A 72,089-nucleotide genomic window follows, 5' to 3' on the forward strand; every position below is an offset into this window, starting at 1 on the left:
CTGTGAATGCAGATGTAATCAGCTTGTCAGAACATATTCATTGGCAACTCCAATTTGGGTTTTTAAAGTCTAGTTTTGGAGCTATGAGGATAATCTCTATAAAACCCGTGTCAGTTTTCACCCAGATCTTTTCCATAAACAAATACACGCATTAAGATGTTCATACGCATACAGCACACTCCGAATTTCACACAGTCTTGACCATTTGGTTTGGAAGGCAATAAGATTTTATTGTCAACTGTAAAATAACTACAACTTCACAGTGTGGAAGAATGAGGCAGTCAGTTATTTCAGAGCACTAACATGCAGTCTGACACTGGAACAGTGTTTCAGGTTCAGACTGTGATCAATGCCTTATAGCTCCAGTGTTAAACTACATAAATTTTGGTTTTGTTTGGTTTTAAATCTTATCTCAATTGTGTCCAGGGCTTTTGGCCGGGAAATGTTGAAGAGGAACATAGGTGTGGTTGTAGTGGGATTTCCTGCTACTCCTATCATTGAGTCGAGAGCTCGCTTTTGTCTGTCTGCAGCCCACACCAAAGAAATGCTAGACCAGGTAATGCACCGATTCCCTCCCACTCCTGCTTTAAGGCAGCTATGTACTACGGGTTCTGTACTTTTCTTTACACATATGAAACATTGGTCTGGTGAACCTGATTATTATTGCAACAACAGAAAATATCAGTTGACAGTAGTTTGCATATAAGGCATAATTTATTAAAAAATAGTTGATAGATTAATATTTACAGAAAGAAATATTATTTTACAACATTCAGATAATTGAAATACAACAGGGTCCTGCTCCGGGTGACTGTCTGTGAGGAGTGTGGTGTGTTCTCCCTGTGTCTGCGTGGGTTTCCTCCGGGTGACTGTCTGTGAGGAGTGTGGTGTGTTCTCCCTGTGTCTGCGTGGGTTTCCTCCAGGTGCTCCGGTTTCCTCCCACGGTCCAAAAACACACGTTGGTAGGTGGATTGGCGACTCAAAAGTGTCCGTAGGTGTGAGTGAATGTGTGTGTGTGTTGCCCTGTGAAGGACTGGCGCCCCCTCCAGGGTGTATTCCCACCTTGCGCCCAATGATTCCAGGTAGGCTCTGGACCCACCGTGACCCTGAACTGCATAAGGGTTACAGATAATGAATGAATGAATGAAATATAACAGGCCAAAAATCTCACAGGCAGGGAATGCCCACAGCAGGGCAGGGATGAGAAATGAAGAGGTGGTTTTTTTTTTTCACCTATTTCCCTCGAGAAATGAAAGCACACATGACAGCTACCTCTCATAACAGAGTTCACCGCCCAGTCCATCAATCCTCTGAAGTGTAGTGTCTCTAACTTGATACACCCCTCTTTGTTTGAATGCAATTACTGATAAAGAATGCGAGGCTGCATCTTCAAAGTGTCCTATGCCATAAATTAATTGACAGTGTCAGCTCTCTTTGGCAGCCTGCAGTTGAGAGGTTTACATAAGAAGTGCCTGCCACAGGGGTCTGCTCTGGCAGGAGATCAAAGAGCATCTTAATCTGCCTCCCCAAGGACTCTTGATTTAACCATGCTGAAAAGCACTCCGGCCATCACCCCCCCACCCCCCCAACACCCCCACCCCTCTAAGAAAACAACCCTAACTTTGATGTGACCGCTTATCGCATCCACGCATTTTTTCAGCATTCTGCGAGATGTTCACAGTGCATCTGCTCACTGGAGGTTGGACGGAGATGTTATGAAGGGTTCGGATGACATCAGACATCAATTTTCATTTGTGTGGGGTTTTTTTTAGCTGTCAGCTAATGATCTTCTCAGCATTGTTTATGAATTTGTCACATTTCTCTCCTCAAATGTGTTTTCATGTAAAAGCTCTGAGACTTTTTATTATAAAACTCTTATTATATTATTATTATTATTATTATTATTTTACTAGTAGTTTAGCCAAGAACGTTTTTTTGCTCTGTATACATCACTATTTAATTTCCAAACAAAGGTAGATATGCAGATTAAAATGTAACTACAATTTATGCGATGACTAGCACTGTCTAAATGAAGTATTTTCATGTTTATTTTTCAGTTATCGATAGCTATTTATAACATTTACGTAACGGTTAAAGCTCCAGTCCCCCCCCCCCCCCCCCCCCCCCCCCCCCCCAAGAACCTTCACTGTACCAGGAATGCTGTGGTCATCCTGTGATTTTCATCAAGGTTGTGTTCACACAATGATTATAGTTGGTACTGTTATTTATCTTTAACTAAATATGTGGCAGCAGGTTAGTGTCGCAGTCACACAGCTCCAGGGACCTGGAGGTTGTGGGTTCGATTCCCGCTCCGGGTGACTGTCTGTGAGGAGTTGGTGTGTTCTCCCTGTGTCCGTGTGGGTTTCCTCCGGGTGCTCCGGTTTCCTCCCACAGTCCAAAAACACACGTTGGTAGGTGGATTGGTGACTCAAAAGTGTCCGTAGGTGTGAGTGTGTGAGTGAATGTGTGTGTGTCTGTGTTGCCCTGTGAAGGACTGGCGCCCCCTCCAGGGTGTATTCCCGCCTTGCGCCCAATGATTCCAGGTAGGCTCTGGACCCACCGCGACCCTGAACTGGATAAGGGTTACAGATAATAATGAATGAATGAATGAATAAATATGTGTCCACTCATACATCGTAATAAAACGAATGGCTTCAAACGGACCATTCTTTGAGAAAATAAGGGAAATGGTTCAGTCAGAATTGTGTAATTAGCGACGATTCATTAATTATTCTCACATTCCACAGTCGTATGTAAATTGCATGGGAAAAAAAGGCAGGGCATCTAAGTAAAATGTGGTGGAAATAAACTCTCAGTGCAGTAGTGGTCTCCTGAAACCAGCATATTATTACACCCTGCCCCTGTGACTCTAACAGCATGGTCTTGTGGGTTGTTTCAGGCTCTGGGCGCGATCAGCGAGGTGGGGGACTTGCTGCAATTGAAATATTCCCGACACAGAATCCTGCCCTCTCTGGACCGGCCCTTTGATGAGACCACATATGAGGAGTGTGAAGACTGAGAGTCTTCCAGCCCAAACCAAAAGTGCACTGCTCAGCTGAAGCTCTCAAAGAAGAGTCACTGAACCACTTAACAAATGCCATTCCTATTTTTTTTTGTTTTTTATTATTATCTTTTTCTTTTTTAAAGCATATGGAGTATCTAATAATACTGACGCTTTAAAGTGGAAACTGTGTTCTTTTGTCTTTTCTTGTCTGTCATTTTGACATGAGATTTCAAACATGTCCTTAACTCATTGTGACATTTATTTGAAGGGGGGGGGGGTGCTTAAATTCCTCTCTGCCAACCGCAAGAGGCTTTGGACTACTTATGTTCTTGCTAAAGCCATATGTAACTGCAACCCTCAAACCAATTTTTTTTTCTTATGCATGCAAAAAAACATCTTTTTGAATAAGTAGGACCAGACCTGTGGTGAACAAATTATCAGTCCCAGAGATGCTGGTTTCGGAAGGCAACTCTTGATCCTCTCATTCTCTTTGTAGTGCATTTGCGTTGTTGACTAAAACATGCACCAAAATCTCCACAGCTTTGCATTCTGAGTGTTTTACGTTTTTATGCTTTTTTTTGATTCGCATTGTGAACTTCTCTCTTACTTGAACCTAATAGTCATTGTGTTTTTTTTTTTGTTTGTTTATGTTGTCCGTCTTTTTTTTTTTATTACTGTATCAATCAGAATGGCCAGTGATGATGTCTAAGAAAAAGCTGTGCTCATGCATCATCTCAAAGAAAAATCGGTGCATACCAGCGTGAGCAAAGATCTATCAAGTCCCAGGGCAAGGAAAGTGTTTCCAGAGACTTGAACATCTGTCAGTAGATTAAAAAAAAAAAAAAAAAAGCCTGGTGCGTGCGTTCCTATTCAAAAATCTTAAAGGGGCACTCCATCTAAAATCAAATATATAACTCTTGCTACATCTGTTGTAAACAGTGTGTACTTTCCTCCTACAGTAAACTCTAGGGAGTGAAACTCTCTGGTCTACAGACCAGAAAACCCCCCTTTGGATGATGTATCCTGATTGTAGATGGCCTTTAACGTCTTTGGAATGCTTTTTAAATGTTATTCCATGAGCAAACTCATGCAGAAATATGCCAGATAACTCAAATCGCTGCTACAAAAAATGTTTAATAGCCAGTGGATTTCATTATCACAGTTTCTGGTGGTTCCCGGTGGATCCCAGTGGTTGTATTTATGTAACAGACTCTTGGTATTGTTGTGTGAGATGGACGAGGAATAGAAAAATGATTGTGAATTATGTTAAACCGATGACCTGACACTTAACTTATTAGAGACTAATTTTGAGTCGGAATACCCCTTTAAAGAAACATGTTGTTTCTCTAATTAATGCTAACAGTCTTAAGTGGTAAATATACACACAGCGGTGTAATACATTAATATTAATGTCTATGACTTTTTAATTCCCTTTTTTAAACCCACTTTTATAAGCTCTGACCACAAGCTTGTTGTTTCTTTTGTCGTTAGTGTTTTTGAAGTCTTTGAGCCACGTGAGGAGTCTTAACGCCTGCTTTATATGTGCTTTCTCTCACACGCTGGCTCTTCAGTGTAGGTATTTATTTACTGTTATTTACTGACTGTACTCCATTTATCTAAGGCAGCTCCAGAAGGCCTCACGCGTGTCCGCAGTGTGCATGCCGTCATGCAGATACTACTGACTAGTATTTTGAAATCATCTGCAACCTCTGTAATGCACGTAAGATGTAGACACTGAAGCTGCTAGTTTACGATAAAAGGTGCTGAAATCAACACACTCTGCTCTTCGGTTTGTGGCTTTTGTGTTTCCTTTTGTTTTCGTTCCTGACCTTTTTATTGTTCCTGTTTATTAGTCCTTTTATCTTAGCACTGCATTTGTTCCAAAACAAAACTCTTAATTGTGTCATGAGATGTTTCGTCTTTGCTTTTGCTCTCTGAGGTTGTAACCTAAGGCAGGTTAAAAGTATATTGTTGCAGTTATATTCAATTATACTCCAGGTTACTTAAGACAAGTAAGACAATGTTCTATTTTTCCTATGGATGAATGTGTCGGATGAATATTGTGAGTGATGAGAAAGAGAGGTGAATTAACCAGTTTTTATTATTATTATTATTATTGTATTTGTTTCTTACTCATATGCTCTTCTCCGGATGAGATTCTGCGCTCCCCGGAGCGACACAGAACTGAAGTGAATGCAGTCTGAGGAAAGGCACTTGTTTTGAGGACATGTCTGTTGTGTTTAACAGCTTAGATTTCTCACAAATCCTGACTGCAAAGCTTATGATGGACCCTCTTTTGGATCAAAGTGCACTGTGGGCTTCATATTAGTACTAAAACTGTTACACTCATTGAAGGACATTAAAACACAAGAACTAAAGTGAATCTTGTCTTGGAGTTTTAATCCAGCACTGAGTTTGCTTTTGCATGTGTTTATTTCATGTCGTTCTTATTTTAGTTGTTTGTCAATACAATAAGCTCAAAGCTGATATATATATTTAAGCATTAAAATGAGTGTTTTTAACTGTGTTCCTGTTATACAAGTAATTCACATTTGTTACTAGGTGACGACTTATAGTGAGCATTAACGCACGGTACTGGTGAAAGCGAACAGGCTGAGCAGTTTAGACAGTGGATGACATGTTAGAAAATACAGAAACACTTCATTTTTGAAAAGTGTTTCGGTCCTAACTGCGGTTGAAAAGCCATCACGTCTATAAAACATTAAATGTTTGAATATTTTGCCTTATGTTTAACCCCCTTTGCTTTATGTGAGCTGTGTAAAATCTCTTCAGGGAAAAGTAACAATAAATATGTTTCCCTATGCTTTAAAAAGCACTTCCAGCCAAAGTCCAGTTTTTAAGCTTGTTCACATGTTCATGTGTTTGTAGGTACAAGCTGAATCATGAGCGATATAAGCAGGTAATACCACGTTTGAGCCTGTCCTATTTGAAACTATGAATCTGAGATTCTCAGACATGCAGATTTAGACACTCAGAGCTTCTAATTTCATAAACCTAAGCAATAAATGAGTGGTGATAGATGTAGGGACTAATAGCATATTCATAATGAATATGGAACTGAATAATGGTGGTTTAGAGTTGCAGCTTCACTCCACTTTAACATTATTTATTTAATCATTTATTTATTTAAAGACAAGTAACGTTCAGCACCTTTCCCAGTAAACGAGAAACGTCCCTGGACGTTCAAAATAGGTCTAAATATAGTCTGTCCGTCAAGGACATATTTTAAACGTCAATGGACGTCCAAAATCCATCTTAATAAGTTAGTTAAGTGATGACCAATTAATAACGTCAATGAACATCCAAAAAAACGTCTCATAACGTCTTTGTTTGGACATCTTTTCAACTTTAATTTTCAACCTTAAAAAAAAAACGTCGATTAGACGGCAGCCATTACGTTATTTCAACGTTGAATCAACGGCTATATATTTACTGGGTTGCCAGCTAACACCGTAAACCCGACTTTGAAAATAATAAGTATAAATTGAAAGTTTGACCGCACGTTTGTACGTTTTTACACGCTGCTGTCCACCGTTCTCAGACTTTACTGACAGTTCTCCTCCCTTCACTATTTCCAACGTCACACTCACATGAACGCGCGCTCATTCATCAGGGTTTCTCTCGGGGGAAGGGGGGCGGGTGCACACCGCCCCTTTAAAACGTCACAACCAATGAGAAGGGAGAGGGGGCGGGGACAGGGAGTAAGTGTGAGTTGCTTTACGAGGGCACATGCTGAGTTGCGGGGGGGGGGGGGTAGTTTGTAGTCGTGCACGAGCGCTGGGGGGGTGGAACTGTGGGGCAAATGCTAGAAGTGCGGCAGAGTTTGTTCTCAAGGAAGGCAAGAAAGGGAGCTTCAGAGGCGTGAAGACCCCATTTACCTTCACGTGAGGCTAGAGAGCTTTTAAACAGGAGGGGGGACTTGTGCAGAGCCAATGGCATCTTATGCTGAAGGGGGCGAAGACTTTTGAGCAGCTGAAATGAGGAGAACGAAGGCTGAGCTGAAGCTTTTCTACTTGATTTGACCACTTCAGGATGGATATTATTTTTGGACAGAGTGCATTGTCCACTATCTAACATTTCTCAACCACAGAAGGTGTTTCTTCTTCTTCTTTTTATTCTTCTTTAAACTCTTACCCTTGGAGAGCTATGCGCCCTCGGAGGACACTTCTTTTGCACTGGACAGCGCTGCTGACCCTTGCTCTGTCAGTCCAGTGTTTCCCCGCCGCCCACTCGTCCAGAGCCGAGGAGGCCAAGCCCGGGAGCAGCGCCTCTATGCGGGTACGTGAGCTCCGCGCTCTCGCTGTTGTTAGGGAGCTCCACTCATGTGGACTACAATGGGAGCAGTATTTATTTATTCCTCCTGTGAGAAACAGATGTTTTGGGTCCTCATCTGAGCTGGTGCTGACTGGAGTCAGACTATTCTCAGATGTTCAGAACCTAGATTAAGCCTAAACCTAGACTAAGGAGGGTAGACATAGACTAATCCTGGACATAACTGTATTTGTAAAAAGCCTAGTCTTACTCAGAAGGATGATTCCACCCTTGAAAGTAAAACACACTCCATGATAAGGTCTAATGAGTCAGTTATTGAGCCTAGTCTTGCACTAAACTGCACTACTAATAATTAATTTGTAGTAAATGCTTAAGATTAGTCCAGGTCTGGGATACTGGCCTAGAGCCCTGTGATATTTCCCAGTTTTCCCAACCCAGAATAAGCCTAGGCCTTGATTTAATAAGACCATGGCTTACAGCCCTATGACATTTTATTTATCGTACTCTTATTCTGTCCATAACTATGCTATAACAGCTGTATATGTAGGCCCATGTCCCATATCCAGATGAAGCTTTAACCTAAGCTTAACTTTTTATAGGTGTAATACTTGGATTAAGCCTGGTCTTAGATTAAACTGCAGTGTCATAGAAATAATTCAGTTTAGACTTAGGCTTAGTCTAGGAATAAACCTATTCACACCACAGTGTATTTTAAAGCTGGGTTTTTGCCGTGTCATGTTTAAAGTTCCTAGATTAAGCCTAAGCTTAGACTAAAGAGAATTTCCTGTGGTAATTTCCAATGGTCCATTGATGCTTTCATTTGTTCAGAAATTAGCCTTAATCCATGTCTGGAAAACTGATCCAATTAGATTTATGGTGGATTATAGGATCACCTAATATCCCCTTCCCCTGGTGATTGTTTGAGCTCCTGTATTTTTATGGCTTTGCACGTTCAAGTGGCCACAAACTGGTCCAGTTTTAGGGACACCGAAACAGACCTCCTTCCTGACTGAAGCAGGTGTCTTAAACTTTGAGATGTAGCCATTTGTAAGTGGCAAGTGTGAGAGCTGCTTATTGGTTAGAGGTCAAACCTCCCCCATGTTAAACACCAGTCCCCTGATAAAGTGTGACTAATGATTGGAATGGAGTCAAAGGTTAATCAGAGATGTAGTCTATAGTAACTGTCCCAGAATGGTTCAGTTACGCTGTGTATTTACGAGGTATGAATCTGATTTGCTGTGTCTTTGGTGTCCAGTTTATTCAACTGGAGGGTTTTTACCAGGATGATATTAGGATACGACCATATATGGAAATACAACATATCCGTGTTCGGAAAAAAACAATTTTCAATTCAGTTATATATATTTTTTCCATGTAATTTGATCATTTTAAATTCTTATTTATTTTTTCAATATAAAGTATATCATCTTTCAAGGGTCCTTACTCTCAACTAAGTGGGTGTCAGTGTTGTTACGTGTTAGATTTTTTTACGTTTTTCTCCAAATTCGTTAAAAGTGGAACTTATAAACAATAGTCAAAAATACACGTGTACATTACTTACAGAATATTCAAACAGTGTGATGCAGGCCAGTCAAGAACACACACACTGTGTCTTTAACAGCTGCACTCTTTCAGTATGTATAGAAAGAGACCTGGTATTGTTTTGCTGAAAAAACCATGGACTCCCCGGGGAAAGACATGGCTACATTTGTCTCCCTAAAACCACATAATATGCCTTTATGTCCATGGCACCTTCACACATATAAAAGTCACTGATGCCATGGGCTCCTCTTACCAACCTCTTACCATGACAGAGGCTGACTTTTGCACTTTTTGCTGGTAACAATCTGGAAGGATTTATTCATATTTGGCATGGAGAAAGCAATGTCCATTTTTCTTAAAGACTCAAGACACAACGTGGACTGATCTGACCACAACACACCTTTCCACTGCTTTCTGGACCATCTGGAATGGGCTGGGGGCAAGAGAACTTGGCAGTATTTGTATGTACATTTGTCAGTAACATTTATAAATAAAGGTTCAGGAGCATTTACAAATGACACACTTGTATTTACAGCATTTTCTTGTTCCTAAAAAGGAATAATACAGCTTTAAGATCAAGAAATATCTAGTAAAGTTTAAAGGGCAGTGGCAATCTTTGCAGCACCAGCTTTATGGAGTGTTACCACAGGGAGGAAACCCATATTCACCCCAGGCAGACTTTTACTAGACACATTCTGCTAGAAACAACCAAGTTCATACACAAGCCTTCTCTATCCTCTCTATGTTTATGTCACAACAAACAGAATGTGAATGGGATGTGTTTGGATTTGTGCTGAAGTAAATAGTAAACAAAAGTTATACATAACTTGGGAAACAGGAAATATTATTATTATTATTAAACAACTCTTTTTCAAAGACGCGAAACAACAAAATTCTAACCTCTGACTAGTGCCTTAACATCTTTAGAGGGTGTTGTCGAGTAATGTTTGGTTTATTTAATGTTAATAACACGTTTATAGGGTGGCAGTGAGTAATGTTTGCTAAATATTAATTCATTTTCTGTAACCCTTATCCAGTTCAGGGTTGCGGTGGGTCCAGAGCCTACCTGGAATCATTGGGTGCAAGTCAGGAATACACCCTGGAGGGGGCGCCAGTCCTTCACAGGGCAACACACACTCACACATTCACTCACACCTACGGACACTTTTGAGTCGCCAATCCACCTACCAACGTGTGTTTTTGGACTGTGGGAGGAAACCCACACAGACACAGAGAGAACACACCACACTCCTCACAGACAGTCACCCGGAGGAAACCCACGCAGACACAGAGAGAACACACCACACTCCTCACAGACAGTCACCCGGAGCTGTATGACTGCGACACTACCTGCAGGAGACCACCTCTGTTTGCTAAATATTTAAATATTAATGTTATTTAAATATTTAGGAGGTAATAGCGAGTATTGTTTGTTTATTTGATGTTTGTTAATAACACTGTGAGAGGATTATGGTGAGTAATGCTTGTTATTTGATGTTTCTTCATAACTTTAGAGGGTGGCTTTGAGTGGTGTTTGCTAGCTGATGAATATTAATAGTACAGTGAGAGGATGATGGTGAGTGTGGTTTGTTTATTTGATGTTTGTTAATAACACCTTTAGAGGGCAGCAGTGAGCATCATGTCTGGCTACACTATGTGAAATATGAGGACGTCAGGAGCAAAGTGGAGAAAGAGTTTGTGCTGACAGGGGGCCTTTGTATAGCATTTGTGTAGCTCTTTCTCCTGTACCCTTTCAACTGGGCTAAATGTTTTTATTAATGTAACCCTTGTGGTTAACATGGGCCACTCTTTCAGGAGAGTGACAGGACCCACACACGCGTGTTCAGTAAAACCACCAAAAGTGAAAGGGAGAAAGGTACAGGGGTCCTGGAAATGTGGAGAAGTTGGTGCTGTAATAGCGAAACCAAATAATCACAGTGGCCGGTACCGCTCTTAGAACCCAGCACATGCTGGTGCCACATTTTGCAGAGGGCGCCAGATTCCTCAGCCTATTCCAAAGTTCATGTTGCTGTTCCTTACTGTTGTGTTGGATGACTGCGGGTTGGAAAGCTCTCAAATATCTAGCACCCTAATTGAGGTTAAGCTGAAACTGTAAACCATAAGCTGTGTTTCAAAGTGTACGTTGCTAGCTCTGGTACATGCTGTGTGGATGCTATATCCAGGATTTAATGTGGGAATACTAGCTTATATTTCAGTAAAACCACAAGAACACACAAGCACACACTCATCAGCTTCACTGGAGGAATGTGTTCAATGACTGGAGTATATATGACTGGATTGTATGAAATGTTTGCTTCTGCAGGCAGTCAGAACATAGAGATAAAACAGGAGCCAAGCTGAGGACTTCCAGTTTTGTGCAGAAGATAGACACCATGCTTTATTTGTGTAAATTCCTTCAGTAACTGTGTTTTTTATATTGATTTTCAATGCAATTTTTCTGAGGAGATTAGTTATAAGATCAGCCACTAGTTTAAGAAAGGATCCAATCAAAGGAAAACTGGAGCTAATGTGAATGCTAATGGGCCTCGTAACAGCGATGCACGACCTAGTAGAACACCAAAATGTACAGTGGGACATCTGTGCACAAATGGCCCAAAGATCCCAAAATAGCTGCATTACGGAGGTTTATAGTGTCGGATGAATTCGAGTTCGACTTCGATCACATTTACAAGAATAACGGTACCTCTACATTTGAGTTTAGCTTATTGCTAGGCTATCGTCATGAATAATGTTGGTTATTTAGCTAGATACTGTCATAACAGTCAGTCATAACGGTGTTTTACCGCGGCGTTGTTCAGCTGTTGTCCACCAGTGACGTCACGGTCGCGTTCAAGAATTTCCGTAGCGAGCTCGGGTTTTTCCGTCAATTTAATAAAATTAGATAGATAGATAGATAGATAGATACTTTATTGATCCCCAGGGGAAATTAAAGGTCTCAGTAGCTTACAGACTTAGACATCACGTACACGAATCACTAAACAGCAATGGACTAATAGAGTTTAAAAAAAAATTGTCAGTTTTAAAGCAAATTAAGCTGCTATTTTCATTTTAATTCATACTTATATCTGTCAGTAACTACAATAATGTGAAATATTCATGGAGGTCCATTAAGTGGTGCTTAGCCTTTAAGCCTGAGCATTGGAGATGTGGATGAATGTCCCCTGCCGATTTCATGGAGAAACACCATGCAAGTGTCCTGCAAAAATGAACCAAATGCAAATGATGCTACTTACTGAAAATATTATATTTAGTTTTCTAAAGATATGCTTTCTGTTTTTTCTTCCTGGTGCTGAAAAATGAACAACATGTACTTAAAAGCCATTTTGACTAAATGATGAACTGAACCGGGGGGGGGGGGGCTTCAGGGTGTGTTACTATTTGTATGGCTCCAGAATGATTCCTTTGGGTTCCTCAGATGAAATCTGACTTTTTGTTATTTCTGGAACTGGCTATTGTCCTTGTCAGAAGAGCATATAAATTATATGAAAGGAGAGTGGCTTACAGCTATAACTGCAAGGTTACAGGATTGTGGTGCACCATAGAAATATAATTTAATCAGCCGTATCTCCCAGCTGTAGTGAAATGATGATATGGCATAAAAGCCGCACTATTGAGGGTTTGGGAGAACTTCCTTGAGCAGCTAAAAACCTTCTCCTGCATCACAGTCGAGGTTACAACTTTTCCAGAAGTTCCCTAAAAACGTTGTGTCCTGATGTATACAGTAAGTGAATAAATGCAGTTACTGTGTGTCAACAGGAATTTCCTCTGGGAATTTGACTCCTGAGGCCTTGGGTGAAAGACGTTGAAAGATTTTGACCCTTGTCTGTTGTACCATATGAAACCAGTCAGATCTGACTCGCGTGGAACATATTCATCTGGACGTCCTTTCCTTTGGTTTCACATCCTGCACACTAAGGTGTTTTGACTACATAACAATTCTGTGAGGAATAAAGACTTCTGACACCGTGATTAATCCTCAAGCCTAAAACCCCCCTCTTTTCCCTGTGTTTTCTTAGAGAGGAATAATCAGATCCATCCATTTCAGTGAATTATGAGCAAGCTGCTCAGTTTTCCATTTTAATACATCCCATTTGGTCTCTGTCTCGACAGGAGGTTATGCTTTGTGAGGGCTTCGGAGAAATAGGCTTCTAACCGTGAATGGATGTGTGTGCCTTGTGCCCCTTCTGCAGGTCTACAGCCACTTGTTTAAAACATCTTAAATATTTACTCTACGTTAAATGCTTAAGGGATAAAACTAAGCTGAGCAAAGCCAAGGGATGTACTTGAGTGCATTGCACTAAAGCCCTTAAAGGGAACGCACCCAGTTTCTCTGCATAATTATACTGTGAGGATGTAAACAGAGTTAAACAAAATGAATTTATGTGATTTTTTTAAAATGGTGATCAGGAGGGTGGGAATAGGATCCAGGTGTCTGAAGAGTTTTAAAAAATAGTGTGCTTACAGTGTGCTTTTTAAATATACAGTGGAACCTCTACTTACGAACTTGATCCGTTCCGTGACCCAGTTCGTAAGTAGAAATGTTCGTTTCTCTAAAGTTCCCCTTTTAAAATAATGGAAAAGCAATTAATGCATTCCAGCCCCCACCCCGAAAGTCACCCTTTTTGCACTGATATATGTTTACAACACTCTCAAATTAGTAAAAGAATACATGTAGCATTACTAAAAATAAAAAAGAAATACAGTGGTAACAGTAATAAACGACTGGCTGGAGGAGTAACACAGGCACTGGCTGTATGACGGGAGGTGGGGGGGGTGGAATAATGGAGAGTAGGCGGTAAATGTGGGGAGACGAAGCGTAGATACGGTTTAACTTAGCACGAATTTTGATGTCTGCTATTTACACTAATGCTAAACTGCTAAAACTACAATGTGCTAATCTTAAAAGCTCACTCAAGTCTGGGCGCTGGGAGACTCGCCTATTGGGGTCAGTGGCCATTTCCAGCCGCCGGCTCGAAGGAGGCTCGGGTTCGTTTCTAGAGTCATGGTTCGTTGGTGGAGGCAAAAAAATATTAAAATGTCCAGTTCATATCTTGGAAAGTTCGTTAGTATAGGCGTTCGTTAGTTGAGGTTCCACTGTATCTGTTTAGAAGAGATACACAAAAAAATATGGCCACAGCAGGTATTGTAAAATTGCTGCTAAGATTTGCTAGCATTCAGCTCTGAGAGCATTATGGTGCTTTTCCACTGCATGGTACTTACATGACTTAAATATATTCAGCCTTTTTGCTTTGGTCAATCTGTTACCTAGAACCAGACACTGTTTATTAGCCTCTGATTACTTGTGGTTCCAGGTGAGTAAAGTAGGGACTAAACATGACATATAAAAGTTGTACAGTGCTGGTCAGAGAGACCTGTCAATCATGATGAAATGCAGACCGCCAGCACAATCACTTTGTTTGTAAAATACCCAGCTACAGCAGCGATCACTATTGTTTTTATTCGACTCACCCATGGCAGCCGTATAATTACACCGTTCTTTTTTGAAGAGGTTCAAACGCTGCGCCCAAGAAAGACTCCTGCAAGAGCTAGACAGTGCAACATGGAATGAAGAAACTCTACTGATCTGTACAACAACAACTTGGAATACACAATGCGTAAATCATGCTTAAACTTACCTCCACCATTGTTGTGGTTTTCCAAAGCTTGTGATTCCGGTTAGAGACATCATTGGCTACATTTTGCGGGGAGCCACCGTAGTAGAAAGCCAGCCCATATCAGTGACTATAACAGTGTGTAGAGCCGTGCCGAGCCAATAGAGTGGAGTCGGCAGCATGCGGTGGAAAAGCGACGTTAGTATGGTCAGGTATTAAATTTGGAAGATTAGATGTGGATGACAAAATCCAAAGGTGCTCAACTGAACTCCATCCACAGCTCATTACCTAGGGGTTTATGCCCCTTTAACCCATGCTTGGCATCGACCATGGTGACCATAGGCTCATGTCCAGCTGCTCCAGCGTCTCCAGCTTGGGTTGCACCTTAGTGTAGCTGGATTAAGTGGAGTCACTCTGACACCTGGTTCCTATCACCACTGCTGTAAAGCACCACTTCACATCAAAACATTCTGAGATCTTAGAAGCGGAGTTAGACTCTGGAGTTTCCCTGTAAGAGCACTGTGTTTTTTGTGGCTGTCAAAAATGGAAGTGATTAAATACTTAAGGTCTGAAACTCAGCGAAAAGGTTTTACTTAAGTATTTCCCTGAAGTGATTTTATGCAGATCACTTAAGGCAAAGGAATGTTTAATGTTTTTATGTAAGTGCCCAATGGGCTGTGATCTGGTTTCTCAGTGCTGGAGCTGGAGGTTTCATCATGCTAAGTCCAGCGGAACCCAACACATGGTCTGGCCGCATGTTTTAATGCTGTTTTGTTTGGCAAATTGCTGCTGTGTTTGTTCTCTCGGGGCCCCTGCTCCTGAGCTCTCAGAGGAGAAAGCACAATGAGTGTTTGTGAGACGCATGGTACACTGATGCTATCGGGACATGCCGAGTAAATCAGATTGTAACATGGTGGTATGCAGTTTCTGGAGAAAAGAGAAAGAGGGAAAAGAGAGGGAGAGAGACAGAGATAAACATACGGATGGTGTTTGTGATGAGCTTTGGACAGTCATCCATCCCTGCAGTGACACTGAGATGAGGCATAGCTGTGCAACTCTTTGCTTTTCTCTTGGCCACTCCTCCTTCACTTTCCCCTCCCCTCACGTGAATGGTCATGAATTCCAGCTCTAGGTACTTTGTATTAGAGGCACACCACAGGAACGTCCTCTCTGTAGTTTGTTTTCCATTATTAACTTGTATTACTCACATAAACACAACGCCGTTCTCTCTTCCTCCCCAGCCAAACTCAGGGGCCCAGTCATTTCTACTGATGTGGAGGAAGAGACTGATCCAAAGGGTGCTACGTTGAGCACGCAGCTTATCTTGGCTCGGCTTTTTCTCCGAGGTTTGATTATTGCATGACTGAGGTAGAAGGTATGAGCGATCCCTGGAAGGCTTTCTCCAGATCCTCATTTCTCCCACTGTAGAGCTAATGCCCACACGTCACGTTTACACACACCTGTAAATGACTGCAACTCATAGCTTTCCAGTGACTGGACACTTTCAGGGAAATCTCATTTACTCAGACAGCTGAGACACCACCTAACCAGAGCTTCCTTAGACCACTCTTAGAGTCCTTAGACCTCAAGAAAATGAAACACTTGACCCTGATTTCGCTCCCGTTTTGATTCACGGTTGTTCTGGGATATCAAACGCCAGACCTCCAGATGGGATGTTCATCATTCATTTTAAATACACTCTAAAAAGAGATTTTTGACATAATGCCAAGGAAGTACTACTTTTAGTTCAATAAAGAATCTTTTATCTAACTTTACACTGTATTTATGGCAGTGTTTTTTTGTTATTTACAAATATATATCACATTTACAGTACAATACAATTAGAGAACTGTACTGTTCAGGTGCCTAAAATCACTTTTGAGTCGCCAATCCACCTACCAACGTGTGTTTTTGGACTGTGGGAGGAAACCGAAGCACCCGGAGGAAACCCACGCGGACACAGGGAGAACACACCACACTCCTCACAGACAGTCACCCGGAAGAAACCCACGCAGACACAGAGAGAACACACCACACTCCTCACAGACAGTCACCCGGAGGAAACCCACGTAGACACAGGGAGAACACACCACACTCCTCACAGACAGTCACCCGGAGGAAACCCTCGCGGACACGGGGAGAACACACCACACTCCTCACAGACAGTCACCCGGAGGAAACCCTCGCGGACACGGGGAGAACACACCACACTCCTCACAGACAGTCACCCGGAGGAAACCCACGCAGACACAGGGAGAACACACCAACTCCTTACAGACAGTCACCCGGAGGAAACCCACGCGGACACGGGGAGAACACACCACACTCCTCACAGACAGTCACCCGGAGGAAACCCACGCAGACACAGGGAGAACACACCAACTCCTTACAGACAGTCACCCGGAGGAAACCCACGCAGACACAGGGAGAACACACCAACTCCTTACAGACAGTCACCCGGAGGAAACCCACGCGGACACAGGGAGAACACACCACACTCCTCACAGACAGTCACCCGGAAGAAACCCACGCAGACACAGAGAGAACACACCACACTCCTCACAGACAGTCACCCGGAGGAAACCCACGCAGACACAGGGAGAACACACCACACTCCTCACAGACAGTCACCCGGAGGAAACCCTCGCGGACACGGGGAGAACACACCACACTCCTCACAGACAGTCACCCGGAGGAAACCCTCGCGGACACGGGGAGAACACACCACACTCCTCACAGACAGTCACCCAGAGGAAACCCACGCAGACACAGGGAGAACACACCAACTCCTTACAGACAGTCACCCGGAGGAAACCCACACGGACACGGGGAGAACACACCACACTCCTCACAGACAGTCACCCGGAGGAAACCCACGCAGACACAGGGAGAACACACCAACTCCTTACAGACAGTCACCCGGAGGAAACCCACGCAGACACAGGGAGAACACACCAACTCCTTACAGACAGTCACCCGGAGGAAACCCACGCAGACACAGGGAGAACACACCAACTCCTTACAGACAGTCACCCGGAGGAAACCCACGCAGACACAGGGAGAACACACCATACTCCTCACAGACAGTCACCCGGAGCGGGAATCGAACCCACAACCTGGAGCTGTGTGACTGCGACACCTACCTGCTGCCATATTTTTACAGCATTAGCATATTAATTTAGCATGATCTGCCAAAGTCTGTAAACACAGGATAAAAACGAGTCATTCCGATTTTTTTTGCTACATCTTATGTAAAATTCAGAAACTTTAAAATGGTCCCACCTCCTCATCAAACACAGCACTGGACGCTAGAGGGGGGCGATACCGGGAATTTTGGTATCGATACCAAGTAAATACAGGGCCAGTATCACCGATATCGATACCGATACCACTTCGCCACGTGCCGGTGCAGAAGAAAAAGACAGGGGGTGGGGGGGTGTCACTTCGCTGAGTCACACACACTTTAGCGGGAGAGAAAAAAACCTTGAGTATCGATCTTTTTACACGAGTATTGATCAATACCAATACTAGCGGTGGTATCGATATTATCAATATTTGGTTGAACATAGTAAAACAAATGCAATGTTCGCTGAGAAACAGAAAACAGAAAACGAGAGTGGAGAAGAAAGAGAACTGAGCTTAAACAGCTAAAAAACAGAGCTTCTGCTCCTCACTCCTCACTGCTGGGCCCTTGCGCTGAACTGAGCTGTGGCTCATTCTCATTTAAGGGACCAGGCGCTGAAACCAGCCGTTCCGAACAGGGCTCTGTAGGCAGGGGGAGAGTGCTGCTAAAGTCTTTGATCCTTGTGTGGTGTATTGACCAAAGCATGAAACAAACATTTCATTAAGACCCAGGGAAGTTTGTTTACTTGTGGGAGAGGGATAGAATGTTTTAAGATAGAAGATAAAGATTTTAATGTAAATATAAATGGTGACTGTTTTACATTACACCATACCAAGGTTATAAGTGGACAAATATCAAAATATATGACATGTGTGAGTGTGAAGAACCTTTATTTTTAACTTTTACATTACATCATGCAAAAACTGCACCGTTCCCGACTCGCTGTGAGGTCAATAGTTGTTCTGAAGAACACAGAAGGTGCCTCCTTCTCTTCCCGGGAGATGGTGAAATTCAATAGAGCGGCAGGGTGAGCTTTATCGTCTGGAGCAGGGGACATCTGCTTTGCGTGTGGGAGAGACAGAGTCAGAGAAGTGAGACAAGGCAGGCTACACATGATCAGTGGAGGAAAGCTTTGATCAGGCAGCCCCTCACCCCTTGGCCCCCCTTTACTTCTGCTGTTCTGCCAAAAAGACGAGAGGGACAATCAAATCAGGTCTCCAGATGTGCACAAGGAAGAACAGGAGCAGCACAGATGTGGCTGCAGTGGACAGTGCTAAAGTGGCCCTTTAAATCCACAGGGTGACCTGTTGTGATGGAGAGTTGTTGGTAGGTTCCCGTATGCGTTGTAGAGCCCTAAAAGGAAAATATGAATTTAACCAAATGTCGTGGTCCATACATTTCATAACTAATGTTGACACTGTTCATTTATTGATGAATAATGAACGCTTATTATCCAGAGCTTATAATAAAGCACGTTTGCAGGATGTTAACAAAATCAGACACTTCAGAAGGAATCGATAAAGCTTGAGGATTGACCTTGTCATTATCGGTGTGTATGTGGCTCTGGGTCTCTGGTTGATCCTGTTGTATGGCAGCTCTTTGATGTCTTTGGTGGCTTATAGACAGGGCCTCCGCAATCCTTTGAAGTTTAGAGGAAATCAGGATGTAGAGGCCTGGCTTGACTGGGTCTCATCTGGTGCTGTTAAAGCATGCATGCAGCTCGTAATGACAGTTAGGCTAAAGACGCTTTCTAGGGCCCGACTCTTACATCGGTCTGCCAGTAGAATCGACGGGTTTTGGAGCTGCATGAACTTATTAGTGGTCTACGGTTCAACGTTGACATTGTTCTGCAATATATATTAGAAGGTTCTACACTGTAGAAACTTCTCTATGTAACTTTTGTAGTAGGGTAGGGAACCACCTCACCCTCCCCCAGTTCCCCATTGATTTCAGTACATTTCTGTAAAAATGAATTACACTAGAGGGAGCCCCAGGGAAAATAAAATTTTTTCCTAGTGTTCCTTTAAAGAAAAAGCACTTGTTTTGTGCAGTGCCTCATTAATCTAAGGATCTGTAGGTCTTCTTACGAACACACACACTGAAACACAACAACCAATCAGTTGTTCAGCTCTGAAAACCTGGGATAAATCTACTGATCGTGTCCCGTGTCTGACGTAGATATTAGGCACCGCAGGGCTGTCCTCGCTCTAATTACAGCACTGAACCTGTGTTTATATGAGAGCACAAATACCAGATTAAACAGAGCAAAACAAACAAAGCCTACACCGAAACATAAGTACTGATTCAATATGGTGAAATAGAGAAGAGAGAGGAAAGATAACCTTGTGAAATTGGCTAAAAACCAGCATCCTCACCCCTCACCCCTGATCGCCTCACGTATGGCTTCAGTCTGAATTCTACTGTTCTGAACAGAGGGTAAGAAAAGCGCTGTTCACTTTAACGTGAACAGAAGTGGTTAAATATATTATTACCCTGAATACCCAGTCATGAACACAATATCATGACTCAACTCATGACTCAAGTCGAACAACAGCAGACTGCATTATTACACTCTTAGTCAATGATATTTGACAATTCACACTTGACAAGTGATGACCACATAGGTCTGTGCACTGGTTGCCAAAGGGTTTGGTTTCAGGACACGATACACAGTGTAAAAATGCAGTACTGGTATTTGAGCGTATGGCAGCAGCGGGACCGGATCAAAACCAGCAGGAGCCACAGGGCATTACAAAAGGTTTCCATTAGATTTGCTGATCCATGCGTGAATAGAAAATAAAACAAGGCTGTATTTTACCAATGGTTTTGGCTGTGTTTTAGCCAATCAGATTTTAGCTTTGTTAGACAATACACTCGTATTGTATAACGTTCCCTAACCCAACACTGAGTTGTATTTCATTCATTCATTCATTATCTGTAACCCTTTTTATCTGTCCAGAGCCTACCTGGAATCATTGGGCGCAAGGCGGGAATACACCCTGGAGGGGGCGCCAGTCCTTCACAGAGCAACACAGACACACACACATTCACTCACACGCTCACACCTACTGACACTTTTGAGTCGCCAATCCACCTACCAACGTGTGTTTTTGGACTGTGGGAGGAAACCCATGCAGACACTGGGAGAACACACCACACTCCTTACAGACAGTCACGGAGGAAACCCACGCAGACACAGGGAGAACACACCACACTCCTTACAGACAGTCACGGAGGAAACCCACGCAGACACAGGGAGAACACACCAACTCCTCACAGACAGTCACCCGGAGGAAACCCACGCAGACACAGGGAGAACACACCACACTCCTCACAGACAGTCACCCGGAGGAAACCCACGCAGACACAGGGAGAACACACCAACTCCTCACAGACAGTCACCCGGAGGAAACCCACGCAGACACAGGGAGAACACACCACACTCCTCACAGACAGTCACCCGGAGGAAACCCACGCAGACACAGGGAGAACACACCACACACCTTACAGACAGTCACCCGGAGGAAACCCACGCAGACACAGGGAGAACACACCAACTCCTCACAGTCACCCGGAGGAAACCCACGCAGACACAGGGAGAACACACCAACTCCTCACAGTCACCCGGAGGAAACCCACGCAGACACAGGGAGAACACAAAAACTCCTCACAGACAGTCACCCGGAGGAAACCCACGCAGACACAGGGAAACACACCACACTCCTCTGTTTGACTGCGACACCTACCTGCTGCACCACGTGCCGCCGAGTTGTATTTCCTTATTTATTACAAAACAATAATGAAATCAATTTATTTAGTTAGTTGTATTGAAGGTCTGGCTTATATTGAAGGTCATTATCGTACATGACCCTGTTGCAGAAGATGAAGTGAGTGTGTGAATTATAGTGAAAGGCCACTGTAACACCCTGTGGGAGGGAATGAGGATTGCAGAAACAGAAGTGGGGACCCGGGAGTTATATCTCAGAAAATATCATAATGACATCTGAGCTTTATTCGTTCTTTCCCAGCTCTGCAAAGCTGTGTCATCTCTGAGCGTCTGGGCTCCTCTGTCTTAGGTCTCTCTGACAGCCTGCTGAGGAAAAGCAGACATATTAGTAAGAGGGGGAAGCAACTAAACACAGGTGAATGCCATTGCCGATCAGTCTGCTGAACCGACTCCCCACCCCACAGACGCCCCCCCACTGCTACAGCCACCTGTTCATATTTAAGTAGTGTGATAAAAATAAGGAGAGGACCAAAATGGGTCCAGAAACTTGTTTAGCTCCTTAAAAGTGGTATAAAATGCTGGTGACATTATTCGAGAGTCCCGAAGAGTCTGTGCTCATCAGATCATGATGACATGCTCAGGCGAAGCATAAAATTAGCTTCATAAATACAACCATTGTTCAGCAGTGTATTAAAATTATTAGAACATTTGCAAAGCACGCTGGATCTTTATGAGATTACCCAGAGGGTGAAGAATCTCTGGATCATCAGTAAAGAACTTCATGGATCCAAATTGGTGAGACAGGAGCTGCCTGAGTGGTCACTGCTGGTGATCCAGAGCAGATGAGTTCATGGCTCTTCAAGAGAAAGAGAGAGAGAGAGAGAGAGCTGTTATGGATACGGGACAACAGGAGGCCACTCTTGAAGCCAGACTTCACGTCTCCATATTAAAGTAAACCAGATGAAAGAGATACATATCCCTTAATGTGTAATAATTTACCTGCATGCACCATCCTGGGCCTTTCTCCAGGAATTTAAGGCACTTCTCCATCAGTTCGACCCAGCATCGCACTTAATGTCAACCAGCTGTCAGGAGACGGAGGAGCGTCTGGCTGAGGGCGAAGGAGACAGTGTTGTTCGTGCCTGTGATGTTATTCCGCTCACTTTGTTTTGTTTGGTTGCTAACAGGAACCCTGTGGAGCACGGGGGTTTTGTGTTTGATAAGTAACTTATGTAGGATGCAGGCCTAAGAACAACAGCTCTACCTTTGATCAGATAGTTCTGCAATGTCAAATGGGTTGTGCAATAGATTCACTCAGGATAATAAGAGTAGAGCTGAATGTAAACTTTGCTGTAAACCACTGTGAGCTTCACCAATTAACATCTCCTTGTATAACGTCGGTCTAAAGGTCTTTCAGTCCATCTGAGACCATGGAACGGACGTTATCCCAAGCCATGCAGTGCAAAGATTATTGACATAATTCCCTTAATCCCTCTGCGAAATCCACCTGATATGCTGTCATGTGGTAGACATTTCACTCCAGATGGGTTTATCTGAAACCCAGACCGTTTTTTCGTAAGGGTGCAGGGTCACAGCTGTATACATTTGATATGGTGTTAGACTATGACTGATCTTCTAACCTTCTTCACATGCATGGTATAACTGCTGTAGGAAACGTTTTCTCCATTTTTTGTGCTTTAAAAGCCTTTATAGATGAGTAATCTGACCCTCAGAAGCTGTCGTTAAATCATATTCCTCTGATGGAACGAAAGGCCGTCAGAACCAATTAAACTCAGTGTAAGTTTTATTGTATGGTGCTATTTACAGTAAACATTGGCACAAGGCCGCTTTCCACAGATTCAGGCCCAGACCGCTAGCCAAGGGCAGCACTGATTTGAGACGAGTCAATACTCAAAGGATTGTGATGAAATATGCTGAAGTAATTTTAACTAGCATATGCATCCATTAAGATGTACACCGCTAATGTACCAGTGGTAACGGAGACTCTCAGAGATGGGCTTTAGGTTTCAGCTATGCATTGTTAGTAACTTGCAGTGTCAGTATGGGTTTTCTAACAGTATTTTATTGTTAAGCCAATGCTAATGCAGTGCATTCAGCTCCTGAATAAACTGGAACTAACGGGAGAGCTATCTGATGAAAAATTGCTGTAAATCACAGTATTTACAGTAAACAATTGTATTACTCAATTACAGTAATATGCTGTAAATTTGAAATACAGTAGTGTTCCTGTAAAAATACGGTAAGTGGCTGGGAACTCTGCTGCCAGTATTTTACTGTAAATCACAGTATTTACAGTAAATTATTGTATTATTCAATTACAGTAATATGCTGTAAATTTGAAATACAGTAGAGTTCCTGTAAAAATACGGTAAATGCCTGGGAACTCTGCTGCCAGTATTTTACTGTAAAATTGCAATAAATTTTTTACAGTGTATCTAAAGGGATACCCCAGTGAAAAAACTCTCACTTTGACACTTTCGTTTTTAAGCAAAGCTTAAAGACGTAAAAAATATATATATATATATATTGTGATGCATTTTGTTTATTGATAAGTCAATGAACATCGTGTGTTTCCTCAGACTGGAGTCCAGGCCGAATCTGTGAATGCGAGGCGGACTTTGGCAGAGATCCAGCAGCAGAATCAACTGAGGAGTCGCTCACCTCCACGTCGCCACAGGAGGAGATGGTCTCAGCTTCGTTCAGAGGGAGTCCTGCCCAAACCTGTACCCAAAGAAGAAGAGCCGTTTATCCTAGACCTGAAAAACTTTCCTGACCTTGCCAATGCTGACCTGGGCTCCCAGAATCCCAACATTCAGGTACGACTTCAGGTTCAAATGTTATTGGCAACAGCGAGAAACCGAGTCTCAAATGGAGAAACCCTTTGGGTTGGAACTCTCTAAGAGAAGTAGGAAACAACTCCTATATCTTGTGAAGGAAATATTGAATGGAATCAAGACTAAAAAGTAAAAGTGATGTAACACCATGAGGAAAAACCACAGCTTTGAGCCAAAAAATTAAAAAAATTCTAAGTAGAACCAAAACTGGAGTCTGCCTATTATATCAGGACCAACTCTCAGTGTAACCCAGACTCAAAAGGCTAACTCAACCTGGATAACCCAAATGAGATCTATGACAAAAGAAACAAGAGTAGATCTGTGAGGCAAAGCAATGGGAAATGTTAGAAGACTGCTAAAGAAAATGACCAGGCCTAGACGTCACGTTTTGTAGCAACGTAGTATTGCTTGGCTCACCTTGTACTGTCATAACTTAAAGTGTGTTCTGCTCCTTTTACTGTACACAAATACTGTTTAAATAAGCATGGGGACTGTTTACTGGACAGCTAAAACTATGAAAAGCAAGAGTAATTGCACTAGATCAATCATTTTGCAGCTTGGGCTTCAGGGTCTTTCTTTGTAGTTGGTGTGTGTATCTTGGCTTTGGTTCCTGTCTAAACACCACTGTTGACATTGAGAGGCATATATGTTATACCAAATATGTATAGCTGTGTGACAATGCCCAGTCCTGTAGAATTTCCCACCTCTCTGAGCACTAAATCAACTGGTAGTAAGCTGTAGAAGCTGATTAATTTTACTTGGCAAGGCTTTACGTTGGATGTAATTAACCTATGCACTCATTGTTTCATACTGTTATTGCAAAGTGTGCCGCTATGATTGCAGAAGGGAGTGGGATTTCTGTGCGCTTATTGGCTGTGTCACAGCTGTTCTTAAGCAAAGAGGCCTCTTGAATTACCCCCAGGCCGAGCCTATACGCCAAAGGAGCAAACCTCTCCAGAGTTAGTAACAGAGGGAATAAAAACAAGAATATCTGTGTGAGGTGAAAGGTCAGCGTATTATATTAACAGCCTCTTTTTAATGTTTACACCGAGAGCTGATCCCTGTCTTTTTCATTCAAGCGAGGGAAAGAAGGATGGCATTTATTTTTAGTACTCATATGAAGTTTATGTGTTCATGAGGGCTTGAAAGGAAATGAAGTTAGACTTCTGGGAAAAGAATACACCAGAGAGCCCTGCTGTCCAAATTTACTTTTATAACGGGGGAAAAAGCTGAAGTCGTCCAAATGGGAACAGTCCATCCTCCGAACGTACCAGACAAAGCTGTTTTATTTCTTTATGTGTCTTTCCTATATGTCATGAAGCGTGGGTGGATTTATGTCCCTTTTTTATCATATTGCATACGTAGAATAATGTTATGAGAGTTTTCAAGGACAGGGGAGTTGAGAATGTGATAGATAGCGCTTTTCACTTGCCATCCAAATGGAATGGCTTACTCTTGACTTACTCTCCTGAGTCGTAAGGGTAGAACAACGCAATTTAAGTTGAACCAAAGCCAAACGTAATGCAGTTCAGCTCCCTCAGATATCCCCAAGGATCCAAAGGGAACTTGGCTGAAAGATGCTTCAGATGTGCTGTAATTTTCTCCCGTTCATTTTTTTTAGCAGCAGCACCGTTTATTTTGCTGATTACCTCCCTTGATGGATGTCTTAAGCAGGAACTGTGTGATCTCAGAAGATTTAAAAGCACCGTTGACCTGTGATGTTCATCAGACGCACTGTGGTGTAGATCCTGGCCGAACATCAGATCTTCGGCTCGATGCTTTGCTCACACCGTCTGGAAGTCCAGGGCAGAGGAGGACAAGGAGGACTGATGTAATCGGTGTGACTACAGTAGCTTAATCACCCTGCTAAAAAGCACAGCGTCTTTATAAACAGCTGCTACAGCCATCAGATTGTTACGTAGGGAGGAATATAAACAGCCAGCCCTTTGTCTAGGCCTGCTGAGGGGATGGCTGGAACTTCTCTATCACTCTGCAGATACTGCAAGTCGGGGCACGCTGAACATAAACCTGTCACCATGAAAACATCCTCTGGAGGGGACAGTGAAAGGGCCTTTTCATGTTTTATGTTATGAGCTGTGCGTGGATTATTTTGACAGTTGGCATCATTGAGAAATACTGGGGTAATATACTCAACATACAGGGTCCTTGACTGTTCTTTGAGAAAAGAATAATATCCACAGCCAAACCCTTGATTTTCTAGGTGAACGCTGAGGTTGTAGACATTTTTAAGAGACTCATTTCAGACAACTTTAACAGTCAGTATCTTTAAAAGCACTGCTAGGGCATTCATTTATAAAGCACTCAGCCTAGAGTGTCCACAGCCATTCCATATCCATCCCCACTTCTGATTTTCTCAGAGACCGGTGAGGTGGTGGACATCTTTAAAGAATGACCTCTGGTCAGTTTTGATGGTCACCATCCCCTGAAAATGAAGCTTAAAACTCACTCAACTTACTGATCTCAAAAGTCACTCCTTGAATGTCCTCCTCCAGGTCACCATTGAGGTTGTAGATGACCCCCAGATGGAGGTTGAGATGGATCTGGCTAAAGAGGGCAGGAATGACTGGTCCTTGAGTTCAGAACAATTGCTGGACCAGAAAAAGCTCTTCTGGCCCCTGTTCTGGGAGTACCACGACTCCAGTGAGGAGAGTCCAGGCCAGGGCAGTCTAGAGGAAAATGGAGAGGATCTCAGTAATGACGGAGAAGACACTTTTCTCAGTGGAGTCGGAGTGGACTGGGACCGGCGCTGGAAAGGCTGGGACTCTATGGAGAATTATGGTAAGAAATCAGCTTTACTGTAATACCTTTAGATGGTGGTTTTGGAAATCAGCCATGTGTGAAATCAAGTTGGAGGTTTTAAAGGTGAGAAAATGTATTGTCTTTGGCTTAAGGTAAATCTTTTGTCTGGTAATTTGTTCTTTCCTTTATTTGGCACTCCTTGCCTTGCCAGAAACAAAACATGTTTAGTTTCACCAGTCTCTGCAGGCCTTTCTCTGGCATTACATCACATGCTATGTTGAAATAGAACATGCACTGAAAGAAATAGCACCTTGGAGCACATATATCATTTGCGTAAAATAAATACTTGTATATGGAGTCACTTCAACCACCACCAATGTGCAGCACCTACTTGCATGAGACTACACAGGAGGCTAGAGGGAATCATTAAGCCAGAATATATGAAGATGGGGATAACTGGAAGACCAGAACTGGCCACAGTAGTAGATTTCAATGAAAATGGGCATCCCAACTCTTTTTATCAAAGGATGGCACCATTTGTTCAGTGCAGTGTTCCGCCACTGCTTTCATGAATTGGAATCTACACAAGGAGACAACAGGAGAGTGCCCCTTGCAGGCCCCACCAACACCACTTCCAAGCTTTTTCATTCTCTTTCAGTTACTGACCAGGCACAAACCTGCTTAGCTTCAGTGGATCTGCGTGTTCAGTTATTCACATGCAAATTACTGCTGCAGCCTTGAAATCAAGTGAATTTAAGGCATTATATTTGTCACTGAAGACACAGTACGCCTGGGTATTTTTAAAATATCAATACTGATATTCATAGTCATGAGTGTGGCATAAATTCAGTCAAAAGGTGTTTGATTCTGGGATATTCACCTGATGTTAAAACATGTTTTAAAAATTTTGTCAGCAGTCTAGATGTAACAAGCATGTCTATTGATTACAGATACTAAGATTGACTGCATTGATTAAATGCAGTGGTTAAATTCAGTATTGAATTGTGATTTTTATTTGTTGTTGTCTGTGAGGAGTGTGGTGTGTTCTCCCTGTGTCCGCGTGGGTTTCCTCCGGGTGACTGTCTGTGAGGAGTGTGGTGTGTTCTCCGTGTCCACGTGGGTTTCCTCCGGGTGACTGTCTGTGAGAAGTGTGGTGTGTTCTCCCTGTGTCTGCGTGGGTTTCCTCTGGGTGACTGTCTGTGAGGAGTGAGGAGTGTTCTTTCTGTGTCCGCGTGGGTTTCCTCTGGGTGACTGTCTGTGAGAAGTGTGGTGTGTTTTCTTCCTGTGTCTGCGTGGGTTTCCTCCGGGTGACTGTCTGTGAGGAGTGTGGTGTGTTCTCCCTGTGTGTGCATGGGTTTCCTCCAAGTGACTGTCTGTGAGGAGTGTGGCGTGTTCTCCCTGTGTGTGCATGGGTTTTCTCCGGGTGACACTCTGTGAGGAGTGTGGTGTGTTCTCTCTGTGTCTGCGTGGCTTTCCTCTGGGTGACTGTCTGTGAGGAGTGAGGAGTGTTCTCTCTGTGTCCACGTGGGTTTCCTCCGGGTGACTGTCTGTGAGGAGTGTGGTGTGTTCTCCCTGTGTCCGCGTGGGTTTCCTCTGGGTGACTCTCTGTGAGGAGTGAGGAGTGTTCTTTCTGTGTCCGCGTGGGTTTCCTCTGGGTGACTGTCTGTGAGAAGTGTGGTGTGTTTTCTTCCTGTGTCTGCGTGGGTTTCCTCCGGGTGACTGTCTGTGAGGAGTGTGGTGTGTTCTCCCTGTGTGTGCATGGGTTTCCTCCAAGTGACTGTCTGTGAGGAGTGTGGCGTGTTCTCCCTGTGTGTGCATGGGTTTTCTCCGGGTGACACTCTGTGAGGAGTGTGGTGTGTTCTCTCTGTGTCTGCGTGGCTTTCCTCTGGGTGACTGTCTGTGAGGAGTGAGGAGTGTTCTCTCTGTGTCCACGTGGGTTTCCTCCGGGTGACTGTCTGTGAGGAGTGTGGTGTGTTCTCCCTGTGTCCGCGTGGGTTTCCTCTGGGTGACTGTCTGTGAGGAGTGTGGTGTGTTCTCCCTGTGTCTGCGTGGGTTTCCTTCAGGTGCTTCGGTTTCCTCCCACAGTCCAAAAACACACGTTGGTAGGTGGATTGACGACTCAAAAGTGTCCGTAGGTGTGAGTGTGTGAGTGAATGTGTGTGTGTGTCTGTGTTGCCCTGTGAAGGACTGGCGCCCCCTCCAGGGTGTGTTCCCGCCTTGCGCCCAATGATTCCAGGTAGGCTCTGGACCCACCGCGACCCTGAACTGGATAAGCGCTTACAGATAATGAATGAATGAATGAATTTGTTGTTGTTGTTTGTAGCTTCTTTAAAATAATTCAGTGAGAACCTTTGAAACCCAACTCTACTAATAAAGGTCCCATCTATGATACAGTCGGTCAGAGGGGGTGCAATGATATCATAAGCTCTTCTGTTTATACAAGATAATAGGAAACACACAAAACTCTGATATAACAGCTGAGGGTTTACACTTGGAGCAAGCTCTCAGTCATTTCTCAGACAGGAAAGCAACAGCCCAGTGTGGCAATAGGAAGCTTGACCTTTGGGCCTTCTCCTCACTATCAGAAATAGCAGGCGTTTATGTTTGCACTTCTGAAGCTGGAGCTTGTATGCATTGAGCTTGCTCCGAAAAGTGTTTTTGTTAAGCCAATTTCCTCCCCTAGATTCAAGCAACCAACGTAGGCCCCAGCCTCCTCTGTAGTCCTGACATGATTTATGATTTGAGGTTGCACTCAAGAACCACTATATAAACATGCCATTGCTGTCGCCAGTCTCTCAGACTTTCTTCTGATGCCTATCAGTAGCAAATAGAAAATAGAATCTAAATGTGGTGTGTTCTGATATATTTTGCTGGCATTATATATGTTGTTAGCGGTGCCACGCTTCAAAATCTCTATCCTTCATTGTCCCAAGACACTCACGACACATACATATACTCAATTTGCATTTTGGAATACAATGCTATGTGATTGTACTGTATCTACATCTTCAAGCAACAATTTGAAAGCATTTGTTCAGTATGAGGCCAGATTATTGGAGGCTCAGTCTGGCCTACATTACTAACAGCATCAGAGCTTTTGTGCATTCTTTGAAGTTGAGATGATTGCTGGGAAACAGCCACATTTAGAAGCTCTGTCGCTCACTAATAGCAGTGTTTCCAGATATATTGCTAACATTAATTAAGATGGTAATGGTGACATGCATCTAAGTCTCCTTCTTGCATTGCCTCAAGTCATGGAGGACACCCATTTAGACCTTATGAGACTTTCAACCCCTTTCAAAGCATTTTTTAGTGGGTCTGAGACAGTGGGGGCAGATTATATCACGCTCAGTCTGGCCTAACATAACTAACAGTGTCCACTCAAGCATCAGGCCTTTGTGTCTTCCTTGAAGTTTACATTAATGCTGGGAAAGCATTGCATTTAGCTTTTGTCTCTCACGAAAAATACACAAATTAAATGGTTTCCAGCATTGAAGTCTGTTGCTTACAAGCCATACATTGGAAATGAATTACACTGTTCTCAGAGGACACATATATGTTCTGGAGTTATATTTTGGCTGAAATGTCATGCAATTATAATTTGTTTCTAATTCCACACTTTTGGCTATTACCCAACACCTCTCTCTCTCTCTCTCTCTCTCACACACACACACACACAAACACACACACATATATACAATTATATATAGTTAAACTAATGTAAAACAAATAATATATAACAAATTATAAAAATTAGGGCGGCACGGTGGTGCAGCAGGTAGGTGTCGCAGTCACACAGCTCCAGGGACCTGGAGGTTGTGGGTTCGATTCCCGCTCCGGGTGACTGTCTGTGAGGAGTTGGTGTGTTCTCCCTGTTTCCGTGTGGGTTTCCTCCGGGTGACTGTCTGTGAGGAGTTGGTGTGTTCTCCCTGTGTCCGCGTGGGTTTCCTCCGGGTGACTGTCTGTGAGGAGTGTGGTGTGTTCTCCCTGTGTCTGCGTGGGTTTTCTCTGGGTGACTGTCTGTGAGGAGTGTGGTGTGTCCTCCCTGTGTCTGCGTGGGTTTCCTCCGGGTGACTGTCTGTGAGGAGTGTGGTGTGTTCTCCCTGTGTCCGCGTGGGTTTCCTCCGGGTGACTGTCTGTGAGGAGTGTGGTGTTCTCCCTGTGTCTGCGTGGGTTTTCTCTGGGTGACTGTCTGTGAGGAGTGTGGTGTGTCCTCCCTGTGTCTGCGTGGGTTTTCTCTGGGTGACTGTCTGTGAGGAGTGTGGTGTGTCCTCCCTGTGTCTGCGTGGGTTTCCTCCGGGTGACTGTCTGTGAGGAGTGTGGTGTGTTCTCCCTGTGTCTGCGTGGGTTTCCTCTGGGTGACTGTCTGTGAGGAGTGTGGTGTGTCCTCCCTGTGTCTGTGTGGGTTTCCTCCGGGTGACTGTCTGTGAGGAGTGTGGTGTGTTCTCCCTGTGTCTGCGTGGGTTTCCTCTGGGTGACTCTCTGTGAGGAGTGTGGTGTGTCCTCTCTGTGTCTGCGTGGGTTTCCTCTGGGTGACTGTCTGTGAGGAGTGTGGTGTGTCCTCCCTGTGTCTGCGTGGGTTTCCTCCGGGTGACTGTCTGTGAGGAGTGTGGTGTGTTCTCTCTGTGTCTGTGTTGGTTTCCTCCGGGTGACTGTCTGTGAGGAGTGTGGTGTGTTCTCTCTCTGTCTGCGTGGGTTTCCTCCGGGTGACTGTCTGTGAGGAGTGTGGTGTGTTCTCTCTGTGTCTGTGTTGGTTTCCTCCGGGTGACTGTCTGTGAGGAGTGTGGTGTGTTCTCCCTGTGTCTGCGTGGGTTTCCTCTGGGTGACTCTCTGTGAGGAGTGTGGTGTGTCCTCTCTGTGTCTGCGTGGGTTTCCTCTGGGTGACTGTCTGTAAGGAGTGTGGTGTGTTCTCTCTGTGTCTGCGTGGGTTTCCTCCGGGTGACTGTCTGTGAGGAGTGTGGTGTGTTCTCTCTCTGTCTGCGTGGGTTTCCTCCGGGTGCTCCGGTTTCCTCCCACGGTCAAAAAACACACATTGGTAGGTGCATTGGCGAGTCAAAATTGTCTGTAGGTGTGATTGTGTGTGTGCGTGTGTGTTGCCCTGTGATGGACTGGCGCCCAATGATTCCAGGTAGGCTCTGGACCCACCATGACCCTGAACTGGATAAGCGCTTATAGATAATGAATGGATGAATGAATTAATGAAGATACTTATTTTCTAAAAAAAAGTAGTAGGTGAGAGTGAGTTTGAAGAACAATGTTTGGTTCAAATTCTTCTTGATTGAATGAGTTTTTTAAATCAACAGCACACATTATTTAAAATCATTATTTATTAACCGTTAAAACTAGGTACTGGATGATAACCTCAAATAATACAGACTCCACGAGGAGAGATCTGGAAAAAGTTAAACCAACACATTCACACAGAATATCACACTGGAATAATGTCATTAGGTTTTATTCTAATGTGTTTGTTGTTTGTTGTTTGTTTGTTTTTAGCAAATAAACACTTACTGCTCAGATAAACAGCTTTTTAAATCTCAATCTCTGGTGCTAAAACTTTTGTACAGTACCGTATATACACACACACACACACACACACAAAGCCACAAACACTGGGAGGGTGAGGACAACAACATTCTACCTCTGAAACACGAAATGTCAAACACTGCTTTTTTCCACACTGTTAACATTATAGAAGAGAACAGCACAGATGTGTAGTTTGCCCTTGTGTAATGCCACCTTGCCCCATTTTGGGTAAATTAAGCCTATGTTCACTGGGCGAAACACAAAAGCGCAAATTCTAAGGTCTTTGCCAAGGATGTAAACATATTGACTGGCTGTGTCTCTCAGTTTACCATGTTCATCCTCTATGCGTATGGCTTGAATCCATTGCTTATGTCATTTACTCTCCTACTCCAAATGCACCACAGCATAAGGGGGCGTGGTTATTCTGACACCAGTCAGTAATGTATGAAGGCTTTAGTCTATGTCGTCTGATGAGGGGATGGAAGTGGGCACCCAGAGAGCAAAGGCAATTGTGTTCTCTTAGAACTCCTGGCTTGGCTCCAGCCTTAACTGAGGCATCCCCGGCAAACCGACAGTCTCCAGATGATAGGACCAAAGCTTCGAGTGCTAGTTCACTCAGGTGCCCAAGGTACCCATGGAGATTATGTCAGTGCAATGTTACATTCAGGGTTATGATAGATTTACATCTTTACACTTGTACAAGATCTCCAAACCATTTACAAGCTTTTCCAGAGTGTTTGTGCTTGTGTGTGTGTGTGTGTGTGTGTGTGTGTGAGAGAGAGAGAGAGAGAGAGAGAGACCAAGCCTCTATATGAGGCTCAGTCTGGCCTACATTACTAACAGTGGCCACTCAAGCATCAGGCCTTTGTATCTTCTTTGAAGTTGACATTATTGCTGGGAAAGCGCCACATTTAGAAGCTCTGTCGCTCACTAATAGCAGCGTGGGGCCTCTCTGCTGGCTTAACAACTAATATTTGTGTTCAATCAGACGGCAGATTGGACAGAGAAGGCCCCAGTGCTTCTTTTTATCTCTGCCGCTGCCCCGTCCTTCTCACGGCCAGACGCTGTGATCTCGCTGAGGAATTCTCAGCGCTCGGCACAAAATGATGCTCTGTGATCTCTATGTTCACTTTTCTCTCACTAATCTTTTTTTATTTTTTAATCAGGTTGTTGTTTACTAATTCCATGATATTTTTTAGCTTATGCTTCTTTTGCAGCATTTGTGAAAGGCCATATAGAAACAGATCATTTATTTTTGTTGTTGTTTATATTAGGGCATTATATTTGCATATTTTTATAACGAAGTACAGAATATCTATTGTAATGTGATTTACAAGCTTCAGTTTTAATGTGGGTGAGATTTTGTTGAATTTTAAAGTACACCAATAAACCACAAGGTTAAAAGCACTGAGAGATGGAGTGAATAACACTGATTATCTTGTTTAAACAGCCCCTGTCAATGAGTGGGATTTATCAAGCAGCAAATGAAGAGTCAGTCTTTTTTTTTTGGTGTTGAAAGCAGGAAACATGTAAATTGTGATGGCCGTAATGTTTTTATATGAGCATCTACACAAGCCTGAGGTGTGTGGGGTGTTACCGGACAGTGCAGTGCAGTGGTTGGTACCTAACAAAACTGGTTCAAAGAAGGACAACCGGTGAACTGGCATCAGGGTCATGGGCACCAAAGGCTCATTGATGTGCAAGAGAGCAAAGGGGTCAGCATGGGCACACAGCCCCATGCACAGCAACCTTCAATGCACTGTTTTCTGACCCCTTTGTGTCAGAGCCAGCTTTAACACAGTTAGCAGTTACAGCAGAGCTACAGCAGCTCTTCTCTGGGCTTTGCTCCCTTTGTGTATAAATGATCGTTGGGCACCTATGACGCTGTTGCCGATTCACACGTTGTATTCCTTAAAGGCTAAGCACCATTTAATAGACCTCCATGAATATTTCACATTATTGTAGTTACTGACAGATATAAGTATGAATTAAAATGAAAATAGCAGCTTAATTTAAAACTGACAATTTTATTAAATTGACGGAAAAACCCGAGCTCGCTACGGAAATTCTCGAACGCAACCGTGACGTCACTGGTGGACAACAGCTGAACAACGCCGCGGTAAAACACCGTTATGACCGACTGTTATGACAGTATCTAGCTAAATAACCAACATTATTCATGACAATAGCCTAGCAATAAGCTAAACTCAAATGTAGAGGTACCGTTATTCTTGTAAATGTGATCGAAGTCGAACTCGAATTCATCCGACACTATAAACCTCCGTAATGCAGCTACGTAGCCGAGTATAATCTGATCCACCGAGTTTAGCGAGTCAAGCTAACGCTAACTAACACCAACTAAAACAGGCGAAGTGAGTGTCCTTACCCTGTTTACCTCCATGTTACAGAGGCTCTTGAACACCTTTCGTTGGTGTCCTTACATGCCCATATTGTTGGAAAAGCGCCAGTGAAATGAGCTACAGATAACGGAGTGAGCGGATGGTCCTTTCCAAAGTGTCCGTTTAAAGTGGACAAATTTAGTCCATTTTCTGGATATTTTGGGATCTTTGGGCCATTTGTTCACAGATGTCCCACTGTACATTGAATGATTGCAGCCAAAAACAACACATTTTTTCGCCATTTTGCATTAAATTAAGTGCAGCTTCTAGAGTTGTTGTCCACCATCTACGTCACAGGCAAGACGCCTATTAGAGTTTCCCAATACCGTTGGGGGGGGGGGGGGGGGGGAGGGGGGACCAATGGTCTTTTAAACCTTATTCCTTGAATTAGTAAGAAATAACATGTTTTCTGACTATCAATAAACACAAGTTAGGAACTCAAATTCCACTGTATTTATTTGTTTGACACTTTCATATCGCTGCTGCTTAGCCTTTAAAGCACATTTGGTAGATAGTAACCGCTTCATACTGTGAACTGCCAACAAGACCTGCTGTTTTGGAGATGCTCTGAACAAAACATTATGACCGTTGTATTTTTCTTGTTTATTTCTCAAAGATATAACAATGGGAGAGAAATTAATGAACTTTGGGACCATTCACTGTCAGTAACATTTGCATGTGTCAATAAATTTTAATAAATTACACGTGCCATTTCTCTCTCTCATTTAAATCTGTTTATCCTTTAATAAGATTGTTTAATGCAAACTGAAGACGGAATCCAGGTGAAATGTTTTAAACAATTACAGTAAATAAAAAGTCAGTGTTCTCCCTGTGTCCGCGTGGGTTTCCTCCGGGTGCCCTGGTTTCCTCCCACAGTCCAAAAACACACATTGGTAGGTGGATTGGCTGCTCAGGTATGAGTAAATGTGTGAGTATGTGGTGTCCTGTGATGGACTAGTGCCCTGTCCAGGGTTGTGTTCCTGCCTTGCACCCAGTGACTCTGGGTGCACAGTGACTCTGAAGTTACAGACAATGAAGTTTAGTGTGTCCCCAAACCTTTGATGGACAATGTAGTCAGCACAATGTTTTATAGAATGTTATAGAATGTGATATTTTACTGGTGGATCTGAGATTCAGGCCCAGTGAAAACCTCAGTAAACCATTAAAATTATAGCGTTCTTGACCAGCAAGATTAGCTTACACTGGGCTACGTCAAAAGCTACATTTATAGCGATATCAGTTCCATCAGCAATTTCATCCCAGGATAACTCCTCTCGTTTGAGCCGTACCACCCTGGTGTGATTGGCAGAATACCACAAAATCTCCCATTCCCTGAACTAAACACCCTACTCTCTGAACGTCATTAGACTGAAGAAATGGTGTGGTCAGATGCAAACGCCCCCCACCCAAGAGAGACCATTTTACTGTTAAGTGCCCTCACTGTGGCTGTGACTAAAGAAACTTTGTAACTTTGTAAGGGATTAACTCAATAGAGTTAATCCCTTCTCCCCTGCCACATTTGAGAGTCTAAAACTCTAATCCTGGATCTAATGAGTGTACTTAGTGTCAAGGACTCTGTGTACAAACAAGCCAGAATGTGAAACAGAGAAGGGTAAATGGGCCACATTATTAATGATGTGGCCTACACATAATCTCTGAACCCTTAGTAATGTAACGTTTTCCTGTAATTATGGCAAGCCGCAGAAACTCTGCCCTGGCCATGTGCATCAGGGTGGCCTGGGAGAGGGCAGGACATAGACACTTTTTGGCATTTCTTCTACAGAAGCTAGAAGTGAATTTACTTTCCCTACTACCCACTCTTATGTCTCAGAGGAAAAATTCCAAACTTCACCAGAATCTGGCTCAATAGTAAAATGGATTAGATTAATTATGAATTTTTATTTTTTTTTAGTGGGTAATATTATGCACAGATGCCTATGCTAACCAGCACCATGGCCAATGATCCAGAGAATGAGGCTAATTGTTCTCTCTAAATCCCCTGCCATTGGAAGTATGAGGCAAATAATTTTGTATTCTGAATTCTTCTATTAATAAGTACAGAAGCCCGTTTCTGCCCCATAAAATAATTTTTAAAAAGGCACTATTTTTTAAATATGTAAGTTGCTATCTCAATATTTTGAGCTACTAAGTCAATATATTGAGATAACATCTCATTTGAGCTGCTAATTCAATATATTGAGATAATATCTCATTTTGAGCTACTAAGTCAATATATTGAGATAATATCTCATTTTGAGATACTAAGTCAATATACTGAGATAATATCTCATTTTGAGATACTAAGTCAATATATTGAGATAATATCTCATTTTGAGATACTAAGTCAATATATTGAGATAATATCTCATTTTGAGATACTAAGTCAATATATTGAGATAATATCTCATTTTGAGATACTAAGTCAATATATTGAGATGATATCTCATTTTGAGATACTAAGTCAATATATTGAGATAATATCTCATTTTGAGATACTAAGTCAATATATTGAGATAATATCTCATTTTGAGCTACTAAGTCAATTATTGAGATAATATCTCATTATGAGATACTAAGTCAATATATTATTTGAGATACTAGGTTTTAAGTATTGATTGACTTAGTATCTCAAAATAATGTGATACATTCTAAAAACAATGAGATAGTATCTGAAAATAAAGAGATTTTATCTAAAAAAAATAAGATAGCAACTTACTTATGTTTTACTTTTTTTCTTTCCAATAATTGGTTTCCTTAAATACTAACTGGGTCAAGTTTACTGATGTATATGTGCCCAGGTTTTCAAAACTTCCAAGTGTTCCAAAACTACAGTAAGCATAAGAAAAACTACCAATGCCAGGCATGTCATCAACACCTCAGTGTGTTTCCCTTGGCTTTACTGGACTCTTGCATCTCCAGCAAAATAGGCAAAATGCAAGTAGCCTTAATCAACATAAGCTAAATTCTTCCTCCCCCCATCACTCCCACCATGGCGTCCTCTTGAACCTGATTTCTTTACCGTGGAAGTGAAGAGAGCATATATTTGGACATAGAGCTAAGCTATTTGGTCCCGCTTCCCGCCAAAGTGTTTGTCTTGGCTGGTATTTTGCCTCTGTATCTGCCACTGACATATTTATTACAACAAAAAAAAGGCCGGCCTGCCAACAAAGCCCACATCCTGTTCATTAGTGAGATTGTATTTTGGAAAGAAATATGCAATATTAATTTAGATGCGCATCATTAGCCCTGCTATGGAAGTGGAGCAGAGAGGAGCTTTTTATGTTGGGGTTTTACTGCCTCATGAAGAGGGACTTCAAACACAGCTCACGGTTCAAACACCAGCAGGTACACAGTTTAAAGAGTGGGAGAAAAAGCAGTGAGTGAGAGAAAAAACACAAGCTTGGATTGAATTCTCCTCAATTCAGGTGTTCTTTCTGGGCACAATTCCCGCTCTTTAGAGTGCTGGTACAGCTTCAGCAGGACTGAAGACAATTCTCATATGGTCTGTGCTCAGTATGTGGTGGTGGTAATAAGGGGTGACAGCAATTTAATACAACAGTGCTTAAAAGGAGGGGCATGTCATGGTTCTGTTTTCTCAGGTTTGTTAACTTGGAGTAGACAATGTACCAGGAATTAGAAAAAGTATTGAGCAATAGTACTTAGTTAAACTATTCCAATTATACTCTCTTAAGGGTTATTAGAGCTGGATTAGTTTCACCAGAAGATCCAGTAACAGGATTTGTATGGGATAAAGTACCTGTGGAATTTCCTTAAATTATCCTATTTCAATAAACAGCATCCATGTCAGTGTTTGTATTACAGCTAAACACGTCTAAACAAATACACCATGAAAACGCCCAGTAAATGCTGAACAGAATAGAATCAAATGCAGGATTTTGTCAAATTTCCAAATGCCACCCAACAAGACATTAGTCTTGAGGGTAAAAAAATGAAAGAGACTGTAGATTTGTACCACATAAAATTATCACTCACATCTGTAATCATTTAAATTATCGCACCTTTCCATTTAAACTAAACTAGAGCTCAAATACACTGAACAGCCAAGTTTGTAGGTTCTACTTTACAGTCAGGGACGTGTGAGAAGGCTCTGTGGCTGGTGGTTGTGATGAGGCATTGTGATTGGATAAATGAGTTCAATCCATCTGGTAGCATTTACAATTTCCTGGCAGTACTTACAGGTGCTTCACCTTTGGCCTAATTATCAAAAGCAGAAATTTCAGTATTTGAATCTGAGTAGTTTGTGTTTAGCTCTGTATACAGCTCTGAACTTTTAAAATCTGAAAACTGTTACTTGAAACAGAACTTTTAACACACAGTATCCTCCCAAAAACCAAACAAAGTACTTATAAAATGCATGTGAAATAAAATGATTAAATACTATGTGAATAGAATTGACTATACATTTAGACTAGAAGTTACACACTAGCCTCCCATCAATTCACTTGAAATTAGGAGAGGGAATACGAAGTTTGGTGGCATGCCAAGTGTGGGGTGGAGGGGTTTGACTGAACATCTATGTCCACAATGGAACTGTGATTCATTCATTCATTCATTGTCTGTAAGTGCTTATCCAGTTCAGGGTCGCGGTGGGTCCAGAGCCTACCTGGAATCATTGGCCGCAAGGTGGGAATACACCCTGGAGGGGGCGCCAGTGCTTCACCGGGCAACGCTGACACACACACACATTCACTCACACCTACGGACACTTTTTTTGAGTCGCCAATCCACCTACCAACGTGTGTTTTTGGACTGTGGAAGGAAACCGGAGCACCTGGAGGAAACCCATGCAGACACTGGGAGAACACACCAACTCCTCACAGACAGTCACCTGGAGGAAAACCACGCAGACACTTGGAGAACACACCACACTCCTCACAGACAGTCACCCGGAGGAAAGCCACACAGACACAGGGAGAACACACCACACTCCTCACAGACAGTCACCCGGAGGAAACCCATGGGGACACAGGGAGAACACACCACACTCCTCACAGACAGTCACCCGGAGGAAACCCATGGGGACACAGGGAGAACACACCACACTCCTCACAGACAGTCACCTGGAGGAAACCCACGCAGACACAGGGAGAACACACCAAACTCCTCACAGACAGTCACCCGGAGGAAAGCCACACAGACACAGGGAGAACACACCAAACTCCTCACAGACAGTCACCCGGAGGAAAGCCACACAGACACAGGGAGAACACACCAAACTCCTCACAGACAGTCACCCGGAGGAAAGCCACACAGACACAGGGAGAACACACCACACTCCTCACAGACAGTCACCCGGAGGAAAGCCACACAGACACAGGGAGAACACACCAAACTCCTCACAGACAGTCACCCGGAGGAAAGCCACACAGACACAGAGAGAACACACCACACTCCTCACAGACAGTCACCCGGAGCGGGAATTGAACCCACAACCTCCAGGCCCCTGGAGCTGTGTGACTGCGACATCTACCTGCAGCAACACCATGCCGCCAGGAACTGTGATAGTATTTCTTATTTCATTGATGTCATACCATTACATGACACAAACCTTGCTCCTATCAGTAATTGCCCACTAAGTGAAGAAAAAGTTAACCCACTCATTTACTGCATGTGTCACTGTGTGTAATACTCTATGGGTTGTTTTTCCCAAACCTCCAGAATTTGAAGAAGAGGAGTGGAGTGACTGGTCTCCCTGCAGCGTCTCCTGTGGCCATGGAAATCAGAAGAGAGTCCGCTCATGTGGCTACGCCTGCACTGCCACAGAGTCTAGGACATGTGAACTACAGCGCTGTCCAGGTGAGACCTAGGATCAGTAACATATCAGCATTATTGCAGAAGATTTTAATACCCCACCGCCACCCATACACCAAATTTGGAGCATTTCTATTGGTCCTTTCATCATGAGAAAAAACAAAACAAAACCTGAAACAGTTGGAGATGAGAAAATATCGCATTAGTTATTACCTTCTGTTTTCAGAACATTTAAATGCAGTGACAGCAGCCTTTAGGATCACACATCATAGCTATAGAAAGCTATAGCCTTTATTCTTAGTGCATGTTTTACCACTTCCAGAACTGTGTTTTTTCTAACAGTGTTTAACTTAGTAATGAATCTCATTTTCTTGTGTAATCAGGGTGGAACAGAGCAAAGTCATTTAGGCCTCCCTCAAAATGCAGTGTACACAGTGTAAAACTAAAGTCAGATCAATGAGGGCTTTCAGTACAGGCCTTTCACACACTGGTCAGTCTGGACCACACACACACACACACACATAGTCTATCCACTCATAGCTCTGGCTGTTAAACACTGCTGACTTCCCGAAACTCACTATAAAGCTCCAGTCCATTTAGTCCCAGCTGATTTAGGCAGAGATACAGACCATGCTGCTTTATGCTGCTGTTGTCATGGAGAACTGACACTGATTTGTCAGTGTGTAAGACTCCAGACCTGAATGCCATGCACAGCATGAAATAGATGGTGCTTATAAACATTAAATCTTATCGCCCATGTTTTTATCATTGCTAAAAGTGGCGAAGACCAAGTAACCATATGAATAAACTTACTCAGTTACAACATAATGCACGTCTTTTGATTGAACAATGTTACCTGCGGTCTTTCTTCCTCTTTAGATGACCTGAATGCAGTGACAGAACTCATTCCTCATGAGATGAATGACACAGATGCTTTTGATACAGGTGGGTTACGTGCAGTTGATGTTGGAGTTTTACTTTTCATTTAACCTTACTATCTTAGTGACAGATGGCATGATACCACTTAAAGGCTAAGCACCACTTAATGGACCTCCATGAATATTTCACATTATTGTAGTTACTGACAGATATAAGTATGAATTAAAATGAAAATAGCTGCTTAATTTGCTTTAAAACTGACAATTTTATTACACTGACGGAAAAACCCGAGCTCTCTACGGAAATTCTTGAACGCGACCGTGACGTCACTGGTGGACAACAGCTGAACAACGCCGCGGTAAAACACCGTTATGACTGACTGTTATGACAGTATCTAGCTAAATAACCAACATTATTCATGACAATAGCCTAGCAATAAGCTAAACTCAAATGTAGAGGTACCGTTATTCTCGTAAATGTGATCGAAGTCGAACTCGAATTCATCCGACACTATAAACCTCCGTAATGCAGCTACGTAGCCGAGTATAATCTGAGCCACCGAGTTTAGCGAGTCAAGCTAACGTTAACTAACACCAACTAAAACAGGCGAAGTGAGTGTCCTTACCCTGTTTACCTCCATGTTACAGAGGCTCTTGAACACCTTTCGTTGGTGTCCTTACATGCCCATATTGTTGGAAAAGCGCCAGTGAAATGAGCTACAGATAACGGAGTGAGCGGAGGGTCCTTTCCAAAGTGCCCGTTTAAAGTGGACAAATTTAGTCCATTTTCTGGATATTTTGGGATCTTTGGGCCATTTGTTCACAGATGTCCCACTGTACATTGAATGATTGCAGCCAAAAACAACACACCTTTTCGTCATTTTGCATTAAATTAAGTGCAGCTTCTAGAGTGTTGTCCACCATCTACGTCACAGGCAAGACGCCTATTAGAGTTTCCCAACTCCGTTGGGGGGGGGGGGGGGGGGACCAACGGTCTTTTAAACCTTATTCCTTCAATTAGTAAGAAATAACATGTTTTCTGACTCTCAATAAACACAAGTTAGGAACTCATTCCACTGTATTTATTTGTTTGACACTTTCATATCGCTGCTGCTTAGCCTTTAAGATGGCCTCTTAGTCTTATTCAATACAGACATACAGTAACACTGAATATTTAAAACAAAATGTATACCAGTCCTACATTTTGATGATTAAAAACCTCGTTTTGCTCATTTTCTCATCAAGAAAGATTTACAATCTAATCATATTACAGATGGGGGCTAATGTCAGTTCCAATAAAACTGTGTTTAATATTAGCATAGGTTTTTAGTCTTAGCTTGTGTAAAAGGTGACCCTGCAAGACCGCAAAATCATAGTCTGTTACCTAGTTATTTGTTTTTGTTATTACCTATATTTTATCACTACCGTTTTTTGCTTTATTGTTTTTTATTATTTATTTTTATTATTTATTATTAATTATTATTATTATTTATTATATTAAGGCTAGATTTGTCATGAATCCAACCAATTTCATTATTTTGTTCACAAACATTTTTGCTGGCATCAGCCCTCTGCTGATTACTAGGTTACAGATTGGCCCCTAGGGTTTGTTTGATTTTCAACTCCCAAAAGATATAAGTAAAGTTTTGTTGAATGTATTTTTTCACACATTCCCTATTGGCTTTGGAGAGTTTTCCTCAAAATAGGTGCAATTTGTAACAATCTTGTGCTTAAAAGATTACACTCCAAGAGGTTGGTTAATTCTCACCCTCTGACCGAGCTTTACTGCTTCCCTTTTTAAATATTTATTGGTTTTATTATCTTCCATTTAGTCCGTGTCCAGTTTAAAGCATGTTTTCCTCAGCAGCAGAAATGGTCCTTGTCCTTATGGAAACGACTCCTCCGAGGCTGCAATCAGAGGAAGAAGGCAGAGGTCCGTTTGGAATGAGGGGGAAAAGTGCACATTAAACATTTTCAGGATTGCTCCACAGAGAGTGTTTCTGAGGCCAAGAAAATGCACTATTTGCTTTGGATTATTTTCTTTTCTTTTGGTTCTCCAAAATGTGGAACAGAGCACTGAGTGTGTTAGCTGTTTTTAGTCAGCCATAATGACAAAGGATAACGAGTTACAGTGTCAAGCATTGTTTTAATCACATCGGAACCTAACCTTCATTTTGGTCATCAAAAATACCTTACATGGTCCTCTCGATTTGTTTCTCCATCACAAATTTGGGGTTGGGTATGATACAAATTCAATATTCACAGGACGAGGATCATGTCTGGTGCAAAATTTCTGTATCCCACCAACACTCCTTTCTTTTACTCTCCAATATCTCTCTTCCTTTTGTTCTGTTCATTCTGGGTGAGTCCAATCTTCTAGCTGAAAGCAGAACCCACACCCCCCCCCCCACTTCACATCACCCCAACCCAGAACTTCACATTCTCTCCATCTCTCCTTTAGTCTTAAATAGTTTCTATAGAATCCTTGATATCAGACCAAGACCTCGTGTCTACGTTTTTATATTTATTTTATTTTATTTGATCTTTTTAAAATTTATGTATCTATTTTTTAATATATTTATATTTGACATCATTTAAACAGAGGGGTGTCACGGTGGTGCAGCAGGTAGGTGTTGCAGTCACACAGCTCCAGGGACCTGGAGGTTGTGGGTTTGATTCCCGCTCCGGGTGACTGTCTGTGAGGAGTGTGGTGTGTTCTCCCTGTGTCTGCGTGGGTTTCCTCCGGGTGACTGTCTGTGAGGAGTGTGGTGTGTTCTCCCTGTGTCCGCGTGGGTTTCCTCCGGGTGACTGTCTGTGAGGAGTGTGGTGTGTTCTCCCTGTGTCCGCGTGGGTTTCCTCCGGGTGACTGTCTGTGAGGAGTGTGGTGTGTTCTCTCTGTGTCTGCGTGGGTTTCCTCCGGGTGACTGTCTGTGAGGAGTGTGGTGTGTTCTCCCTGTGTCCGCGTGGGTTTCCTCCGGGTGACTGTCTGTGAGGAGTGTGGTGTGTTCTCTCTGTGTCTGCGTGGGTTTCCTCCGGGTGACTGTCTGTGAGGAGTGTGGTGTGTTCTCCCTGTGTCCGCGTGGGTTTCCTCCGGGTGACTGTCTGTGAGGAGTGTGGTGTGTTCTCTCTGTGTCTGCGTGGGTTTCCTCCGGGTGACTGTCTGTGAGGAGTGTGGTGTGTTCTCCCTGTATCCGCGTGGGTTTCCTCCGGGTGACTGTCTGTGAGGAGTGTGGTGTGTTCTCTCTGTGTCTGCGTGGGTTTCCTTCGGGTGACTGTCTGTGAGGAGTGTGGTGTGTTCTCTCTGTGTCTGCGTGGGTTTCCTCCGGGTGACTGTCTGTGAGGAGTGTGGTGTGTTCTCTCTGTGTCCGCGTGGGTTTCCTCCGGGTGACTGTCTGTGAGGAGTGTGGTGTGTTCTCCCTGTGTCTGCGTGGGTTTCCTCCGGGTGCTCCGGTTTCCTCCCACAGTCCAAAAACACACGTTGGTAGGTGGATTGGCGACTCAGAAGTGTCCGTAGGTGTGAATGTGTCTGTGTTGCCCTGTGAAGGACTGGCGCCCCCTCCAGGGTGTATTCCCGCCTAGCGCCCAATGATTCCAGGTAGGCTCTGGACCCACCGCGACCCTGAACTGGATAAGGGTTACAGATAATGAATGAATAAACAGAGGGGCTACTCTTTATGAGGGGCATTCATTAAGCTCTTGATTTAACTTTAAATGTAACATATTTATTTTTCAATGTAATCACATTTATCCTCTGTACATTTGTTAGATCTTGCAATTAGCATTTCAATAAACTAAAAAAAATAAAAGAGCACTTCTTTTCTGTAAAAAATATATTTTATTGCTGTCATCAGACAGTCACTTTCCACAGATATCTTTCCTCAAGTTTAGGAGCGGGTAAATATCACTCAGGTATGTACTTTAGGGTAGAAGACTTGCCTTGGAATCCACAGTCAGGCAGAGTGCAGTGCTCAATTTGTGACCGCTTCTGTGACTCAGAATGGTTTTGTTTTTTTTGTTTCTTTTAGAGATTGCAGCATAATTAATGATCAAAATGAGCTGATGTGTTCTTTAATTCCCCACAGAAAGTGTCACATCCTAAAACCATTATACCTGTTGGATTAGTAGATTATATGAATATAGAGAATGTATTGAAAGCCCCTGGTACATTGGGTTAAAAATTCATGTTTAATGGACCATCAGAAATGCTCCAGAATGTCCTGGAAATAATGTCCTTGTATACAGAATAATTTCCTGTAACGTAATTTCTGAGATACAACAACAACAATGTGCTAAAGGCATGGTCTGGACTAATGCAACTGCTTGTAATAACCTTGCAATAACAAAGATTATATGAAAAACTGACATTGGCAAGACCTCGGCTTGTTCAAATGTAATAATTAAGTAATGATATCCTAAAAAAAATAGTGAAATACGTTATCTACCTTGATTTAACCTGTTTCTCTCTCCAGATATGGACAGCTGTGAGAAGTGGCTGAACTGTAAGAATGACTTCCTGCAGAAGTACCTCCACCTGGTCCTGACTGAATTACCCAGCTGCCCCTGCGTCTACCCCTCGGAGGTGGTCTACAGCGCCGTCAACATTTTTGATGAAAAACTTCGCAAGACGTACAGGTGGCGAGATGCCAGCGGCCCCAAAGAGCGACTGGACATCTACAAGCCGTCCGCCAAGTTCTGCGTCCGCTCCATGTTGTCCTTCGACAGCACCACCCTGGCAGCTCAGCACTGTTGCTACGACGATCACATGAAGCTCATCACCAGGGGCAAAGGGGCAGGAGCGCCCAACCTCATCAGCACAGAGTTCTCCCCAGAGCTGCATTACAAAGTGGACGTTTTGCCCTGGATTCTGTGTAAGGGCGACTGGAGTCGCTTCCATTCTGTTCGACCTCCAAACAACGGGCTCCAGTGCATTGAAAACCCCCAGGAGGACATTTACATGAACGAGCTGGAGGAGGCCCGGGAGTACTGAGAGCCACATTTAACAGCATTTATAATGGAAGCAAAGGGGAGCATTGATTGGGATTTTTTTTTAGAGCAGATTCTAAAGGAAATAAGGCTGTGATTGTGCTGCTGTTGTAGCTGGCAGCTGAATACAGAGGTATACAAATACTGCAACTATGGAAATACAGTATTTTGCTGGCACAGAACTTTGGACTGTTCCACTTTTGTAGAGGTCAAATCCAGCTACACCTGAATGTGGAGCTGTAGAAATTATGGGTCTATGGAAATTCAGCATTTAAATGATGTGAGGGGACCCTTGTGCTGTCAATGTACAGCTAAACAGAAAAGCTCAAAAATGACCCCAACTAAATATGGATCTATAGAAAAAAATGGATGCCTGGTGTACCTGTTTATATACAGCTAAACTGAAATAACATGGGTTTAGATCGTTGGTCTGGCATCCAGAAAGTGATGTAATGAGTCCTGTCTTCAGACTCTTCTCCATAGAGATTAATGCACAGCCTGGTTCCGAATCAAGTTCAAGGGCTCAAACATGGCATCCTCTGGAACAAGTCCAGTGTATTTATTGGATTCATACTGCTCCTCTTTTTTTGCTCCTCTCTGCGACGTGCTCAAAGACTCAGATTTGTCATGAAAGGAATTCCACTGAAGCTGCTAAACTTGCGATGGATCCAACAGAATGCTCGTTTGTTGTCTTAGGCTCTGATCTCGGTCCTGGCCCCCCTCCATCCGGGGCCAGATCGATCCAAACAAATCAAACACGAGCCTCAGAGCCGCGTGCGCCTCGGCTTCTACATACTTCACAGAATACTTCCACCCCTCTGAGCTTGTATACTGTTACCCCAAATGTATTCGGACGTGGTGTCACAGGATGAGATATTTATACAAAGTGATTCAACCTTTGATATGATTTAAGGGAAGATGGCATTGGAGTATAATTTGGTAATTAGACAAGGGACAAAGGTGCACTTCTTTCAGAAGGTCAGCAGTGTAAACTTTGTTTAAAAATGCTGCAAAATTACTTGGCTCAGTCTTAAAACAACACTCCTAATCTGATTTACATCTGCCACTTCTGCAGGGTACCATCAGTTCACACATAGGATACTTTTGATATAGTACTTGGAAAAGAACAGAACACTGGTCGCATCATGCTTGGAACCTAGAGAACCTTAAAGGTGACATACTCTAACCATTTTTCACAAGTGAACACAGTTCTGGGGTCTTTGGTTTCATCAAAACACCCCAAGGATCGAACAACATCGCTCCTTTCTCACCCTGTTTTGTTTTACTTCAGCGTTTTGTAGTTTGTTGGGCTCCAGATCCCGAAATGAAAGGGTTAATGCACTGAAAAGTAATTTATTTCATGATATGTCTCATTTAAAGGAACATTAGGTAAGGCTTTTTGCTCCTGGGGCTCCCCCTAGTGTAATTGGGTAGGGAGGTGGTAGTTTCCTACACTCCTCCAATCGTGCAGTACATAGTGCAGTTTCTGCAGTGAGGAGTCCAGAGTAGCAACAGCAGGGGCTCTGTGAAATTCAGCAACTCCCCATTGGCTCCCGTTATAAGTTTGAGTTAAAGTTCAGTGCTATTCTGTTGTTTTCTACTCACAGAGAAATTGAAATTGATTCACTGTATTAATGGGTTGAACAATACAGATACAGATTAGACAGCAATATGCCTGTAACAACGTATTATTTTTTTGAGAGGCGCACACACACTTCCACTCTGATTCCAGGATGATACAGTGATACATGAACATAGAATGAAGGCTGTCTTAGACTTGCTGATGGATAGGTCCTCTGCCCTAAGGTGGTGGTGGTGGTGGTGCACTTGTGAAACAAACGGACATTTATATAAACAAAGAATCCTTTTTCAGACCCCTGATGATCAGTGAGCTCAAATCAAAGCCCCTTTCGTATGGGGTGTTGTTTTAACGGCTAAAGCCTCTCCTTTCAGACTGGGCGTTTATCATGATCTGTCTCTTTGTGAGATGTTGAAACAGAATTCTGGGGATTTACCGAGCAAAGACGTGTTGACAGAGGCCTGTTCCATGCTGCAGTAAAAACATCCACCATTTGGTGGATGAGTGAAATCAGACACAGTGTAGATCCACCCCAAAAACAAGTGCAGAATCAGACCACGCTGAGGGAGCTGTGCTTGTTGTTGTTTTGGAGGGTCTGCTTTTATTCAGGTTTAGTTTTAGTGCCGAGATTTGCAGTAATTTATGCCATTTGGTAGATGCCTCCGAGCGATTTACAATTTCTATTCATGTTACAGAAGTACGCTAATGCAGGGTTAAGAATCTTCCCAAGGACTCTTTATGGTGTAGCATGGTGTTCCTGTCTAGTCTGAGAATTGAACTCCAGTTTGCCCATAATGTGCTATCCACTGTGCTGTAGCATCGACTCAGAAATGCCTGACAGTGAGTGACCCTTGTGAAATCAAAAGATGAACTGAACAAAGAATAAGAAGTCACATGCTGACATTGTCTACAACAAATGAAATCCAACAGCCATCAGTTAGCATTAGTTAGCATTTTCATCCATGCTCTGTATAAATGTATCCCTTGTTGTCAACTGTTGTAAGGTTCAACCCACGCAGACACAGGGAGAACACACCACACTCCTCACAGACAGTCACCCGGAGGAAACCCATGCAGACACAGAGAGAACACACCACACTCCTCACAGACAGTCACCCGGAGGAAACCCATGCAGACACAGGGAGAACACACCACACTCCTAACAGACAGTCACCCGTAGGAAACCCACGCAGACACAGGGAAAACACACCACACTCCTCACAGACAGTCGCCCGGAGGAAACCCACGCAGACACAGGGAGAACACACCACACTCCTAACAGACAGTCACCCGTAGGAAACCCACGCAGACACAGGGAAAACACACCACACTCCTCACCGACAGTCACCCGGAGGAAACCCACGCAGACACAGGGAGAACACACCACACTCCTCACAGACAGTTAATGGGAGCGGGAATCGAACCCACAACCTCCAGGTCCATGGAGCTGTGCAACACCACCTCTGCAACACCTCTATTGATCCAGTTGGTGTTTACAAATAAGTAAAAAAAAACACAAAAATTGAGATTTAAAGGGTTTTTTTTTCTTCCATTTACAGTGATATACATTGTGTTAAATATCGCTGTCCCATTTTATTGAATGAGCTTGTTCACAACTTTCTGCAAAGCTTATCCAACCTGGCAACATTTGCGTGCGTTCATGGGAAGTGTGTGCACTGGTCAATTAGGAGTTATTAGCTTTTATTCACTGTTAATTCATTCCCATTACAATTCCTTTAAGGCACAAGAACATCTTCATTGAGTGAACATTGCATTCCAACCCGACACAATCCCACACAGTGAAGCTGCGAAGGAGCTTTAATCTGTCTCTGTGAGCTCCTTCTGCTCTCTGTTATGGCATGTTTGCCTCACGTTTCAGCGCCCTGGAATCCAGGAGCTGTGAGGTATGTGCCCTGGCCAGGAGGTGTGGGCGCAGTCAGTGAAAAGGGGGCAAAGCCCACTATCTACTCCACTGGTCATTGGCCTTGGACAGAGAAAGGGGGGATTTTCTTTGAAGCAGAGCCAGCTTTCCACTCCCATTTCATTTTATTACACGACTTGGAAAGAAAACGTGGACTCGAGCGAGTTTTCATTGCTTTATATTACAATGAAGACTCTATATTACACAAGCAATGCCAGCAGAACCAAACGTGCTGAAACAACTAAAGCTGAAACATGTGGATTCTTTAGAACGTTGGACATCAGCTTCCAGATCTGGTGGTTGAGCCGAGAGCAGAACAGAGAGAGGATCCATGGACTAGTGTCTCTCTCTGTTACAGATCCTTTTATGAAAAGTTTGTTTTCATGGTTTTTCAGGAATATTTGATAAGATTGCGTGTCACTTTTAAGAAACTTCTGAAAGAAAGGCACTTTATTTAAGATGAGTGAATATATCTCTGTGTATATGTATTATGTATTGAATAATACCTTTAATGTACAATTTACAGACTTTTTTTTTGACGTATTGTAAAGGGAAGAATTACACAGATGCTGCATTCTTAATGGATTTTCGTACATAATGTAAAATGTTTGGCATGTCATGTCTATTGCTAGATTTATTATTGTACAGTATTTATTGTCCATGGTCCATAAGATGCACTATATAAACCTGAGAAAAAATATTCCGTTCCTGTTCAAATGTCTTGTGAGAAAAGGGAATATTTTCATGCCACGCCACACACCATGCTACTTCAGTCATATATGTATTTTTTTACCAGTTTTCATCTCCTTTGTAACAAAATCTCTGTCCTTAATATAATAAATGTAACACTGACAGTTAACGTGGACGTGTGATGTTGTCTTTTGTTTGGCGATCAAATAAAGAACATGTACGAGAAATAGATACATCACTCAAGTCCGTGTGTTCACACACTCATTGACTAAGCATGATACACTACGAATGCCTTGCACATAAGTTATTAACAGTAACTGAATAATGCAGTATCCTTTTGTTTTCTTCAGATTTGACTCTTCTGTTTGGGCCATGAATATAAAACATGGTCAAATCCCAATTCTACAAGAACGTTGGTGAGGTTTCTGATAGTGTGAGCAGTCTTAACACCAAGCTAACACTGATAAACATTTTATTTTTTTGCAGTTTTTTTTATTATTATTATTTTTTACATTTTGTTAACAGACATTAAGGTGTAGTTTTAAAGTGACTCTTCAGTCAGTGGTATTAAGCTTGCTGATGTGACTATCGCATTGAAGTTAAAATTGTGAGTGGTTGATTTCATTGTTACTTGCTCATTAGGTTTGTATTTCGTTTGACACTGCAAGCCTTCAGTCCAGCTCCTGAAGACCTAGCCTATTGGAATTGATATTTGGCTAACATCCATCCATTCATTATCTGTAAGTGCTTATCCAGTTCAGGGTCGCGGTGGGTCCAGAGCCTACCTGGAATCATTGGGCGCAAGGCGGGAATACACCCTGGAGGGGGCCCCAGTCCTTCACAGGGCAACACACACACTCACACTCACACCTATGGACAATTTTGAGTCGCCAATCCACCTACCAACGTGTGTTTTTGGACTGTGGGAGGAAACCGGAGCACCCCGAGGAAACCCACGCAGACACAGGGAGAACACACCAAACTCCTCACAGACAGTCACCCGGAGGAAACCCACACAGACACAAGGAGAACACACCACACTCTTCATAGACAGTCACCCGGAGGAAACCCACGCAGACACCGGGAGAACACACCACACTCCTCACAGACAGTCACCCGGAGGAAACCCACGCAGACACCGGGAGAACACACCACACTTCTCACAGAAAGTCACCCGGAGGAAACCCACGCAGACACAGGGAGAACACACCACACTCCTCACAGACAGTCACCGGGAGGAAACCCACACAGACACAGGGAGAACACACCACACTCCTCACGGACAGTCACCGGGAGCGTGAATCGAACCCACAACCTCCAGGTCCCTGGAGCTGTGTGAATGCGACACTAACCCGCTGCACCACTGCGGTTTTTGTTTTTGACCAAAAAAAGGAGAGTATTCTTAACACTATAATATAGGAGTTTTTAATAAAGTAAGCATAGCATTTCTGTGAAAATAAAAGTATATATATTTACCGATATGCAAGTTCTTAGACACTATAAGGCCATCTTCTGAAGAACTGGTGTCCTGTACAGTGGGTTATATTGTAGAAATGTGCTCACTTTCACACTGAGTTTCATACTGTACGGTGTACTATAATATCCTCTTCATTATGTTGCTAACCCACCTACATTCCTTTTTTTTTTATTATTTAGTTGTATCAAAAAAGTTGAACATAAACTCTGTCTTTGCTCAAATATATGTACTTTATTACATACCCTTAAAGAAACTGCTAGGAGTTACTGTAGTCAGAGACACCCCGGAAAGTCATTAACATAAACGATAGGCCAAAAACATGTGGCCTCATAGTGGCACTGAGATTAGGTTACGGCAGAGAAGAGGAGAAGGGGAGAGCTGGTCTTCGAGGGGCTTACAAAGCTTATCACTGAATAGCTATCTAGCTATGTAACCGCCATCTGGTGCACTAATAATCTAATTGCCTCCACATTAAGCACTGCCTGAATGCCTCAGCCAGGACACAACCTGACTCAAGGCCAAGTCAGGTGCTGCTGGAGAGGTCAGTAACCCCCTTCTCCCCCAGTCTCTCATTCTCCCTCTATTTCTTTATTATTCTCTCCCTCTTTCTTTTTCCTCGAAGGTTCAGTGAGGTCTGTCCAACTGTCTTCTGGTTGAAATACTTGCTTACATTTTATGTGACCTCTGTGGCTGCTGTTCTTTTTCTCTTCTCTTGTAATGGTTGTTATTCAACTTCAAAAGTCTGACGCATGACGCTGCAGTCACTGCAAGGTCAATCAAAGTGCTTTAGAGTCATGGCTGATGCTTTTGTTTGATGCTATTGCAGTTAGTGGGTTGTGACGTCAGTAGGTAATGAGGACCAGCCAGGAAATGTAACATGCAACATTGTTTTCTTTCTTTTTATCTTTATAGATTTGGTCAATGCTCATAGCTAGAATTTCATAACATTTTTATCATGTTACCAATTTATTGTTAAGAATCTTGTCCAAGGACTCTTATTGGTACAGTGGGTTTCCTTTTCCAATCAGGGAGTTTAATTTAATTAAGGTCAGCAGTGTTAGTCACTATTCTAAAATTACTATATTATTACCATTGATGCCATATCAAATGCTTGTTACTCCTCAGGCCTTTTTGCAGAGCAAATGGCCTGGAAAGTGCAATGCATATTTATAAAATCTTAGAGGATTATATGATTATTTTCTGGGCTGTTAATTGACCTGAGAAACACAGCTCCAGGAACCTGGAGGTTGTGGGTTCGATTCCCGCTCTGGGTGCCTGTCTGTGAGGAGTGTGGTGTGTTCTCTTTGTGTTTGCGTGGGTTTCCTCCTGGTGACTGTCTGTGAGGAGTGTGGTGTGTTCTCTCTGTGTCTGCGTGGGTTTCCTCCGGGTGACTGTCTGTGAGGAGTGTGGTGTGTTCTCTCTGTGTCTGTGTGGGTTTCCTCCTGGTGCCTGTCTGTGAGGAGTGTGGTGTGTTCTCTCTGTGTCTGCGTGGGTTTCCTCCTGGTGACTGTCTGTGAGGAGTGTGGTGTGTTCTCTCTGTGTCTGCGTGGGTTTCCTCCTGGTGACTGTCTGTGAGGAGTGTGGTGTGTTCTCTCTGTGTCTGCGTGGGTTTCCTCCTGGTGCCTGTCTGTGAGGAGTGTGGTGTGTTCTCTTTGTGTTTGCGTGGGTTTCCTCCTGGTGACTGTCTGTGAGGAGTGTGGTGTGTTCTCTCTGTGTCTGCGTGGGTTTCCTCTGGGTGACTGTCTGTGAGGAGTGTGGTGTGTTCTCCCTGTGTCTGTGTGGGTTTCCTCCGGGTGGTCCGGTTTCCTCCCACAGTCCAAAAACACACGTTGGTAGGTGGATTGGCGACTCAAAAGTGTCCGTAGGTGTGAGTGTGTGTGTGTGTGTTGCCCTGTGAAGGACTGGCGCCCCCTCCAGGGTGTATTCCCGCCTTGCGCCCAATGATTCCAGGTAGGCTCTGGACCCACCACGACCCTGAATTGGATAAGGGTTACAAATAATGAATGAATGAATATTCTATTTTTTTTAACTTGATGAAGAATATGTTGCTTATTTTGTGACTAGGCTATTGATTAAAAAATAAATAAATAAAGTTTACTTGATTTATTTAGATTTTACAAAATGAAATTGCAGGGTCCAGAGATTAGCCAAATAATGTTATTCACTATAACAAAAGTAAGTGTCAGGACAAGTTTGTGCAGTGTGACAGGTCAGCTTTACATTGAATGAATTTGTTGATGATTCAAAACTGTAAAAAAGACCATTTTCACTGTTTAACAAATTGTCTATGTCCCAAAATAACAGGGTTCTGCTGCTAAAGCAGTATATGTCTGAAAGATGAATTGCTATGTTGTAAAATCTCTAAAAGTCATAAAGTTTTCATGTGAATCCAAGGGAGGCGTTGTTAAAAACATGCCTTCAAAGAGTGCATTATATTTAAAATCCAAAAAGCTATAAATTAGCACATGCTGTTACTCTGTGGGAATGTCTTACATTTTATTGAATTTAAAATATTTTTTCATTTAAATAACAATAACAGCACAGTGTTTATCTGCCTTTTGAAGTCGGTGCCACCCTCTGGATTCCCTGCACTCCCCACTGTGTTGTTGCTTTGCTATCAGTAGCAAAAACAAGGTAAAACCCCACTGACCGAAGGGTTAAAGAGGGATATTTATTGTGGGTCGGTCTTTCATGGCTCCCATGCTGACCACCAGGGCCGGGATGATTGTAGAGTGGTTATAGGGGACAGAGCAGGGGTTCAGACAAAGATAACTCCACCTGTATTTGCCACTGTTTGCACTGAAAACAGCCCCCCAGAGAGGCCGGGGGTGCTTGGGGTTGGGGGAGGATGCCTGTCCTTTGTCTGCTGCCAGAGGAGGAAACAAAAATAAATGAATGGGGAAACGGTTACAGGACATTGGTCAAACATAAAGGCCCTGCTCCAGAGAGGGCTCCCCAAATTCATTATGTATATGCTTGTTTAATTTATGTACACGGCCTTTGCACTCTCTCACATATTATGAATGGTTATGAAGTCTCCGTTGGAGCATTTTTCTGATTAATAGACCATGCAGAAAATTGTTAGTGCATTAGTAGGCCAAAGGCTGCTAATACTATGCACATGCAATATCACTCAATTCTTTGTATCCCACAACTGTGTCTTAATTTATAGTAAAAGGGTAAGCTATAGCCCATTAGTACAAGGTTTTCTGAGATTGAAGTTCAAAAGACTTAATTATTGAGCTTGAGGCCGGAGGGTCGCCGGTTTGATTTCTGGGACCGGCACGAGAAAACCCATTCACAGCTAAAGTGCCTTTGAGCAAGGCACCTAACCTCCAAACTGCTCCAAGGGCCTTGAGGTGGTTGGCAGCCCCCTGCTTCGGCTGTGTGTGTGAAGAACTACTCACTGGAGTGTTTGTGTATTAACTCCCATGGATGGGTCAAATGCAGAGAAGCAGTTTCCCTAAGAGGATCAATAAAAGGTGTTTCTTCTTCGTCTTTTTCTTTAAAAAAGTGTGTACAGGGCAAAGCCAAGAAATACTTTTTGAACATGCATGACCTTTGAGCCCTCAGATGACACTGCATGAGAAGAAGGGTAGTCACTTCCATGATCTCAGAAACGAGGACATCACACCCCAAAAAGAGGTCATTATCCCTGAAAGAAGGATTTGTTGTCTGGGGTGGGGGCTGGTGGAAGAGGTGTTGTTATTGGCCCATATCTTCATACCCTTCTTTAAGGTTAACGCACATATCTCCATGCCGTGCTCCTCAGTGAAAACACGCAGTGAGGGCAGAACCTCTACAGTTGGTGGTAGGTGAGCTAAAACGTCACATAAGGCTATGTTTCTTCTGACATTTGCTGTTAAGTGTCCGTCCAGGCATTGTGCCCCACAGAGGACTGAGAGCTGAAAAATCAGGTTGCCTTTCCTAAAGTCTGGTCACCATAATGAGAACCATCATGCTACTATGAGAAATATAGCCATTTGATCTCAGAAATACCTCGTAATACTGTCATTTAACAGAGATTGCTTCTGCATCAAGAATTAAATCCTGAATCTCTAATATCCAGGGTTCGTACGGGTGCTTGAAATCCTTGAATATTCATTCATTCATTATCTTTAAGCGCTTATCCAGTTCAGGGTCGCGGTGGGTCCAGAGCCTATCTGGAATCATTGGGCGTAAGGCGGGAATACATCCTGGAGGGGGCGCCAGTCCTTCACAGGGCAACACAGACACTCTCACACACACACATTCACTCACAAACTCACACATATGGACACTTTTGAGTTGCCAATCCACCTACCAACGTGTGTTTTTGGACTGTGGGAGGAAACCGGAGCACCCAGAGGAAACTCACACGGACACACCACACTCCTCACAGACAGTCACCCAGAGGAAACCCACGCGGACACAGGGAGAACACACCACACTCCTTACAGACAGTCACCCAGAGGAAACCCACGCAGACACAGAGAGAACACACCACACTCCTCACAGACAGTCACCCAGAGGAAACCCACGCGGACACAGGGAGAACACACCACACTCCTCAAAGACAGTCACCAGGAGCAGGAATCAAACCCACAACCTCTAAGCCCCTGGACTGCGACACTACCTGCTGCACCACCGTGCCGCCCATGCTTGAACATTAATGTTGTATTTTCCAGGTTTGAAAAGTGCTGGAATTTTTGATAAAGTGCTTAAAAAGGCTTGAAATTGTAACTGTATTTCTTTCACAACAAATGGCTGAATAGTTCACTAATCAGATGGACAAATAAAATAAGTCTCAGAGCCTAAAATTAAAACTGCGTGTGTAAATGATGGGAATTCTGACTCTTTTTGGTGAATCAAGATCATTTTATTCAGCTCACACATAAGTGCAGACTCTTTGGGTTCATTATACCACGGAGGAGAAAATCACCTTAACATTTTACCCTGGTTACAGGAAACAAAGAAAGAAAGATAGGAATGAATGAATGGCTCTTGGACAGGAGCTTTTCACAATGGAAGAGTGCACTCTCGAGTCACATGAAAGGTACAGGGGTTGGACAATGAAAGTGAAACACCTGGTTTTAGACCACAAAAATTTATTAGTATGGTGTAGGGCCTCCTTTTGCGGCCAATACAGCGTCAATTCGTCTTGGGAATGACATACACAAGTCCTGCACAGTGGTCAGAGGGATTTGAAGCCATTCTTCTTGCAGGATAGTGGCCAGGTCTCTACGTGATGCTGGTGGAGGAAAACGTTTCCTGACTCGCTCCTCCAAAACACCCCAAAGTGGCTCAATAATATTTAGATCTGGTGACTGTGCAGGCCATGGGAGATGTTCAACTTCACTTTCATGTTCATCAAACCAATCTTTCACCAGTCTTGCTGTGTGTATTGGTGCATTGTCGTCCTGATACACGGCACCGCCTTCAGGACACAATGTTTGAACCATTGGATGCACATGGTCTTACTGGTGCAATGTGCAGTTAATGAAGATTGTCCACCAGGCTGCTCCAATTTAGCCATGAAACCTCCCACACTACAATGACAGGTGTTTCAGTTTCATTGTCTAACCCCTGTACATCGTAGTGGAGAATTTTTGAGAAAACCTGAATGCTAATACGTATTCTAATGCTAATACGCTAGCACTGCTAGCTGCTGAATTAGCAGGCTTAATGATGTGCACTGTGTGGGTAATGCTAGTTTTCATGGCCTCATGTTCATGACAATAGTAGAAAATACTAGGTGGAAATATAAACATGCATGTTTGAACATTTTAACACAAAAGGACCGCGCAACAAAATAAAAACTTAAACTCAGCGAGTTTAGATAGCAAGGAAAGTCTACTTATAAACAGGTGACACATTTTTTTATATATACTTATCCTTCTGCAGTTACCAAATACAGTTCTGTTTTTTTTTTTTATTCTTATCCTTCTGCTATTACCAAATACAGTTCTGGATGTTTATTATCCCTTTAAGAAAAATATATAAAAAGAGAAGTTATCATTTTGAGTATGTATGTATTTGAATAGTCGGCACGGTGGCGCAGCAGGTGGTGTCTCATTCACACAGCTCCAGGGACCTGGAGGTTGTGGGTTCGATTCCCGCTCCGGGTGACTGTCTGTGAGGAGTTGGTGTGTTCTCCCTGTGTCCGCGTGGGTTTCCTCCGGGTGACTGTCTGTGAGGAGTGTGGTGTGTTCTCCCTGTGTCTGCGTGGGTTTCCTCCGGGTGCTCCGGTTTCCTCCCACAGTCCAAAAACACACGTTGGTAGGTGGATTGGCGACTCAAAAGTGTCTGTAGGTGTGAGTGTGTGAGTGAATGTGTGTGTGTCTGTGTTGCCCTGTGAAGGACTGGCGCCCCCTCCAGGGTGTGTTCCTGAACTTGCGCCCAATGATTCCAGGTAGGCTCTGGACCCACTGCGACCCTGACTTGGATAAGCGGTTACAGATAATGAATGAATGTTTTTGGACTGTGGGAGGAAACCGGAGCACCCAGAGGAAACCCACGCGGACACGGGGAGAACACACCAACTCCTCACAGACAGTCACCCGGAGCGGGAATCGAACCCACAACCTCCAGGTCACTGGAGGTGTGTGAATGCGACACCTACCTGCTGCGCCACCGTGCCGCCACTAGAAAAAAACATTTTAAATTTATATCGGACAGGAGTGCACATAACAGGTAGTGCATCTTAAATAATCCTAAAAAACTTGCTAATTATGACATATTGTCATCAACAAAGAATATTTCTATCTAATACAAAGAATATAAAGCCAGGATCTACTGGTGATTCCAATCTTTTTTTTCTTGGTTAAAGTAATGGATAAAAATCATTGAGTGCAATTTATTTTAATATAAGGAGCTAAGTAACCCAATATTGGCTAAATATTGGGAGGAAGCTTTGATTTCTCTGTGCCATTCTGTTTTGATATGAAGCATCTTGTCAGATTGACCACATCTGAGATTCCACAACAAGGGGAAGGTTGTGTCTATGAGGTTTATGCCTTTAGGTCACTATATAACATTTTTTATTAGAGATTCTCTTACGTCTTTCTTGGTATGTATCTGGCATTGTGCTCTTCTCATATGTTTTCATTCTGGATATCAAAGGCCTGGAATGTGTTGCTGTGTGTTGTTTGTGACAAGTGCAGCATTTGAGGCTACGAAGATTCAGGTTTATGATTGTTTTTGTGGCAATGTTCAAAAACAGTGCCGTAAACTCTGCTGAAACTTTGCTGAACAGAAAGAAGGCCAGCCCTCCGTCACTGCAGGCAGCGGAGAGCAGGAACGGCGCTGGAGTAGGACTTGTTTTACAACCGCTCTCGGGGCTATAAATAAGAGAGAGGGAGATGCAAAACAGACCTGAGAAAAGTGAGTCCAGATGGAGGCCGGTGGAATGGGCCACGATGAGCCGAGATCAAAGCCCAGAGTCTTGGCTCACTGCAGCCTCCATGGCCAGCCTTTCTGTCTTTCCCTTCACAATGCGTCTTCATAACATCACGACTCAGCAAACACCACATCCTCACTGTTATCTTTTCCTCTCCGCTCAGGTTAGACTTTTACACGTCACAGAAATTTCTTTTCTTTTCACTGAAAATGAATCCGGAGACACGACACTCTGACATAGCACTGTTGTAATCACTATTCAGTTACACCAGAGGATTCTCTGCGGTCTTTGACTTCAACACAACACCGCTCATGTTCTTGTGGGCTTGGCACCAGCAGACCACCGACTGTTAATCAAAGCTCGCCCAGGCACCACACACTCCACAAGTTTGCTGGGTGTGAAAAAATCCAGCCATTAGCACATTTCTGTTTGTTTGCACTACATCCACTTCCCAGAACTGATATAATTTATTCCTCACAAGTGCTGGACACCTTCCAGAGCCAGCTACAGCAGGCAACCTGTGCATGAGTGTTTTCACTTCACACCACACAGAGCATGTGTACAATCAATTCTTGTGCAGATCTGTAATAATGACCATAACCAAAAAATGAACACGGAATGTATACTACAGGTCAAGTCTCAAATTCAAACCACAAGGTCAGCATTTGCAAAATGATTGTGTATGTCCAACCTGTCTTATAAGAGCCTGTGGCATCTGTAGGAATTGTTACCTGTGTTAAAACCACAAATACGATGTTTAAACTGAGAAATTGTAAGGTTTTCTGAAAGTTTTGTGCCCATTTTGAATTTGATGCCAGAAAAAAAAAGTTTAATTAAGCCCACAACATCTCTGGAAGGCTCAACAGTGACCTACCCCCCTCCAAACTAGCTTTGCAGCCCTACTATGCCCTAAACCATGAACAACCATAAATCCACATTGGTGACTAAGGCTGTACCTAGCCCCACTGGTACCGTTAATGCATGCTCAGTGCCACCAGTTCCATGTGATCTTTACGTAATACATCAAAATCACAGTAAGACAGCTTGGCTCCTCACTCACAGCCCTGTCCTACACATGCCTACATATATTCAAGAATAATATTTCTCAACCTAAGATTGAATAGGGGATTTCATCATCTAGGATTCATTACATCCTTAAAGTTTCAGAAAATACTAAGATATCTGTATATACAAGGGACAATGTCCAAAATGATTATTGGCTGACTGTGAGTTATGAGCACTGAGTTGGCACTGGATTAACAATAGATATATTTCAGCAACAAGGTGGCATGGTGGCGCAGCAGGTAGTGTTGCAGTCACACAGCCACAGGGACCTGGAGGTTGTGGGTTCGATTCCCGCTCCGGGTGACTGTCTGTGAGGAGTTGGTGTGTGCTCTGGTTTCCTCCCACAGTCCAAAAGCACACGTTGCAGGTGGATTGGTGACTCAAAACGTGTCCGTGAGTGTGTGTGTGTCTGTGTTGCCCTGTGAAGGACTGGCGCCCCCTCCAGGGTGTATTCCCGCCTTGCGCCCAATGATTCCAGGTAGGCACTGGAAACACTGCGACCCTGAACTGGATAAGGGTTACAGATAATAAATGAATGAATATATTTCAGCATCGGAAATAACTGCATGGGCATGCACAGTTTGCTGCTGCCGCCACAAATACAAGTTAACACTTAAAATGAAAAGACAAAAACAGAATTCAGAAATGCTGCCACCTTTTTCTGGGCCCAAGCTAATTTAAGACGGACAAGTACCCGTGATAGTGTGGTAGTGCATTAGTCCACATAGCATGAGTGACCTGACCTTCTGAAAACGCACCGTTATTGCTGAATGATATATGTAGGTTTTGAAGCAACACGCTGCCATCTAGACAGCTACTTTTTCTGGGAAGGACTTGCTTCTTTCCTCAAGACAATTCATATTCTGCACGTATTACAACAACATAGTTACTGGTGCTAAACTAGCCTAGCTCTCTCTCCCACTGAAAACAACTGCTGCATTATAAAGCAATAAACAGTGTAATGAAGACTACAAACGGCTGAGCAGCTAAAATGCTATGACAAGTAAGAATGGTAAAAATATTTCAAAACTACAGAAAATGGTCACCTCAGTTCCTCGGTTCTGAAACACAGTGTTGTTAAAAGAGTAATAAAACACAGTGGTAAACATCCCTCCGTCCCACCTTTTTTAACATCTATTACAAAATGTCCCAAGATGGGAACCAGTTGTTACCTAAAGGTGCATATCCTTTGTGGATACAGATATCCAGTTACTCACAAGGCTTGTATCATCTCCAATAAAAACTGATTAAGTTACATAGAATATTCTGGAGCAGCTACACATGAGCTTAAGGTCATCATTCTCAATGCACTGGGCTGTAGAGCGAAGGAAATGTGTTCTCTGGAATGATGGAGCTACATCCAGTACCTTCGGTAAGAGCTGGATTTGTGTTGGTGAACCAGAACTCATCATGTGATCAGAACCACACAAGATTGTTAAATACCATTAGATGCTCACGGGAATATTCCAATGTCCAGTGTACAGCCTCTCGGAAAATTAAAGGATTTAAGTACGCCTAAGTGGATTAAACTAAACAACTATTAATTAATGCTCTTTGTTTCAGAAGAAGTGTTAAATTAGCTGACCATAAAGTGTGTGGGTCTCTCTCTCTCTCTCTCTCTCTCTCTCTGGGCAGTCGGGTATCATTACTAATTCATCAGCAGTGAGGTCAGTGAGGAGGGGGGCCTGCCCTGCTGTACATCTATGGGAGAAAACAGATTAACGGCTGTGTCTAGAACCCCCAAAGATACACATTATTAATTCAGAGGGGAATGGAGCTGAAAGGAGCAGAGCAGACCAGCCGAGCACATGCAGAGCTCATTTACCTCTCTGGAACAGATGAGGAATCACCTGCAGATGAGAAGTCCAAAGGAAGCAACCAAAGCAAGATAGCTGCTCGACTCAAAGCTTTGGGGTTTTGGTGATTTCAAATAGGACTGTGTGGTTCCAGCAAGAACAATGATGAAAGCGTGAAATCCACAATGGCTGCGCTTAGAGTGAGGAACAATCTCTCTGAATATATCTGCGTCAATGTCCAATGCCTACCTTGTAGCTCCAACTTAGAAACAATCTGTTTATGAAGAGTTTGTTAGATACTTTCTAGCACTTCATCAATGGTCAGTTTCTACCTTTTGGTGGAAAGCTACAGGGGTTGGAGAATTAAACTGAAACACCTGTCATTGTAGTGTGGGAGGTTTCATGGCTAAATTGGAGCAGCCTGGTGGCCAATCTTCATTAACTCCATATTGCACTAGTAATGTCAAACCGAGTAGATATGAAAAGTGACGTCCTAAACTTTTGACCATTAGAATTAGGCCTTCAGTCGTCTATAAATGGCAAAATACAGTGAAATTGTCTTCTGATGGTAAATGATGTGTTGGAATATATATAGCAGCCCTTAAAATCTAAGGACCATATTTGACCTCTCTCTATAATTAAAACTCTTATTAATTTGATTTAAATGATTCAGCTGAATTGAAATCAAGTGTTACAAAGCTTATGGTACATTAAGTGTTCATTTTAATGACACAAGGACAATCTTAGATTGTTATAAATATGATGTAGATTGGGAATATTTATGAAATAATATTCCACCCATACATATGTCACTGAACCACCTGAGGGGTGCCGGGGTCTGGTGGGTGGAGAAGGCCTTGCAGTGAAAGACTTGCTATGTCCATTGACAGTGGTGCTTCAGGCCCACTGCCAGCTCCTGGTGGTCAAAGCTGTTTGCTCTCCCAAACCAACAGGAATCCCAGATTTCCTCAGTGAGTCTGGCTGGAGAGCAACGAAAAACTCTCAGCACAGTCATTGAGCAGCCTCTCGCTCTCTAGTTAGTGTGTGTACAAGTGTGTGATCAAAACAAGGCCACTATAGTCCAGACTTGCCCAAAGGAAAACTGAGAAAACTGAGAAACTGCTACATCAATATGCCACTGTGTATGGCTTTCATTGCAATATATATGGAAATGTTAGCTTAAGACTAAAGGTTGCATAATATTAATTTCAGTAAATTATTTTAAGAGTTCATTTTATGCATTTTAAGGCGGCACGGTGGCGCAGCAGGTAGGTGTCGCAGTCACACAGCTCCAGGGGCCTGGAGGTTGTGGGTTCAATTCCCGCTCCGGGTGACTGTCTGTGAGGAGTGTGGTGTGTTCTCCCTGTGTCTGCGTGGGTTTCTTCCGGGTGACTGTCTGTGAGGAGTGTGGTGTGTTCTCCCTGTGTCTGCGTGGGTTTCTTCCGGGTGACTGTCTGTGAGGAGTGTGGTGTGTTCTCCCTGTGTCTGTGTGGGCTTCCTCCGGGTGACTGTCTGTGAGGAGTGTGGTGTGTTCTCCCTGTGTCTGTGTGGGCTTCCTCTGGGTGACTGTCTGTGAGGAGTGTGGTGTGTTCTCTGTGTCTGCGTGGGTTTCCTCCGGGTGACTGTCTGTGAGGAGTGTGGTGTGTTGTCCCTGTGTCTGTGTTGGTTTCCTCCGGGTGACTGTCTGTGAGGAGTGTGGTGTGTTCTCCCTGTGTCTGCATGGGTTTCCTCCGGGTGACTGTCTGTGAGTAGTGTGGTGTGTTCTCCCTGTGTCTGCATGGGTTTCCTCCGGGTGCTCCGGTTTCCTCCCACAGTCCAAAAACACACGTTGGTAGGTGTATTGGCGACTCAAAAGTGTCCGTAGGTGTGAGTGTGTGAGTGAATGTGTGAGTGTGAATGTGTGTGTGTCTGTGTTGCCCTGTGAAGGACTGGCGCCCCCTCCAGGGTGTATTCCCGCCTTGCACCCAATGATTCCAGGTAGGCTCTGGACCCACCGCAACCCTGAACTGGATAAGCGGTTACAGATAATGAATGAATGAATGAATTTATGCATTATGCATTTTATGCATTTGCTGGAGGCTGTGGGTTCAAGCACCTTGCACCCAGTGATTTCGGGTAGACTCTGGATCCACCGCGACCTTGAACTTCATAAGCAGTTACAGGCAATGAATGAATGTTCCAAACTGCAAGACAGTATATTTGCTATAGCTTGCATACATTACATTTGTGTGAACAACAGTACAATCAATCTTGTCTTGTAGATTCACAGTATCCATGCAAAATGAATACAGATTAAATAAGAATTCTAACCTTGTTGATTTAATTGCAACTTAATAAAAAAATAGGATGTAAACAAATGTAAAAAAAGGTGCAATACAGAGTAAGGCCTCTTTCACACATGTTCCGGGGTGGTCCCGGAGTCTTTACTAGGGCGTGAGGAGGATAGAGTCCGGTTAAGGTCTGGGACAAATGTTGCAGGTGGTCGCGTTTACACATACAACTCCTCCGGGAAAACTCCGGAACATTTCTGGCTTTCTGAAAAATATTAGAACTGTTCACAGTGTTGATAGGAACCTAATTCACAGGAAGTTACTACGTAAAATATTTATAACTATACCTCCACACTGTTCCTTTAAAACCATTTTAAAATCAGTTCAGATATAAGTAAGGAATGAATGTATGAAAGAATACTTCATTAGTTTATTCATTGACCTTCTGTAACTGCTTCATCCTGATCAGGGCTGCTGGGGGTCTTCTGACTCCCCAGAGTCATTGAGCACAAGGCAGGAACACATCCAGGACAGGGTGGCAGCCCACACACTTACCCAGTCATTGTCTCGCTCACACCTGGGGGCAATTTCCCAAACGGCGTGTGTTTTTGGACTGGGGAAGGAAACCAGAACACCAGGCGGAAACCCACACAGGTCACAGGGAAAACAGACAGTGACCCAAGGCTGTGGAGGTGATAATACCTTTAGCGCTACCGTGGCACCTAGAAAGAACAATCCCCAACACTTTTGTTGTAATGTTGTAATTTTTCAGTGTGTGTGTGTCTGTGTATGTCATAGCAGTTCAGTATATGAACAACACTCCCGTCACATTCTGAACTCTGGCCCTCTAGCTGTGACCCTGCTGTCCCACTCACAGCTGGGGCTGATTTGGGCTTTGTCCGTAGGGGATTTGATGTTATGTGCTACTCTCCGATAGTCTGTTCCACAAACTCTTAAGAGAGCAATAACACTGGGGTCAGTGATGTCAGCCCCAGTTATGCACAACTGTTCTTAGGGACTGGTCTATACCCTGTTGTTTTCATTTCTTAATGATTATTCAAAGTAATTCTTAAGTCATTCCATCTCTGTGGTGTTTAAAACCCAAAGCCATGGATGTCCCAAGATTATATGCACCCTTGTGTGGTAATTCTTCAAGAACACGTCAGTACACCTGCACAAAATACCTCCCCTGTGAACAACGTGCTTTTAAATAGTTAATATATACAGAAGTGGGTATAAGGTCATTGCCTTGTAATGCATTTACAGCCATAATAGTGAATTGTAGAACGCTTAGGAGAATATTTGACTGACAGCAATGCATTATTTCAAGTGGGGTGAAGTGCTTTGATAATTACTACAACCCAGAACAACTGAGGTTACAGAACAGCAGTTCCTCTCACAAAGAGCCTGTTGCTCAACAGTAGATGACAAATCATGCCTCGGTTTTTCACTTTCTCTCACTCATGGACACATCACCACGACCGCAAACACTACACACAGATTAGGCCACTGGAGATGAGGTTAAGCAGATGCATTTGACCCTAGGAGGAGGGGTCAAGAGACTTGTGTGCAGATAGTATTGACTGATATGAAGCTGTAGTGCAAGTGTTGTCAAGACCATTAGAGGCCAGATCAAGTCCTCGGCACCTCAGGGTCAAGACCGAGAGAGCAAGGAGTGGGCGAGACAGAGAAATACATTTAAAAATGTGTCTGTGATTCATTCATAATGTATTTTTGATGGCATGGTAATAGATTATTAAAAAATACATTAGTCATTAGCTTCTGTACAGTTCTATTTGGTAGGGGTTGGAAGCAAACTGTAGCAAGCCATATCTCCAAAATGGTGAATCATATATATAATATAAATAAATAAATAAGAAATGTATTACTGTATTAAGATATTTATTGATGGCACAAATTGATCAAAATTCCTTTGAAGAATTCATGTGAAACCCTTTCATCTCTTTACCCTCTAAGCACCCCAGTTGTCTGTTTATTCAGATAATTACCCTAAGTGGTAAGTTCTCCAGCATTGTGTTAGCTGTTGACCACCCAGATGCAGGAGAACACATTGTGTGGAAGTCATCAGTGCAGTGTGAAAACGTGCAAGAACGTGCACCACGTTTGAGCCTGTCCCGTCTGAACGGCTGGACCCAGACCTTTAAGGGTCAACCTATTGTCTGGTGGCTATTTAGTCCTCAATAAAACCAGGCACTCAGGAGATGTTATCACTGACCCTTTGCACCCCACGCTACGGACGTGACCTGGACTGAGTATCCCAGCTATTTCCATTCACAGCCTCACAATGGCAGAAGATAACTCACCTGGTAATGTGGGCAATGCAGTGGCTCTGTTGCAGTGGAGAGCAGTAAACCAAGACCGTCCATTGTTCAGAAGCAATGTCAGACTTAGCTGAATGTTTGCTGCTGGCTGTCTTAGGATAACACCACACCTTCTGCACTCCAAGGACCTTAGGGCTGTTTATTTCCTTTATTAGTGCCTTTTGTTTGTGTGTTTGTCATGATTTTACTGCAGTCAAAAGGCACTGTCTGATTCCTGGCTGAAAGTATGCACTGTTTGACAGAGGCAGAAAGACTTTTTCAGTCACCTAAAAGTGGACATTCAATGACTTCCAATGCTGCACCATTTGACCTGAAAGGGTTGGTCTGTAAACTTATTTAACTAAAATATCACTGCTTCTGTTTTTGTATGTTCCTGAAGTGCGTGTCTCTGTATGGAAGCAAATCTGTGTCATCAGACTTTGAAATATTACCACCTTTGAATTTGTAGCACTGATTTTTTCATTTATTCATTCATTATCTGTAAGCGCTTGTCCAGTTCAGGGTCGCGGTGGGTCCAGAGCCTACTTGGAATCATTGGGCGCAAGGCGGGAATACACCCTGGAGGGGGCGCCAGTCCTTCACGGGGTTACACACACACTCACACATTCACTCACACCTACGAACACTTTGGAGTCTCCAATCCACCTACCAATGTGTGTTTTTGGACTGTGGGAGGAAACCGGAGCACCCGGAGGAAACCCACGCAGACACAGGGAGAACACACCACATCTCACAGACAGTCACCCGGAGGAAACCCACGCAGACACAGGGAGAACACACCAACATCTCACAGACAGTCACCCGGAGGAAACCCACGCAGACACAGGGAGAACACACCAACATCTCACAGACAGTCACCCGGAGGAAACCCACGCAGACACAGGGAGAACACACCAACATCTCACAGACAGTCACCCAGAACGGGAATCAAACCCACAACCTCCAGGTCCCTGGAGCTGTGTGACTGCAACACTACCTGCTGCGCCACCGTGCCGTCCCACTGATTTTTTTTTGCACTGAAATTATGCATCTGAATTTTGTTGCTTTCGAATTTACGTAGGGTGACCAGACATCCTCTTTTACCCGGACATGTCCTCTTTTTTAGACTTAAAAAAATGTCCGGGCGGAATTTCACAAACGTCCGGGATTTTGTTTTTCTAGAGCTTACATAGAACTTCGAGAAGTTTTGTTTACAAACTAGTCCCGCCCTCCCCTACTCCGATTGATTCGCTTGAGTGTGAAGGGGGCATGGTGAAGTAGCCTAAAATCTTCTGATTGAACCCCTCAAATGAACCATTACACAAAACCTAACACAGAAACCTATAACATGTAGAAGAAACACTGAGAAGAAGAACAGAAACAACTTGCAAGAAAAAGAAGGAGACCCAATGAAAGGATTCAAGATGAAAATCCAAGAGCATGAGGAAGGAGGAAGAACCACTGAGAGGAACCAAGTCTCAGAAGTATAACCTGCCCACAACTGGACTGTAGAATACAATTACAGTGAAGATTAAACAGAAGCACTGGGTTGTAGAAACGGTTCCTCTTGAGCTTACTGAAGAGATATAACTGGGTCACTATTGTGAGAAGCCTATCAAGTGCCTGAGGGAATTTTAGCATGGTATATTTAGCTTTGAGAACATAGTGGGTATGGAGCTGAATGTGAGTGTATAACAGGACTTGTATTTCAAGAATAAATGAGGAGTTCATGCAGGGAATCTGAGATGGATGTGATGATATCTGACTATTCATTAAAGCTATTGGAACAGTCAAGTGAGGCTAAGCAGTGCAGCATGCGAATTAATGGCACATAAGAGTGGCTCCACAGTGGTCAAACAGGTCCAGGGGGCAAGACGACACATAGGAGGACAGCTATGGTGAGTGGCTTTGGGAGGGGGAAGGTTCACAGGAAAGACCCCTAGCTGTGCGTAAACAGCTGAGTGTAGGATCGACTGGCGCTCTGGAGCCAGACGCAGCACAGACATTTTCAACCACTTCGTGTCTCAACTATTTATATACAGGACTTTTTGGCATGGACACAGGTGTGAATGGGAAAGCTTTTGGATGTGGGGAATGTGGAAGTTCACATCTTCAGCCCATGACAGGAAATGGCATTTGTACAGATCAAGGCTCTGCTAAAGGCTCACTAAAAGGAGTGCCATAATCATCAGGTAGACATGGTCCACAGTACGAGACGTGAAATGGATACTTATTGGCTGTTACGACTGGAATCAGGTTAAAAACCAAAGATAAAATCCCTGTCTCTCAGAACACTTTCTAAGGAAGCTTCACCTTACACTTTTGTACCTTTGCTTATTTCCATTGTCAGGAAAGAATGTAACAATGAACCGAGATTATTCTCTGGAAAAAGCTTTCCTCACGAAATGGAGCATTTCTCCTTTTTGGATCCAACACCAATGTGGATGATTTTTCATCAGACAACATAATTCAGAAAGAAGACATTTGCTTTATGTGTGTAAACTCTTGATCCTCCTGACAGAGTGAGTGTGAGAGCAGAAATAGCCATGTGTCTGGCACTCTGTTATTAATGTTTAATTCTGTCTATCATCAGCAGATTCCTGCAATTCCTGCAGCACTGCCAATAAAGACAGAGTTCAGGTGTTCACTTTGCCTTTTCCTGATGAAGACAGCGGCATGTTCACAGAAGGTATGATGGGAAGAAAAACTTAACCTGTCAACAACTGCAGAACCCAATAATGGCTAAAAAAAACTAGAAGTGTAACCTTATATGGAAAACATATACAGCATAAAGTGTAGTGACAGCTTTAAATGTGTGATGGTTTCTTACATCTGCACTCAATAAATGTTGTGGGTTCTGGAGGTTGTGGGTTCGATTCCCGTTCCAGGTGACTGTCTGTGAGGAGTTGGTGTGTTCTCCCTGTGTCTGCGTGGGTTTCCTCTGGGTGCTCCGGTTTCCTCCCACAGTCCAAAAACACACGTTGGTAGGTGGATTGGCGACTCAAAAGTGTTTGTAGGTGTGAGTGTGTGAGTGAATGTGAGTGTGTCTGTGTTGCCCTGTGAAGGACTGGCGCCCCCTCCAGGGTGTATTCCCGCCTTGCGCCCAATGATTCCAGGTAGGCTCTGGACTCACCGCGACCCTGAACTGGATAAGGGTTACAGATAATGAATGAATGAATGATTTGTACTGCTAAGACCATGAGAAGAACCAAACCTCATAAGGACAATGTCCAAAGAAACAATCACTGAAATCAGCCTGAACCTATAACATAAAAAACAAACTATGAAACCCCTGGAGAGACATGGTGTGAATTTGATTCTTAGGCACCACTTTGTATGTTATGAGCACCACTTGTTAGAGACCCATTTAGTTTCTCTCACAAGATCTGGCAACATGGCAGGGAGGGAGATGATGTGCTGTGAGTCCTCCATTATGGGTGAACCCCTGGATAAAATGTGGAGTCATGTTGCATTGTAGAAACAGCTATACAATGACTTAAAGATGAACTAGTGGGAAGTATACTTCTACATATTTGCCCATATCTATTTAAGCTGCAGCATACTTACAGTATACAGGGTGGGCCATTTACTGTATATGGACACACCTTAATAAAATGGGAATGGTTGGTGATATTAACTTCCTGTTTGTGGCACATTCGTATATGGGAGGGGGGTAACTTTTCAAGATCGGTGCTGACCATGGCGGCCATTTTGAAGTTGGCCATTGTTTTTCTTGTGAAATTCCCAATAAGTTTGATGTGTCACATGACCCTCTTCCCATTGAAAAAAACAAAAGTTGGATCCAAAATGGCCGACTTCAAAATGGCCACCATGGTCACCACCGATCTTGAAAAGTTCCCCCCTCCCATATACTGGTAGGCATTCTGGAAACCATAAGTAGTGCTCCTGACATACAAAGAGGTGCTACTTATTGTTGCTCACATCATAAATGTGGTGCTCATGACAAACCAAATGGTGCACACAACTTAAGAAGTTATGCTCAAGAAAAGCTAGGTAGTGCTCATGGCTTAATAAAGAGTGAGCACAAGATTTTCGCCTAAAACTTATTTTACGTGGCATGGTGGCGCAGCAGGTAGTGTCACAGTCACACTGCTCCAGGGAGTAGTGGGTTCAAGTCCCGCTCCAGGTGAGGAGTGTGGTGTGTTCTCCCTGTGTCTGCGTGGGTTTCCTCTGGGTGACTGTCTGTGAGGAGTGTGGTGTGTTCTCCCTGTGTCTGCATGGGTTTCCTCCGGGTGACTGTCTGTGAGGGGTGTGGTGTGTTCTCCCTGTTTCTGTGTGGGTTTCCTCCGGGTGACTGTCTGTGAGGAGTGTGGTGTGTTCTCCCTGTGTCAGCGTGGGTTTCCTCCGGGTGACTGTCTGTGAGGAGTGTGGTGTGTTCTCCCTGTGTCTGCGTGGGTTTCCTCCGGGTGAATGTTTGTGAGGAGTGTGGTGTGTTCTCCCTGTGTCTGCGTGGGCTTCCTCCGGGTGATTATCTGTGAGGAGTGTGGTGTGTTCTCCCTGTGTCTTTGTGGGTTTTCTCCGGGTGACTGTTTGTGAGGAATGTGGTTTGTTCTCCCTGTGTTTGCGTGGGTTTCCTCCAGGTGACTTTCTGTGAGGAGTGTGGTGTGTTCTCCCTGTGTCTGTGTGGGTTTCCTCCGGGTGACTGTCTGTGAGGAGTGTGGTGTGTTCTCCCTGTGTCTGCGTGGGTTTCCTCCGGGTGAATGTTTGTGAGGAGTGTGGTGTGTTCTCCCTGTGTCTGCGTGGGCTTCCTCCGGGTGATGGTCTGTGAGGAGTGTGGTGTGTTCTCCCTGTGTCTTTGTGGGTTTTCTCCGGGTGATTGTTTGTGAGGAGTGTGGTGTGTTCTCCCTGTATTTGCGTGGGTTCCCTCCAGGTGACTTTCTGTGAGAAGTGTGGTGTGTTCTCCCTGTGTCTGCGTGGGTTTCCTCAGGGTGAATGTCTGTGAGGAGTGTGGTGTGTTCTCCCTGTGTCTGTGTGGGTTTCCTCCAGGTGACTGTCTGTGAGGAGTGTGGTGTGTTCTCCCTGTGTCTGCGTGGGTTTCCTCCGGGTGAATGTTTGTGAGGAGTGTGGTGTGTTCT

The 72,089-nt window shown here is 43.4% G+C and overlaps 1 protein-coding gene across 1 annotated transcript; it reads left to right on the forward strand.

Annotated features, from left to right (window-relative positions):
- The first annotated feature begins 7,022 nt into the window (after nucleotides 1-7,022).
- ism2a (isthmin 2a) lies at nucleotides 7,023-50,843 on the forward strand. Its single transcript, XM_066675805.1, has 6 exons — nucleotides 7,023-7,303; nucleotides 23,924-24,160; nucleotides 26,692-26,977; nucleotides 40,543-40,680; nucleotides 41,515-41,580; nucleotides 45,983-50,843. Exons 1-6 carry the CDS (start codon nucleotides 7,172-7,174, stop codon nucleotides 46,498-46,500), a joined length of 1,377 nt encoding a protein of 458 aa, XP_066531902.1. The 5' UTR covers nucleotides 7,023-7,171; the 3' UTR covers nucleotides 46,501-50,843.
- Nucleotides 50,844-72,089: the final 21,246 nt, after the last annotated feature.

This window comes from Hoplias malabaricus, chromosome 1, assembly GCF_029633855.1.
Source record: "Hoplias malabaricus isolate fHopMal1 chromosome 1, fHopMal1.hap1, whole genome shotgun sequence".
Classification (NCBI taxonomy): Eukaryota; Metazoa; Chordata; class Actinopteri; order Characiformes; family Erythrinidae; genus Hoplias; species Hoplias malabaricus.

Excerpts from the sequence above, each read along its gene's own strand:
- ism2a (XM_066675805.1), top strand. The coding sequence starts at position 7,172 with ATGCGCCCTCGGAGGACACTTCTTTTGCACTGGACAGCGCTGCTGACC. Across the intron at positions 7,304-23,923 it reads GGAGCAGCGCCTCTATGCGG|ACTGGAGTCCAGGCCGAATC; the intron begins GTACGTGAGCTC and ends GTGTTTCCTCAG. Across the intron at positions 41,581-45,982 it reads CACAGATGCTTTTGATACAG|ATATGGACAGCTGTGAGAAG; the intron begins GTGGGTTACGTG and ends TTCTCTCTCCAG.